Source organism: Phytophthora infestans, genomic scaffold (assembly GCF_000142945.1).
Source record: "Phytophthora infestans T30-4 supercont1.29 genomic scaffold, whole genome shotgun sequence".
NCBI classification, from domain to species: domain Eukaryota; phylum Oomycota; class Peronosporomycetes; order Peronosporales; family Peronosporaceae; genus Phytophthora; species Phytophthora infestans.
The window spans coordinates 178723-247999 of NW_003303730.1; the positions used below are offsets into that span (position 1 = coordinate 178723).

A 69277-nucleotide genomic window follows, 5' to 3' on the forward strand; every position below is an offset into this window, starting at 1 on the left:
TGCTTGCCGTAAACAACAACCTCCCGTTTCGAATCGGAGAGTACGAGGAATCAGAGCTTCTTGCGGACTTCACGCTCGGGGACGCGTTTCGTGTCACTATCAACAATCACGTTGTTACGAGGTTGATTGCCGAGGTGTATTCTAGCGCCAGAACATCCGCGTGTGATTACATAGACCGCAGCGGGGTCGTTGGCGTACCGACGTTCACAGTGGTGTGCGATATGTTGGCATCAAAAACCCAGAAATCTACCAAATATATTGGCCTTCGACTGTACTTTGTTGACAGCGAGTGGAAATTTCAGTCAATTCTACTGGGAACCCGCCATTACGAACATATGTAAGATGAGAGGAGTAAGGGGAATCGTGAGCCTTGAAAGCGGTAGATTCCCGAGCTACTGAAGGATTTTCAACTTGCGGTTAGAGGTCTGTATGGCTCCACCAGCGATAGCGGTTCAGACATCAAGTGGATGATGAAGACAGGCCTTGGACTCCAGTAAGAGTGGTGCATGCCTCATCTCACAAATGCCGCAGCCAAATTTGCATTTGGTATTGTCCCGCAGCGCCAAAGCCCAAAACACGCTGAAGGAACGGATTGCTTTCCCGTTTTACACGTACCACACTTGCCATTCGCTCTAATGCGAGTATACGAAGTCTTTTCGCGGCGCTTTGTGAGATGGCAAACAACGGTTCTTTGCATCATCTTGGAGCAGCGTTGGCAAAGGCCTAGGGTTTCGGCACAAAGCGTAAAGTCCGGCCGGGTCCTTTGGCCTTTAAATGTGGCACAAGGCATTTTTCGTTGATTCGGCCACGAGTCACAATGGTTCGTTTTACTTAAAATACTACAAATAGTATAAAACCTGTCAGCCAACACTCGCCTGGCATAACTCTTAAGAGTCCGATGCGCGGCGGCGACGGAAACGAAGATCGAGCGCTCTCGACGGACGATAACGCAGCAAAACTAATGACAATGATTGAGAACTCCAGGTCGTTTCGCGGCCGCACCAAGCTGGTTTCCCGCCAGCTCAATGCGGCTCAGAAGGTGGAGGTGGGGTTGTTCTCTTATGATATCGTGCTGACGCTGCAACTTGGACGTGTCAGTGCAGCGTCTGCAAACGTGCACCAGTGTGGCAACAATCTTGGCTCAATTGAATACTCCTTGTCTTCTACTATGAGTAGAGTGTATTCGAAGGTCCCAGTTGTGCGTCAGCTTCAACACCATGAAGTCCTACAAATTAATCGTGCGGGACGTCTGGTAACCGCTTTCACGCTCTTACGCACACTACCCATGTTTACTGTTAGCCCCTAGCGAATAGCAATACCAACGTCCGCTGCAACCAGGCGATCTAGACAGTGAGCGTCGCGCCTTAAAGTACTTAATGCTGACAAATATCGAGAATGGAGACCGAGAAACTCTCGTGAGAATTGGAGATTATCAGTACTATGGACTTGCTGGTTTGCGTAAAGATTCCAAAGCTGCTATTCGATGGTCCAGTCGAGCAAGTGCTAAAGGAGTTGAGGTAGGAGCGTACAATGTCGGCCATAGGTACTGTATAAATTCGGCGATGGAGCTGATGTAAATGTGGAGCGAGCACAACGCTACTGTTATCGTGTACTGAAGTTATCGACGGATACTATGGCAGTGCAGTTGGCAATACTCAATTGGATGTTGACGACATATGCGAATGTTCCGACTAGCACGGCAAACACTTGGGTTCGAGGTAGTAGTAAGGCTGAAAGTTTCTTCGCCCGTGTTCTTCAGCTTTAACTGACTGATACCACCACTACTCGCTCGTTTGGGGGGCGAATAGATTCTCTAATGTGGCCTTCTGAGCACGAAATCCACGCAGCTCTTCTTGGGGGAAATCAGGGTCATTCTCGTCCGGAAATTCGCGCAAAACCGCCGTAGGGATAGCCTCAAATTCGTTGTCGTCGTCAATGCAATTACGTGGCACACTGTATTGAGCAGCAGCATACCGCAAGTCAATCTCTTCATCACGAAAAACCTCCTTCAGATATTCAGCCCAACCCTCGAGAGTTCTTCCATCGCTAATACCGTCACCAGGATCCTCTTCGTCACCGTCTTCATCCGTGCTATGCAGCGGGCCTGGTGGCGAAGGGACAAACATTATGTTGCGCCCTTCGCGAAGAATTTCACGCTCCACAGGTGATATCGGTTGCTTTTTGTTTGCATTTTGAACCGAGTTTTCCAATGATCGTTGACGAACATGCTTCGCAATGATGTGAATGTCAAGTGCTTTGCTTGATTTCATGCGGTTGCGCAGTGCTGTATAAATAAGCCCGAGCTCACTGAAAAGTCGTTCACATGTAGCAGTGTTGACAGCAATGGATAATACTGCCATCGCAAGCTTTGGTAGCATACTGTCTGGTCTTTGCTGGCCAACCCATCGCCAATATTTCCAGGGAGAGCTCTTAAATTCACTTGCTTTAGTTCTTGTGAACTTGCCTTCCATCCAGTCGAGCATATCACTTCGAATGACGCCGACATCCTCTGTAGAGAATATCCTGCGATAATAGTATACAGCAATTGAAGGAAGGCGGCCCAGCCCTGAGACCTTCGTAGTCGGCAGCGCTCGAGCGTAATCTGCATACGCTGGATGCAGTGCAAACCCCAGCATGAAGAGCGGTTGTTCACACTGCCGCCATCTTTCCTCGACACACTTGACGAGCTCATCACAACTACCAGCAATATTCCGAAATCCGAGGTAAATATCACGATAGGATATTACTACGTCACCAACAGTGTTTTCATCGCGCTGGAGTCTGTACGATGCGTACGACAACGGTGCAATAACATTTTCAGCACTAGTCAAACTTGTCCAGAAGTCGGCATCACCTAAACAGCGCAGACTCGATGGAAAGTCGCTATCCATCCCGTACTGGTGGTGGAGCATCTGAAGAGCGGTCTTTACTCGAAGAAGTGACGCGAAGCAGCCCTGCATGGAGTTCCAGCGAGTTGCACAGAGTGTTCGTAACCCAAGTGTCTTGCCGTAGAACCTCTTCATTAGCCTTCGTACGTGTTGCAGCCACTTTGCAGATGATTGGTTGATGATATTAACGGCAGCCGCTGCCTTGCCGGCTACTCCGCGAAACACCGATTGTAAAACCGATTTAACGAGATTATTAATGTCATGCGCAAAACAGCGCACAAACACGAGCTGTGGCCACCTAAGAGCCAATATACGCCGTGCACGCCCACATTGTCCGGCGTTATCAGTAATGATAGCACCAATATTCCACCCCTCGTCAAGTCCTTGTCTGATAACTTTCTCGATATCATCAGCGACTGCTAGTCCATCGTGCCGATCACCAACCGGTGTCAGTGCAAATGTTAAAATTACCCCAAAAAGTGTCAACTGGACGCCCAAATTGTGCTCTTTTGAAATGTTCATCCACACACCCGATGACAGGTTGACACGTCCACCAGTTGACGCTTGCATATCACTCAGTGCTTTTGTCTCCTTAGACCGGCAGCGCTGTGCATGCTCAACAACTACTCGGCCACCAAGTGTACGACGAGAAGGTAAAATTGCTGTCAAACCCGGGAAAATCAACTCTAAAAACCGCAGCACCGATTCCTGCTCAATAAACCGATCGGAGAGATGATTGTCCTCGTGAAGCTCGACCAATGCGCACTCAATTTGTTTAACCTCGCTCCTCGTGTACTGTCGCCTTTGTTTCTTTTTTGCTGGGGTTGGCTTTGTGCTGCTTAAAGGAAAGATGTTGCCGAGCCGCAGGTTCGTTGAGCTCGCGCTCGCTTCGCCGGACGTGACATTGGCTGGGGAGGCCGATTACACGAGCTCTGCGATCGTGTTCGTCTAGCAATTCCTTGCGAAGCTGTCGGTGATCGAGCTGCTGTCATTACTGAAGGTGTCGCAGCGGGTGTAGCCGCAGGAGTTAATGGAGGGAACGCGCGAGAAGCTGCAGTTGGCGTCGCTGCAGGACTTGGCACGGAGGACACGGAGAGTGGTGATACCGAGCGAAGCTGTGCAGACTGGTAGCTCACACATCTGAAGAGATGGCTGCGGTAGTTACGCGGCCTGCCTACTATTGGAACAGGCAGCGTGGCTGCGTCGCCATTAGAGTAGGCGGCTCTGCAATACTTGCACTCTGTGTACTTGTATCCTCCTTTTGCTTTGTCTAAGTCATCTAATGGCACGAAGTGCACGGCTTCTGGGCACTCTGGACGCCCACCGGGCATCCTCTAGACAGGGATCGGATACGCAACTGAAACGTGGTCCTGTAGTTTAAAACTGGCCGGGCCGGCAGGGGCCACTAGTTTTGGCCCCGGCCGGCCCGACCATTGCCGAACGGCCGAAACCCAGTGCCGAAACCACGTACTGGACGTTTATTGGCCGAAAGGTTTAAACCCTTCTGCCAACGCTGCTTGGAGAGCACAAGACCACCGTTTCATGGGATTGGAAAAGGTGGTCAAGCGTTTGCTGTGTAAATGGGACCAAATCGAAGACTGGTTTTAGGAGCGCACCAACAAGGACATTCGTGATCGAAAAGCAGTACCGGAGGGGTTGGCCTATGACAAAAAAACTCCTGCAGTTGTATGGATTACTCAAGCCTATTGCTAGTCTCAATACCAAGAGTCAAAAGGAAGACACAAACCAAGTTGCTGCGCTTCTGTCAGTGTTTCGACCTCGAACAGCTATTTTGGACAAGACGAAGCCTGTCAAACACAGAATTTAAGCGCCTTCTGTATTACCAAGTACACCACCTCACTCATCTAACGAAAGCAGCCCGTGCATTGCTAGCAAAGGCGTTCCATAAGAACTTTTTCGCTCGATACACAGTCCTATTGCTTTTTCGACTGACGTCCTACCTTCCAGAGATGCAAATGCTACTGCATCCTTCGTTCAAATTGAATTATGTGGTGTACACACTGTATGTGGTCAACACATCGTACTTAAAATGCACCACTCAAATTTCATTTTGCTTTCATTTTCAGCTGCGGTATGCAAGGCCACGCGAAGGGCGCTGCCTGTGCACGCGTTAATTAGCATTAATAGGAGGCGCCGACGTGCCAAAATTTGTCCAAGATCGTCAAACTTTGCAACGAGCAGCTTATTATTGATCCCGAGGAACCTCATCTTCGACTTGATGAACAAAGTGTAGCACGTAATGTGGTCTTTGTGAAAGAATCTGTGATGAGACGTTTACGATCGCTGATGATTAAGATTTTTACGAGTACCTCCGCTACCTACTAAATCACGACCCAATATCAGCCGCAGCTAGATGCCTTGACGGTAGCAATGCTGGAATTGTCAAGTCTGCAGGCGCAGACCGTGTTTTGGACGACCTTCTGGAATTCACAGAAGAGGAGGTCGTGGACGTCGTGCAGCACGACGTGCACGAAGTTCGGGTTAATGAAGAGTTTGAAAGGTGGCTACCAGATTCAACCAGACTTCGAATTTTAATGGTCAACCTGAGTCCATTCTCGCATACTGGAAGCGACGGCATGGCGAGAACAACTACCGCATTTACCGATTGCAGCACTTGTTCTTTTTGCGATCCCAGCATCGGCAGCTCAGATTGAAATATACTTTGGAATCACTGGAATGCTAGTTACGACTCATCGAACAAGTATCGCCAAACACAATATCGACATGTGCTCGTTTTTTTACCGAAGCCGCAGATTTGTCGATGTGGCTAGCTGTTAGAGACTTTCAGACGAAGAGGTAAAATAAATCATTCCAGCAAATGTACTAGTTGCCCTCAGTACGCAACAGATTGACATGTCATTCTCTGCTGAATGAGAACGCGAGATGGCACCATGCATATTTGATAGTGACTAAACGATTAGCCTATTGTTACAATACATTGATTTGATGCACTCGATCTAGCTAAAATCTCGAACCGGTCATCAAAATTGTTGTAGTAAAACAAGAGACTTCGAGACAATGACAGATATGAAACAATTGATTTATCCCGATTGGTTCTCCTGGAATTCAATGTCACTTGATCATTTCTCGCTGATGCGACGTAACTCGCGCTCTCGTTGCTGAACGCGCTCTTCAATTTGTTTATAGCGGCCACTCGAGAACGAATCAACCCTTTACCTTGATGTTCCCCCCCCCTTTTTTTTAAATCCGATTTCGTGACACGTTTTCTAGCTCGTGTTTGGCGACGCACAGGTGCTAGCTTGATATCTGGTGGCTTTGCGATCGCTTCATTTGGATTATTGTGATTGGGTTGGCCATTTGCGAGGATCTGTGCGACCCCCCTGCTAAGTTGTGCAAGGGCCGCCAACACCGTTGATCCCTCCTCTTGATTTGTCAAGAGATTTGCTTGGATTTCACCAGAAAGTTTGGGCTCGTGGATCACAGATTTCCCGATTGCGACGTGGTTTGATATCCCTATCAGATGCGCAGAAACCTCTGGGGTCATAGTTGTGAAGCTAATGGCAGGATCAGCACGATCGAGGACACGTGAAACGCTCAATGACTGCCCAGTTTGCTGCTGAGCAATTGGGCTTTGTTGAAGCTTTGTAGGAAGCTTCTCCTGTAAAAATTTCTCGCGATTAGTCTACTCATTACTTATTCGTCCACTTTCTTGAGATTTTGAATATCTTGTTCAAGTCGATGAATTTTGACTGTTGTAGTTGCTTGTGATGCGTCAATACGGGGTTGAAAATGGGTTTCCAATGATGAAGTATTCGATGTGATAGCAGCTGAAAGTTGATCGTGACTTGCTTCTTGAGCACGTTTTAAGTCTGCCGCGGTCTGCTTAAGTTTTCATCCATCTTAAGCTGTGTCCATACCTGGAAAGACTTCGTTACGTTGTCCGACTTTTTCTGCAGCTTCAGCTCGATATTATCAGCATTGGCCCTCGCGGAATTATCTGTTTGACTGCTAATTTTTATCCTGTTTTTCCATAAGCAATTCCAGGGTGCGTAGGTTTGATTGTCGCTCGTTGTCCACTACTTGTTTAGCAGCATCCAGCTTTGCATTGAGACGCTTCTCATCCAATCAGACTGAAGGTCAGCTGCAACTTTCAAGTTCATCTTGAACTTTTTTAAGTGTCGACATCAATTTCACCTCACACGTCGTCGTGTGGGCTGTGCAAATTAATTGCTGTTTCCATTGTTGCTAACGCACCGTTGACTTTAACCTCCAGCTCATTGGCTAAATATTTAACCGCAGCAGCAGCAGAAGCTTGAGAATGGCCTTGAACTTCTTGGTTGAGGCGACTAAGCACCTGTCGATTTCAGAAGCGAGCAACTCGGTTTGGTGTTTCACGGTTTCCATATAATGCGAGTGAGCATTATCGAGATAGTCACGGATGTGGCAGCCAAGACGATTCTCAGTGTCAGCAGCAGTGGTGAGGACATGGACATGGGTGTATCCGACGATCTCTTGCAATTTCTCCTCGTGTCTTACTTGTGAGTCCTGAAAACCCCTTCCGAATTCTGCGGCTGAGCCAGCTTGTGACGGGGTCACACAGCACCTTGCGCAAGAGGAAGTTATCTTCCGAGAGTATACAAACTCTCAGTGAACGGCAGTTCACAGGTCCCCTCTTTTATTAAAGAGAGCGAAGTGACCCAAATAAGGTAGATTGTAAACTGAGTATATTTATAGGTAGATTAAGTTTGGGTTTAATACAAACTGTTAGTTACCTATAGAAATGCAATGTCATTTAACCAATGGTTGGCTTTGAACGACCTTGGTACCTTGTACCAAATATCTCGGAGTATGACGTGTCATACTCCTGAAGTGTGAAGTGTCACACTTCATGTAACCAGGGTACACTTAGGGCTACGTACCCCGTTACATCCTCCCCCACTTAGGTTCGGTTTACCGACCAATCAGAATGAAGAGGTGTTCGTCACAAACTCTCATTCTCAAAGTCGAAAACCATCGACTTGGCCGCGCGAGCGCGGCGGAGGCTCACTTCACAGTTAGAGCCTCGAGCAGCAACCTGTGCGCTCTTCGTCAAGGTCTCCACTTCGACCGTTAACATGCCTCGCGGCACTGCTAAGAGCGGTGCTAAGACACGCTCCAAGGCTGCAGCCGGTAAGGCGCAGGCCAAGAGCACTAAGCCTCACGGCAAAGGCTCTGCACTCAAGGGGGCTACTCAGGTGGCCTCCGAGGCGATCGGTTCCTCGGGTGACGCGGCTGCGGACAAGCGCGCAAGCAGGCGCCGCAGTCCGTCGCTCTCGTCTTCAGACAACCGTCCGAACCCTCGGTTTGTAGAACGCGAGCTCAACTCGGGCAGTGAAGACGATGCCGAGTCCGAGAGCACTCAGGATGCTCCTGCGGGCTCTGTGGGAGGGCACAGCCCAGTGCTTAGTGAGCACAAAGAAGGCAGCGTGCAGTCGCCCGCTAGTGATCACGGTGATCACAGTCCTAGGACCTCTGTGCGCTCTGAGAGTCCGGCCGTTAAGGCTAAGGGCGCTCCCAAAGCCGGTGGCGATGAGGAAGTGAATCCTCGCAAACGTCTCTCGCTTGCCGAGGGTCTTGCGCGCGCTAAGGCCTCTAAAGCCGAAGGCGCCAAGCCCTCAAAGAAGCGTACCGCCTCTAAGTCTCCACTCCGCGAGGAAAAGGAGACTCGACGCTCCTATCAGAGTCTCTTCGGCTCCTCAAATGAAGAGGAGGAGAAGGAGGAAGAAGAGGAGGAGGAGGGTGCTATCGTTGAGCCCCGTAAGGTCTCGAATGACCTCGACCAGCAGCAGGAGGAATTCCAAGCTGCCCAGCGTGTGCGTGGGGGTTCGGTGGCGGCACCCGTCAGCCAGGGAGCTGCCATCAACTCAAGAGGGTATTAGCCTCCCGAGGAGAGCTCTGGGGCTGACCTCTTCTTAGAGCTTCTCGTCGCTCCTCGTGGCCTTGTGAGCGGCCACACTTCTAGGGGCATCTATGAACGAGCCCTTGTTCAGAAAGAACAGTTGTTCGTCGACAACTTGGAGGCTGCTCGGTGTGTGCTTCTCGCGCAACACCGCATTCCCCTAAAGGACTTAACGACTTGTCGTAAGAAGCCCGAGACCCGGGGTGGTCTCTATCCTGTTTGGGGGTACCCCTGGGTTATGCCCGAGAACTGTCCCACTTGGAGTTCTTGTGAGGACATGTTCTGGGCGTGGGTGGAGACTCTCAAGTACTCGCCCACGGAGTTATGGGAACTCCATGAAGATCAGCAGCTGTCCCACATCCTGGACCAGCGTGATCTTCGTGTGAGGTTTGCCCACTTGATCAGCAAGCGTAATATGCCAAGGGACATCCTGAAGCGCGCGGCTTCTAGCGCTCACGATGAGCGCGGGTACGGTATGTATTCATCGTCCGTACCCCGTTCGGGCAAGAAGCCCCGGACTACTTATGAAGCTGCCGCCGCTTCTGTTCCCAGATTGCGACAGCCTTCGGGCAGTCAATCAGGAGCCGTTCAATCGGCTCCCACGAGTTCTTGGAGTGGGCATAACCCCTTCACTTCACGAGGAGCTGTCGCTTGCCGCGACACCGTTGCTCCTGGAGGATCCGCTCCACGTGGAAGTGGGCTTCTCCATTCCGGTCAAGCAGGGGCGGAGGTGCCCTCGTACGAGTACGAGTACTCGGCGCCTCCCGAGAGCCACTCTCGTCCGAGTGCTCCGACTGCGGGTCCGACACAGGACCCTGAGGTTGACCGCCTCCGTCAACGTGTCCTCGTGCTTGAGATTGCACTTGGCCTTGGGACTGGCGGTAATGCTGCCGCCCAAGCCGGGAATCAGGGCGAGCTCGCTCGTCTTGCGGGCCGCCTGGACCTGGTGGAGCGAGAGGTCGCGAGCCTGCACCTGCGGGTGGATCGCCGGGCCTCTTCGTCCGATCTGGACGAGGCCTTTCGCATGATCCGACGGATCGAGGCTTTGTTGCCACGTCCGGAGCCGCCTGCGGCACACTCCCAGACGTACGCGTATGGTGCGTACCCGGCGTACTCAGCGTACTCGGCGTATGGCGCCGGGGTCCGTTCGTATGGAGCCCCTCCGGCGTACGGTCTTGACCGCAGCCTTGCCGTCCCGACCGAGACTTGGGTGCCTGCTCCGACGCCCTCGTCGACGACTGCGACAGGCCCTCGCTTCGAGGAGCTGGGTCAAGGGGGATCTGCGAGTCAGCAACCCCCTGCGGGTCAAAGTACCGCTTAAGACGTCCGACATAGAACGTCGGGTGCGTCGTCATTGACTTCGGAAGGTCGATGGTGTACGACGCACCATGTCTGGCCAGGACTGCAAAAGGTCCGATGAAGCGGTGCTTCAGTTTGTTGCTGCCGACAGAGCTAACAGTGTCTAGAGGTAGGTTCCTCGTGTCTAACAACACTAAGTCACCAACCTCAAATATACTTAAGTTTCCTCTTCCTTGTTTGTCTGAGTACTCCTTTTGTTTATCTTGGGCCGCTGCCATGGCATCGCGGACCCTGCTGACAATGTTCAGCTTGGTATCCATAAAGGATTCTACCTGTTTCCGCAGCGAAACTGGCCTCACATCCGAGACCTGGGAGGAAAGGGCTTTCCGAGCCTCTCCCCCACTTAGAATAGAGGAGTCAGTGTCTCCTCGAAGAGTGAGAGGCACTCTGGGGTGGCGGAAGCCGTTCAAGTAGAGCGGCGTGAACCCCGTGGACGCGTGCACCGCCGCAAACTCAACAACTGGAAGCTGCGACGACCACGTACGTGGCGCTGCCGCGCACACACTCCTCGAGCACTCGATTGACGCGCTCTGTTTGGCCGTCTGTCTGCGGATGATCCGCAGTGGACATCTGCAGACGAGTTCCCAGTAAAGGGAACAGCGTTTTCCAAAACGCAGCAGTGAACCGCGGGTCTCGGTCCGAGACAATCGTCTCCGGGAGACCGTGATAGCGGAACACGCCATCGACGAACAACCTTGCGGTTTGTTCGCCCGTTACAGTGACGGGAACTGGAGCAAGATGGACCATCTTGCTCAGCCGACACACGAATACCAAAATTCCGGTGTTGTCGTGTCCGTCGGCGGGAAGCCCAAAGATGAAGTCAAGACTCATCGACTTCCAACAATCAGCCGGTACGGGCAGGCTCTGTAGTGGAGCCGAAGAGTGCCCTGCGGGTTTGACCCGCTGACATGTTTCGCATGTCTTGACGTATCGGGCGACCCACTTGTACATGTGGGTCCACCAGAAGGACTGAGAGACCGACATAAAGGTCTTCTCGCGGCCCAAGTGGCCGCTGGAGGGCGCGTCATGCGCCTCCGCGAGGATGTCGAACTTCAGATCCTCGTCGTTGGGTACGACCACCCGTGGAGGATCAGTGGGCTCCACCCGATAATAGAGGAGGCCCTCCTTCAACTCATATCGGTGGAGCCGTGAGCGCTGTCGCGACGAGAGCCAGTCGGACTTCGCGCTCGTTCCGGCCTTAAGGAACTTAACGATAGGCGCGACAGCCTCATCGTCCCGATACGCCATGCGTATCCGATCATATAGATCCGTTGTCACCCGCGTGATGTGGGCCAACTCATAGTCGGGACGCCGAGAGAGGGCGTCCGCAAGCACGTTGAGCTTGCCCGGCTTGTATTCGACGCGGAAGTTGCATTCCGCGAAGAAGGACAGCCACCTCGCCATCCTTTAAGAGAGGTGAGACGAGTTAGTCGCCGTCCTCAAGGACGCGTGGTCTGTGTAGATCACAAAGGGCCTAGAGCCCAGAAGGTGAATACGGAACTTCACAAGGGCATATTTCATTGCCAGGAGCTCCTTGTCATGGAGGGTAGTTCCGCTCGGCGGCTTTGAGCTGCCGGGACTGGAACGAGATGACTCGTTCCCGTCCAGCCGTGTCGTCCTGCAGCAATGCACACCCGATGACGTAATCGGAGGCATCGCAGACGACGCTAAACGGCTTCGTCTCGTCCGGCAGGGCCAGGACAGGGGCCTCTTGGAGACTGGCCTTGATGCTGTCAAAAGCATCCTGGTGCTCTTGCTCCCAGCGCCAGTCGACGTCCTTCTGAAGGAGGCTCGACAAGGGCTTAGCGAAGCCCGCGTACTCAGCGCTGTACTTGTGAAGGTAGTTGGCCAAGCCCAACCACTTTCGAAGATCCTTCTGAGATCGGGGCGTCGGCCATGCTGCTACGGCCTTGACCTTGTCTGGGTCAGCCCGAACGCCCACGTTGCTGACGAAGCAACCGAGAACTTTAATCTCTGGTGACGCGAAAACGCACTTGTCGATGTTGGCGTAGAGCTTGTTCGCTCGCATCACGTCCAACACTCGACGGAGGTGTCCTAGATGCACCTCCATGGCCGTCTTGCCTCCCTCGGCACGGCTATGGACGAAAATGTCGTCAAAGTACGTCTGTACGAAGGTACGCAAAGGGCGGAACAATTGCGTCACCAGGCGATTGAACGTCGCCGGGGCGTTAGACAAGCCCTGCGGCATGACGAGCCACTCCCAAAGCATGCCGCTTGGAGTGCTTACCGCGGTGAGCGGGATGTCACTCTCTCGCATCAGGATTTGGTAGTATCTGTCTACCAAATCCAGCGCACTGTACCCGGCCATGCTGTTCAACAACACATCCTTTCGTGGGATCGGTGTTTGGGCCGGCACCGTTGCGTTGTTCAGCTTGTTATAAGCGTGAACCAGACGCCACTTTCCGTTCGGCTTCCGAACGCAGAAAGTCGGCGTCGAGTGCGGGGATTTCGATTCCCGCACCATGCCTGCCTTCGCTTTCGCGGCGAAGAAGGCATTAATGACCTCGCACTGTTCGCGCGGGAGAGGCCATTGCCTCGTGACACAATACTTTGTGCCGGGCACGAGATCAATCTCGTGCCGTACGCCTCGATCCGGTGGGAGTTGGGTCGGTGGGTGTTGCTTCACCACGTCCGCATACTCCGTCACCAAAGGATACACCGGATCCTTGGGGTTCTTGAGAATCTCAGAACCCAAGCGCGCCTGACGCTGCCTGTTCATGTCTTCCAGTACGTTCTCGTCCAAGACAGAGGAGGAGTTCAGCTCCTCCTGAGTGGTCTCAGGTCTCATGAGTACCATCTCAGCAATCTCTCCAGCCTTGAGGCTGGCCAGGAAGGCTCATCCGTCATTTCCTCGAGATTCAGTATCTCCGCAACCTCTGGCAGCGGTTCCAAGTGGACACCAGATGCCTTGACGGGTAAACCTGTCTCGCCATCGAAGATGTGATAACACTCTTCCACCGGCCTTGTCGGAGGAGCCCGGGCCCTGGACCCCGAGTCGCTTGAAGCGACGTCGATCGGAACGAAGTTCGGATCTGACTTGAGGCGGCGGCGGTGTCTTTGCCGACGGCGTCTGTGACGGGGAGCTTTGCTGCCCACGTCTAGGGATGTCGTCGCTACGACATCCGAGGCACTCGTGGCCTCGTGTGATACTGTCGTACCCACACAGGAAGCGTGTTCAACGCCTTCCTCTTCAGTTAAGGTCTGGGCGACCGCGTGTGGCACTGTGTTACCCACACAGGAAGCGTGTTCAACGCCTTCCTCTTCAGTTAAGGTCTGGGCGACCGCGTGTGGCACTGTGTTACCCACACAGGAAGCGTATCCGACGTCTTCCTCTTCAGTTAAGGTCTGGGCGACCGTGAGTGGAACTCTGTTACCCACTCTGAACACGCTGTTATCAGTGTTCATGACAGCTGCAGCTGTCTGCGGAACTAAGTTACCCGCCTGTGGACCTAAGTTACCCACTTGGCCAGCGCCTCTTCTGGGCGCGGCCACCATCAAAACATCCTGGGAGTCGTCATATACGTCGACGACTCTCAAGCATCTGCCGGATGCTTTGGTACCCTGGCAGCCCTCGCGGGTGCCCCGGGTCCTGACAGAGGTGGGAACATGACTTACAATGCTCTGTCGGACTGCGCAGGGCGGCTGGCACCGATTGCCTTGCCTCGCCAGTCGATCCAGGGCTCGTGCTTCTCAAGCCAGGGCATGCCCAGGATCATATCATATGGATCCATATCGAGAACAGTGAACTGTTCGAGGCTGTCAAAGTCTTCAATCTTGACAGCCAGATCCACTTGGACGTTGGGGACAGTGACGACCTTCCCGTCGGCCAGTCGCACTGACACCGTCCCGTTTCCCTTGCTTTCTCTCAAAGCTTCGGACAACTTGTTGCTGTTACGAGCAACCGTCTGGCGGCGTGCGAAATTCTTCGACGCCCCAGAGTCAATCAAGATTCTAAAGGGATGATCGTATCCCCGTACATATCCGTGTACTACGAGCAACCCGCCGCTGCTCTTCGCCGATTCGAGAGGGCGAAGACTCTCAGGGGCTAAGTCCCCGTGGTACGCGCCACCCGCGCACCCATCACGAAGACTTAGTTATTCCCCAGTAGGGCGCCCCGCCCCTACTGGTTCCCTGCGTTCCCCTGTCCCCGGGATCCTGGCTTCTGCCAGCGACCCTTGAGGACGGGCTTGGGGAAGGACCGTCTGCGGAGTCTTTCCGCGGGACAGTCGCGCTTGAAGTGGCCCATCTTCCCACAGCCGAAGCAGCGGATGTCACGCTGTTCGGCGGACCCGAGTTCCATGGGAACTGGTCCGTTGGGGCTTGTTCGACCGGAAGCCGACAAGGAGCTCCCAGGCCACGCTGAGGCCGGCGTACGCGCCTGGCGATGGCTGTACTCTTCTTGAAGAGCCACTTGAATCGCCTCTTCAAGGGTGCTTGCCTGTACCCGGAACAGCTGAGTGCGTGCGGGGCCCACTCGAAGGCCGTCCATGAGCACAGTCATCTTGATGTGTTCATTGAGTGGGTCTCCCACTAGGGACGCCGTGAGCTCCCGTATCTCTTGCACATACTCGTGCAGCTCGCGCCTTCCTTGTTTACACGCGAGGAAGCGCGAACGCTGGCGGTACTCGTAGTTCGCCGGGAGGAACGCGGCTCGGAGCTGTTCGCACAGCTGAGCCCAGAATGTGAAACATCCAGGGGATGTTGCTTCCCGAGTGTACACCCAACTCTTAGCACGACCGCTAAGGTTGGAGAGTGCAAAAGCAACACGCAGTTGCTCGGTCGAGATCAGAGCCGCGTCCATCGCGAGCTCTACTTCTCGGACCCAGAAGTGAAGGTTCTCGCCTTCCTTCCCTTCATACGGCTTTACCTTCAGCCGTATTGGCTTCGGGTGAGGCGGATTTGCTTCCGCCGCCGGAGCCTGCAGGTTCTCCCGCACATGCGCGATGAGGCCCTGCTCGTACGCGTCGAATGCATTGACGCGCTCGAGCTGCTCAGCCGGTGTTGACACCACCAGGCTCTGCAGGGCCTCCATCTCGAAGATGCCTGCCATCTTTAGAACCGACTCGAACTGAGAGTCGTTCAAATGGGAGAAGTCGCTCCTATCCATGGCAACGAACTTCGGAGGTTCAGGTAGTCTACCCGCGATGGCGTGGATTGACTACAAGTGCTACCAAGTGTGACGGGGTCACACAGCACCTTGCGCAAGAGGAAGTTATCTTCCGAGAGTATACAAACTCTCAGTGAACGGCAGTTCACAGGTCCCCTCTTTTATTAAAGAGAGCGAAGTGACCCAAATAAGGTAGATTGTAAACTGAGTATATTTATAGGTAGATTAAAAGTTTGGGTTTAATACAAACTGTTAGCTACCTATAGAAATGCAATGTCATTTAACCAATGGTTGGCTTTGAACGACCTTGGTACCTTGTACCAAATATCTCGGAGTATGACGTGTCATACTCCTGAAGTGTGAAGTGTCACACTTCATGTAACCAGGGTACACTGCCTCGTTACACAGCTCCATTAGCAGCACGTGCCGCTCCGAGGGTGTACAAGCCGATCTCAATAACCCCATGCAAAAGCCGCTCGCTATGCGGTTCTCCTTTTTGGTTCAAACTAAGTGGTGGTTTGAAGAAAACGCATTCTTGGTTTAAAGTTTTAGAACGAAACGTGTTCAAACCACGAAACGACGTCGAACCAGGTTTGCTCATATTTTTGCAACTAAATAAAAAAACTAGAGGTGCTAATTTTGGGAGATCGGAAAAACAATCTGGACTATGCTATTTTGAGTCGAGGTGTCGAAAGTCTAGACAATGACCACCGATGCTATCGAATCGAAGCCCCGCAAGGCTATGAATCCAGACCGACTTCGCAAGTTCATCGACTCACCTAGCGTTGCGAATGCCTCCCGGAACGTCCCAATGGCGATTGTAAAGCGCCAAACGCAGATCACTTCCTGGAATGGAGAGCAGTGCGACGTCCGAGCCTTCGAGAAGTTCGCACCATCAGCACATATCATTCCTTCAAGAGACCTCCGCTCTTGTGCAATAGGCGAAGGAAAACCCGTCGCATTGGTACCCAGCGGCTTGCAGATCAACGATGTCGCCGTTCTGTAAGGCACCTCTATCAAGGATTGATTCTTCTTTATGGTGGCTCTTCTAACCGACTGATGTCGTGAATATAGACCGAAGGACGAGCAACTTCAGCATCGGTTATCAGCGCCGTTGATGCTCAAGAAAGAAACATTAGCTCATGCTGCAGAGATTGAACACCGTGCTGTTCCTGGATCGGTGATGCTCAAAGAAGGTATCATGACTCCACAACAACGACGAGAGCGACTGCATTATGAGACGGACCATCTTCATGCCAAGCGTGCCATGCATCGCGCTGATATGAACGCTCGCAGACTTCACCAGATCATGTACGTTTATCCGTCAAGATAAAAACTAATGGGTATTTTATGCTGAATAACTGGTGTGTGTCTTGCAGTAAGGAGCGACACTCGACGTGTGATGTGATAGGCACACAACATGGTACTCCTGAAGCAACAAGACTTCGTGGAGAAACCTACAAATCCGATTTATTAAGGTGACACATCGCTCGATAACATGAAATATTGATCTCATTATTAACAATCCGTTATCGTCGCAGTCACAATGCAACAGGAGCTTCAGGTCGCGAGTACCAGAGCAAAAACTGCAAGGCAAATCCTCGGTTACAGCACCACGACAGGCTCTTTACCGAAACACCACTTGACTGGAACCAGCAGAGGTTAGTTTCTTGTCTTTCATTATATTAATTCTGCTTGATTCTTTTTAACTGCTTGTCATGTTGACAGAGCCCAAAACTTACGCAATCAAAGCACCGCAGGACGCTCCTTTGACATTGTGAACGGCGGCCGAGTGGAGCATTATCTTCCGACGATCCCCGAGAAGCAACATCAGTGGCAAACACACCCATCCGTGTCCATCCACCCATACACTCGCTAACAAATCTGTATTAGATTTCACAGACTTTCAGCATTATTTCATTCCTTAAACTAATACTCCATGCACATCCATCCTATTTTATACAGACTGTCTCTGTTGTCTTCTCTCCTCCGAGAGCTAATTGTCCAATTGGAAATCTCCTTGTGGAGCGTTCACGACTCCATCCATGAAGGACACCACCTGACCTCCACAAGTTACGAACATCTTGTCGGATGCGAAGCCCCGTCGACTCGGTGGAGGCACGTAGCCATACGCAGTGAAATAACACGCGCCGTCATTAAACTTAGCTGGTGGGGACGCAGACAGCGATGAGCTTGTGGATGACGGCGAGGACGCGTACGTAAAGTCTGTCGCCATCTGCCGCGGCGAGTTGCGAGCCCAGAACTCGAGACGTTGTCGCTGCGCCGTCAAATGTTTTAAATCCTGCCAATTACCAAATAACTGTTAGCTATCGATATTGATATTTCGTGTGGTTAAGTTGCCTGAACGGACCTACCTGTACAGACATCCCACTGCGGATCTCACACGCGTTGTTGCTGCTGGGGATTGAAGATCCGTGGCGAGTTTGCTTGGAGGCGACCATTGTAGTGTATTGTGTGCTACTAAGCTTAAAACTGGGGGGGCTACTCTGCAGCTCTAGGCGAGAGTCCAATGGCGGTTGAGAGGATAAATCTTTTGTGGGGCGGTCAAAGTTGCCATGATGGCAATTCGGAAGCCGAGGGGTTTCGCTCGAAAAATAACGGACAGTCGGTCGCAGACGGAGCGACTTACTGAGACCAAGTGAAATGCGCAGAAACGCGCCTGATAACCAACTTGAAGGCTGCGCGATCTTGTCAATCATGCCTGTTCAGCGATCTTTTCTGCCTATAAGAAAATTCTGTTTAAAGGTGTTTCATTGGTTGATAAGACACTGCAACGTCTGACTCAGTCTCCGTCCGACGGTCGCACACCTTCATTCGTGACTTGGAACGCACAGGTCTCAGCTGGCAAATGCGGAGAGAAGGCCACGTCCAGTCGCCGACGCGTTGAGTCCTTATGCCGCGTGATCATGAGGCTGAGATGATGGAAAGCCGATGAACAAATTGCAGTTGCATCAGTCCGACGTTCAACGGTCTCAGAAAATGAGCAACGTACCGTTGGTTGATGCAGTGCGACCACGACAGCCCCAGAGCTGGTCTCAGCCCGTTCCCATTCGATCGAGGGTCGAAATCGCCAGTCACTTGGTTGGTCACCACGAACACGACGCCGTATTGGTCGCTCAGGATGCGCATGCAATTGGCCATGTGGAACATGGTGCGAGAGCGCTCTGCGGCCTCCTGTGTCACGTAACACCATCGTTTAGCTGTGCTGATTTGACTAGAAAAGTTATTATAACATGACAACCTTAACAGAGGACGTGGATTCTAGACGGAAGACGGCTGCAACCGAGTCCAGAACCACCAGCTTGGTGTTCTGTTCGGCCAGAAGCATGGGGAGTCTCGCTTGCTACAGCAATATGGCGCACCCAGAACGTTAGCTTGGATGCGTATTGTTATATTGCTACTGCAATGCAGACCACTAGGTCCATGAGGTCATCGACTGTGTAGAGCTGCTCGACGAAGATACCGTCTAGGAAGTCGCTGCCGCTTAATTTGGGAACCGCTTCGCCTCGCTTCCGCTTGGCACCGATGCCCATGACCCCGCCGTATCGCTTTGCATACACCTGCGCCAGATCATGAAGGCGTTTCACCGAGCCCACGCCCTCCGTGCAGATGTAGCAGGCCGTGCCTTGCAGCCCACCGAGCGAGCGTGGCAGACAGCACTGTAGCAGCAGCTGTAGACACAGCTGCGTCTTGCCCGCGGAAGCTTCGCCGCATATTTCAGTCAATATACCGGAGCGGAAGCCACCGTGCAGTAGTTCATCGATGGAGTCACAGCCGGAGGGCAGCACGACCGAGGCGCGGGCTTGCCACAGCGCCAACGCCGTTCCGGCCATCCTGTTTGAAGCAGGCAGTGACATGTCACTGAATCGAGCAACAAATCACCGCCGCTTCCAATATGCTCCGATAAACCGATATGAATTGTAAAAGTGTCGGTATGCCATTCAATGGGATAATAATGATTGGCTGGTGAGCAGTGCACTTGCGCACGAGGATTCAGACGCTCATTCCTGAAGTGGACCGTTGAGAGTGAAGTGGTCTGCGGCGCGTTTTCTTATAACCTAAAGAAGGAGCTGATGTCTATCCTGAGGGGCTGATATCTAATGATCGACAGCATACCCAAGTCCAGTACGCTGGCCTGATCCTTCCGACCAACCTTGCGCTTCTCCCTGAGTAAGTTGTTTTTGTCGTTTGTTTCTGAGCTTTTCTACCTCCACGTGCATTCAAATCTGCCACAGTTGTTGCGTCCTCCCCTATGGCCAACCATACTGCTATTGGCTGCACATAACAAGCGGTTGTTCATGATAGGAACCCTTCGCAAACTACCATCGTGTTGCAAGGAGCCAATTACAGCCCACATGCTTTATCAAAAAGTATTGCTTGTATAATTAAAGGAATTACTACTACTAGTAAATATCTACTGAGGCAAGTCGACTCGGGCTATACATGGGAGTCAAGTTGTACGTAGTAGATGCTGGGATGAAGACGAAAACTTCCACTAGCTGTAGTAGCTGAGAACCTTCATAATCTGTGTCATAGGCAGACACTTTACCTGTAAGAGTGTTTCATTGCCATCATTAATCTTTGGTGCTGTTACTACTACTAGTAGTAATAGTAGTACGTACTAGTAGTAGTACGAGTTGCACTAGTAGTAAATGTTATGCCGTCTTTCTTACAGTAGACTGCCGTGGTACCCGGGCACCTCATGCTTTCGCGGCGTGTTCGCGTGAGCCAGTACAGTTTAATTAATGGTACATGTAGTACTTCAGTAAAACTGACCGTGCGGGACGCACGGTGCGGCGGACATCGTTGAGCGGTTCTGGTCCAAAGTGGCAAGCAAACCCGCGTATGTTTAGCTCGCAATCATGTGATGCCAGCAGCTTATTAATATGAATAGGCGCTCGCGGTTTAGGATCGCGTGACATGGACAGTAGGAGATGAAATCCGAGCATGTGGGGCCTCTATTGGTCTGTGCAGAATAGTCACCATAGAAGCTCGTGGTGAAGTGTCCTGTACCCATACAGTAGACGTCATGGCTTCGGCCTTTTTTTGAAATGAATTTCATCGAACTGACCACTTCAACAACTTACTTCAGTACCCGCTTGAGGTCAAACCGATAATCTCCTGCTTCCATTGAATTAATTGACTATAATATGACCCTGGCCCCACGATTCCAGACCGTCGCGGAATGTGATTTCTTGCACACTTCCTCCGATTCTCAAGGCTTCAGACTGCCCCCATCGAGCACACGAGTCCCACGAGGAAACTTCCAACCAAACTGGGAAGCGGTGCTGCCGCACCAACACGGATTCTTGACGGATTCTCGACGGAACAACGCGTCGACGAGCATAATCTATTTTCGTGTTTTCCCGACGGGAGTCCAAGATCAGGTTAAAATTATTGATACACGTGCTGTACGTGTATGTAGCAGTGCTACATGCACATTTTATTTGCTACAAGCAGGTCCTCAAAAGCTTACGCGCAAAGCTGATATAGGAAGCTGTGTGAGCCCTCATGTGAGCTCGGTGGAGCCTCTCCTTCCCGAAATGCCCCTGCACCGAGTTGATTACTACGACAAAAGCTTCTCTCGGTGCTCCCATCCAGCCTTCACGCCGAGGAACACGCGCCGACAACAGCAAGTTGCCTTTTTCGTCCAGCTGTTTACAGCTATCGCACCTGTTTTCAGGCCAAACCCGCCTGTCGATCAGCGAGCTACACCAAACTTTTCACTATGCTTTGCCCAGGACTGAAAGACAACGACGGCAACGCGAATACATATATATGTTTTGTTCTCGGAGCGGATTGCTCGCCCAATGTGGCCGTATCCTCGGCATTATTACGGCCCGATAATAATATCTCGTTTCTGCTTGTACAGCAGCTTTGGGACACGTATGACAGGCGCTGTATGGTTCTCCAGCTCGCTGCGCGGAGTACCAGATGTTGAATCTCCAAGAAAAATCGACTCCGCGGCGTCGGCCCATACATTGTCAATGACAATGTCCAGCGGCTTTGCCATGCACGGCACTTTGAGCTGGGCGTGTTCTTCCGCGCAGGCTTTACCTCGCTCAAGCCCTTCTTTGGGCGCTTCTGAATGAGGAACGAAACCAAGCTCGCATACAAAAGTCATGTGCCACCACGCGTTTACTGGCTCCGTCCATATTGATGCCGGGCCGGCATTGCCGTCCATAATACTGCCCGTTCACAGCGTTCAGGTGGCACTGCAACGCCTCCTTTCTGTCCTGCTGTTGCCCTCACGTGGGTTGGGTTGGTTTCGTTCGCTCAAGGTCGGCGGCACTGTCTGGCGTCCCGGGGTGGGCTTTCTGTGCATAGCGTCTGGGCACGGGCATACTCAACCCTAGTGAAAGCGAAACGTGTCGCCGGCCCAAATGCAGCAAGTGACGGTCAGGTCAGTTCGGCTTTTGCCATACCCGAGAACACCCGCGCCCACACGCGCTCTACTCTACAGCTTCTTAAAGCTGCCAGAGTACACAAGAGGCTCTCCGTCTCCATACGCCTCCTAATGCCCATGATGCCCGCGCCGTCGCTCTCCATCCAGGTGCATCCCAGTCTCCAGACCGTCTACGTCCGCATGAAGGACCGGTCGGGCACCGTCGCTATCGATATGACGCCTTCTCTGTTGTCCCCCAAGGAGCTCATCGTGCGCTTCCACGAACAAGCGTTCGGTAAGAGCTTTGCAGCGTTCGCAGCCAATTCAAGTCTGCTAGCTCGTCGTCGCAATGAAGAGACGCCTGTTACCAGTCTCAACGATCTACAGGACGGCGAAGTGCTGGTCTATAAACCATGTGAGGAGCTACGCACTCTGGTAGAACAGGGATGTATCACCCCCGTACTCGCGACACACTCCCCAGTAGTGGACGTGAGTCCGTCCAGCTCCCCTCTAGGACTCAAACGCAAGGGACGTGCCAAGTCCGTCACCAACAACGTCGAACGAGTGCACCGATACGCATCAGATCTGGCCAAGATGGACGTGTCCCCTAAAGAGAGAGAACTCATCGAAGACATGCTTATTGTGGGCGACGAGCAGGTCGTTGACGCCATGGAACAGTTCGTCGTACACCGGAACCCAGCACTAGTGCGACGGGTACTGCGCGGTCCCGCTGCTAAGAGGAAAAATGCGGCGCTAGACAACCTCTCAATTGATTTCTCCTCCATGGACATGCACTCGCCCGCCGTGCCCACATCAGGCGACGACTTTAGCGATCCGTTCCTCGTAGGAGGACAGAATTCCTTCGTACAGGCCGAACCGCAACGTCCGTCCATGATGAACGTGGACGACCACACGTCGACCGACGGAGGCCGTCCGTCGCTCCTGTTCGACGACAACGCGTTGTCCAGTCCGCCAATCTTCCTACAGTCTATTAAGGAGAAGGTGACACCTCCATCCGGACAGTCGGCACGGATGTCGCTGTCGCTGTCGAACGACCTGGACCCAAGTAGGAATGCACAGACGCCCAGCCAGCTCTTCTCGGTGGCGAATCTGCTGGACAACGTGCCTGTCGCGCGTGATTTCCATGAGAAATACACAATTGGAGCCGTATTAGGGTCGGGCAAGTACTCGGTGGTGAAGCGGTGTATTAAACAGGCGACCGGCGAGCAGTTTGCCGTCAAGATCATCGACAAGAGACAGATGATCGAAGTGCGGTTCCTTAAGAGGGAGCTGGAGATTATGTATGGGCTGCGTCATGATGGCGTCGTGCGGCTGATGGAGCTATTCGAGAGCAACGAGAGCCTCTTCCTGGTTATGGAGCTGTGCGGACAAGAACTGTTCGAGTTTATCGACCGGAACGGGCCTCTACCCGAGTCTACTACACGTCCGTTAATCCGGAAACTGGTGCGTACAGTCGCGTACTTGCACGCACAGTGCATCGTACATCGCGACATCAAACCGGAGAACATTCTACTGCCCCAGAACAGCCAAGACTTGAGTGATATTAAGCTCTCGGACTTCGGTATCGCCCGGAAACTGGACGGACACGGACACGATAATGTACTCACACCACATGAAAGTCTGTCGGAGGTGGCAAACCTGCACGACGCGCCGGCTGCGAGCACCACGGGCTTGCCGTCAGCCACAGATATGGTGCGTAACCGCATGGCGCGAGCTCACACCAAGTGTGGCACACGCGACTACATTGCGCCTGAGGTTATGGGCGGCAAAGGCTACGGCACGGAGGCCGATTTGTGGAGCGTAGGCGTCGTGACGTACGTGCTGGCCAGTGGCTGTGCGCCCGTGTTCCTGCCGACAGCTGAAGGCGTCAAGAAGGTCTTTTTCGCGGACGAGACGTGGAGTGGCGCGTCCGAAGACCTCAAGCGGTTCATTGAGGCGCTACTGGTGCGTAACCCGGAGAAACGAAGCACTGCCGCTGACGCATTGGAACATCCGTGGCTCAAACAGTAAAGGGGAACTCCAATTTGTAAGCTGTCAACCTTCGCTTTGGAAGTCAAGGAAGGACAGTGTTAGCCATAGCTTTTTTTTTATCAAAGAGACCGAACCAAATACTATGTATTAAAGCAGCGACTTGAGCTCTTGTCCGTTCTAGCCTGGTACTGTAGTCTACGCGTCGTCCTCTTCGTTGTCCTCCTCGAACTCCTTGATGATCTCGGGAGTAGCCTGTACCAACTCGACCATAGTGGGGTTGTCGCACAGGTTGAAGAACTCGATGCTGTCGTCCTCGGTGGGCGGGATAACCAGCACGTCGTGGCCCTCGGGGCCCTTGACAACGCCCTCACTCGTGTACGGCACCTTCTCCTCGTTGAGGTAGCCTTCCACCTCGCCCAGCTTGTCTACCCACAGACTGATGAAGTTGGGGTGGTTAAACCGGTTGCGCAACACGCGGTTCTTGCTCTTCTGGTCCGATTCCACACGCGTAGGATACTCCCAGTCCTGCACCTCAAGGTCGCGTACACCTACAATGCGGAATGGTCGCTCTGCAGTGTCCTACAGCAGTAATAAATCCATTTAAACGTTAAAAAGAGCTCCTCGACGCATTCGCTTCTGTAGAGCTGTAGACAACATACATCTTCGTCGTGCACAAAGTGAATGGGACGCATATCCTTTTTGGACGCGTCCGTCCTTTTCGCGAAGGCGCGCGTCGCCTGTGGACGCACGAAAGCAGCACGAGAGCGAAGAGCGCGGCGTAGCATGACGATAAAAAAAAGTTGATGTTCGGCGGTCAGGCCATTCGTTATATTGTGTACGACACACAGTTGGTTACGAAGTAGACCCAGGGGTACGCTCCCTCATAACTAAAATTACAATGGCGGAGACGGATGGGGCCGCGCTGAAGCAGCTCCAAGCAACGTGCTCCGCGCTCAAAGAGGAGATGACGGCAATGTATGAACAGCGAAGGGGAAGGAGCTCCGATGAGGGGCGTCTGAAGCAGCGACGCTGGCGTGTGTTGCTCCTTCTGAGCGCTATGAAGAGCGGACTGCGGGACACCTTTTTGGAGGCGGATGCTCGCCGTACACGCGTCCAGGAGCAGAAGGACGTGGCGGAAGCGCATCAGCTGCAGCTACAGAACTTACTATACGAGAAAGATCATCTGTTGCGTGAAATCCGACGCTGTAGAGGCTTCAGTACCAAGGAAATGGACAAGATCGAGTTCGCAGATGGCCCTCTCCCCATTAAAGTGGACCCGGACGTGCATCGTCAGCATCTAGACCAACTCACACAAGAACTACACGCTCGTAAAAGTCTCCAGACGGAACTAAAGGAGCTTAAGCTCAAAATTACCAAGGTAGAAGACGCCACAGAGACCAAACAGGCCTTCTTGAACGCTCTACCCGACCATTTAGCGGGTATTGAAGCTGCCACCACTGGACTACAGAAATACATGGGAGAACCCGTCACCGCGCAACGTAATCGACACCACGCAGCGGGGACAGAGCTGTCGACGCCACTGTATGCGCTCTACTGCGAGCTGGAAGCCTATCAAACGGCAAGTGGGGATGCCGGCAAGCGACTGCAGCTTGAGATCGTGGACTCGATCGGTGTTAAACACACTGGCGCGTACCGTAAGCGTGGCTTTCCTACAGCTTTAGAGCGACAGGAACACGCGTCAACGAAGAGACTGAAGGCTCCGTCCCGCTCTCCTTCTGCAAGTTTGAATGGAGCTACGCCACCTCACAGTCGTGCGCCGTCTCGCTCCCCGTCCGTCAAACGTGTAGCGGACTCGTCATCTCAAGAGCCAGAGAGTGGGGAGATCGTGGCTGCACACACAGCTGAGAAGCTACTGCAGCTGCGTCCTCATGAAGAAGAGACCAAGGAAGAGACCAAGGACCAGGACGAGAACTCGGAAGCTGCGACCTCTCAAAAATTATGGAACCCCCATGCGAGGGCGTTGCAGTTAACCATATCAGTTACAGTTCCAATGGATACCGATAAGAACGGGACGACTACCAAGACGGTCTCGGGGTCGTTCACTGTCATGTTCCAGTACTTCCCTGTAGCCAAAATGGTCACTGCGGAGGTCGTCAAGACAGCTCCTGCTGGCTTTTACCCCGGCAGTCAACGCTGCATGTTGACGAATCTTTTCCCAGGCGACGATGGCCTCACTGTGCCTCAAGTGGCTGTTAACTATACTTTTCAAGAAGACAGCGACGAACGGACAGAGGTGGAGTTCCCAGCGAGTGCTGCATGTCGTCCGTACTATTGGACGCAGTGGATCTGCGGTCTAAACCCCATGAAGCGTCCAGACGTGGACGCTATTGACGAGACGCCTCGTCGACCCGAGCCATCGGTTCGTAACGTTATGAACCAACTGGTTAACCGTTTCGTGGCTACAGTAGTACTGAAGAAACAGCTGGATCAGCTAACCAAGTCACGACCGGAAGATGAAGGCGTGAGTTTCGTGCACCCATTGGCGCGTCACCTCTTCCCACACGAGGTGAAGTCGCATCTTGAGGAGTGGAAGGAGGTCCCGACGCCGACACAAGATATGTTCCATCTCTTCAACGAGAGTGCAACGCTGTCCACTCGTCCACGTGCGCAGTTCCATCTGTCTACAAGTGACTGTCGCTACTTCCGTGTCGGCGTTAAGAACGGCCACGCGAAGGTCTCTGCTATTGTCGAGATCTCACCGGAGTATCCTGTACGTGCCCCACGCTTCCTGTTCCAACCTCGATTGACTACGATCAGTAAGGCGATGGACAAGGATCAACTTCCTGTCTACGAGAACCAACTCAAGGTACGTTTTTCAGTTTGTATCAGCTACGTGTTAGAAAATATGGTTAACGTTTGTTATTTAACAGGAAGTTGAAGTCGAAGTTAACGCCTATTACGACGAGTTGATCCCTAAGGGCAGCGAGCATTTCCTGCTTCTACATCAACTCCGGAAGATCGAAATGTGCTTCGACGTGCTGTGTAATGCTGCAGCTGATGGCAACGCAGACGTGTCGCTGTGTTTCGGTCGTGAACGTCGCGGTAAGGACCGTCGTCAAGCAATGGTTATGGACACGGCCGCCAAGGAACTACGTCACAGATAAGAACCGAAGTTAACAAAAGAGAGAGGAGGTGTTTTGCATATTGTTTATATCAACGTTTAAGCAGCTCTTCGTTAGAAACACAAAAGCTACGACGACGTCTGCTTCTTCTTCGTGAGCTGCACCGTCTCACGTTTAAGAACGTGCAGTAAAGTCTGCGAGCTCTCGAGGATCTTCATGTAGGCAGCCTCTGTCTCCTGGATGGTACGGTCGTATTCATTACGAGCTTGTGTTTTCCTAGCGAGCGCTTCGTTGATCTTGCTGAGTCTGTCGGTGAGAATGGTCAAGTCTTTCTGGATCTTGGCCTTCTCTTCCTCCTCCTTGAGCATCGCACGGTTCACCTCCTCCCGCTTCTCACGCAGATCCTCGATACATTTGACCAGCTCATTGTTGTAGTTCTGCAGCGTTGCACCTTGTTGAGCCATAGCGAAGAAAACTACAACGAGCAGTTGAGGAAGGACACGAGACTGACGGTGCACCTACGTCGTCGCTTCCGTTACATTGGTTGAAAGTATTCCTGGCACACGACGGTTAGAGATATTGTAGCCATGCTCTCCAACTGCAAAAATGCTCTCCAACTGAGATTGTACATTCAAGCAACCTTTTACTTCAACAATGGAACATCACTCTCATGCTGAACACTTACAAGTGACTTGGCCAAGAGAGAGCATTGGATTCTTACTGAGACGGAAGGTTCACACCAAGAAGGTAGAAGGATTTCCTGCCACGGATGATGGGGAGCCATGAAATCCTGCTCCACAGTCGCGTGAGTAAAGCTGCCAGTGCTCTTAAACAAAGAAAAAAGAAACGCTCAAGGGCCAATTGCCACTTAGTCGCAGTTAAGGTGCCACTTGCACCTCCAGGAATCATCCCCGTTCGGCGTGACTAACGTGCGCCGTCTCTTCTCGGGAAGGTCTCAGTTGGGTACACCACTCTCTCCACCGAACCAGCGTTAGAGTCACTCTAGAATCTTCCGAGATGAAGTCATTGCTACTGTTATCTCTACCGCTGGTCGGTCGACACTACGTCGACGCTGTACAAGTGAGCGTGTGTGCCGACGCCACGTATGACTTGGCATCGAGTCGCGGCGTGGTGTGTGCCGGCAGTGCCGACGCTCCGGCAGGTACTGCCTGCCCGTTGAAAGGCGACGCGGCCGTCGCTGACTGTCGCGCGTATCTGCCGTCTTTTACCGTGGGTGAAGGCTGTGTGGCGCCTGAAGATGCCGAGTGCCGGATCGTCTCCGGGTCGACGTGGGGCTGTGTGCTGCCGTCTATCGGCTGCACCGATCCGCCTACCGAACCAGGGTGTCCGACGTGGAGCGTGGACGGGAAGGACGAGGCCGTAGACATCGACAGTAGCTATTTATTCGACGGAAACGAGGACTATGACGAGAGTTGGTTCGTGCAGACGTCGGCAGTGAGAGAACTCTTCGATTGCGGGGAGAAGCCCCCGGCGGCACCGACTGAAGCGGCAACGGTTGCGCCGACTCCGACACCTGAACCTAGTACGCCGGCACCTACGGCCGCTCCAACGACGCAAGCGCCTGTACCGCAGACCACAGCACCCGTCACTCCAGAGCCAACCACAGAGGCTCCAGTGCCAGAGACTACTGCACCGCCAACCCCAGAGCCCACCACGCCCGAGCCAACAACGCCTTCTCCGACGCCGGCACCTTCAACACCTGAACCCAAGACACCTTGTCCAGCCGATCCATCGACTCCGCCAGCAACGACGCCGTGTCCAGATCCGACAGAGCCTACGACGCCATCCCCGACAACGCCCGAGCCAACAACGCCTCCTCCGACGCCGGCGCCTTCAACACCTGAGCCGACCACGCTGTGCCCAACGACACCAGAACCGACCAATCCGTACACCCCGTGCCCGCCTACAACGGAACCAATTACTCCAGAACCCACGCCGGCAACTTCGATTACACCATGCCCGAGCACTACAGAGCCTGCAACACCTGAACTGACGACACCTTGCCCAACCGAGCCGGCCACTCCGCCTGCAACGACGCCGTATTCAGATCCGACAGAGCCTGCCACGCCTTGCCCAACAACACCACCTCCAAGCACGACCGAGCCACTAACACCACCTCCGAGCACGACCGAACCAGCGACGCCCTGTCCGAGTACCACCGAGCCAGCGACGCCACCTCCGACCACGCCGTGCACCACACCGTCACCGACATCAATGCCGACTCAGCAGTACCCGTCGCCGTCGGAGGCCGACATACCAACCGAAGCTACACCACTTCCGGAAGTCACCACCGTCACGCCCTCACAACCGCAGTCCGCATCCACCTCACCGGAAAACCAAGGCGTTTCGTTCGCAACGACATCAACAAGCACATCCAGCACTCCTCACGAAAAGTCTACCGGCACTACGTCACTCGCAGTCACCGTCGCCTTCGGTGCCGTCGCAGTCGTCGTCGCTGCTCTGCTGTATAAGCAGACACGCACCTCCCGACGTTCCAGCGTAGACTTCGCCATGCACGCCGTCATCACTCCAGTCTAGACAACACATTTTCCATCTGCTACCTTAAATTTTCTTCTCTTAAATACAAAACTTCACTTCACTCTCTTAGGACTGCGACCAGGCATTCCGATAATACAATTGCAATCATATTGAAGGTCCATGCCAAAATAAGCTATTGCTACAAAAACTACAGCTTAAGAAATAAATAATTGACATCAATAGTAGTGTATTGGAAAATTAACTACTTAGATGTTTGGCACTGCACATTACTTTGCGTTCACGATAGCTGCTACAGTGTTTGCGTCCCAGAAACGCCGATTCATCTTCAGGAACAACACGGTTTCAAGGTGAATAGGCAGCATACGCTGGCGATGGTGGAAAAGAGTATGTTTCGCCACACTAAAAAGACGCTCCACGGTGTTTGACGTCGGCGGGATGAAAAGCACACCATCAAATATCTTCTTTGCACAGCGCCGCTTTTTTCTAGTCGCCAAGACTCTGTCGGCAAAGCCCTGTGGGCGTCCGTGCCTGGTGTCCGGTGTCGTAATTGCAGGTACCGTCTCAAATGGCTGCAACATCAGCTCCTGGTCGTTCGTCAGCTCGTCCACGGCGCCTGACAGGGCTACAACGCACGCTCGCTCGAAGTCCACGTATTTGCGTCGGCAGCAAGATACTTTTTCACAACGGAATGCTTCTCGATGAGCGCATCAAAGATATCGCGCACATCGAGAAGCGTTACGTTGTCGTCTTGAAGCTTCATGGTGGCCGACTGGAAGTCGCCAAGCTGGCAGTAAAAAAGTAGCTGCAGACTTGCTTGGTCGTGAAGGTGTTGGCGAGAGCCATGGTGAGATCAAAAATGATAGACGAGCGCCTCAGGTTCGCGTTTTGAGCGACCGTTGCTAACAGCCATTCGATTCTGTCTGGAGACCGAGCTCCGTATTTACGCAAAACAAAGCAGAAAAAACTAGATTTTACGAAAAAATAAAGTACTTTGCTGTAAATACAAAATAACTAATTGGACAAAGTCATCCAATTTGTAAAAATCAATAATTAAGTGTAAACTATTGTATTGAAGCAGCAATACAATGATTATTTCGGAATGCCTGACTGCGACAGTGTCATCTCCTCCTCTGTACGCGCAGGCCTCCTGGCTTCACTCTCGTCTTCCACTTCAAAGCCCGGAGTGTCCTCGCCAAGGCGTCTGCCTTGCAGTAGACTGTCGACAACCCAGCGTGCTTTGACCACTTGAAGCCCCCACTTCTTGGCCTTGTCAAACTTCATCCCGAAGCCTTTTCGACACACCAGATGCGTGTTCTGTGCACTAAGTTTGGTCGTCACTCGAGCGCCGGCAAGTCGCAGCAGCTCCGTCACCACCAGTTGCTCCACTTGCCGGTACACCGACGTGGACGCCGTCACGTCTCGGAAGTCTCGTATCGGCACGGGACACGTGAAGAGCGCACGAGGACGGTGCGCACTGACACCGAAGAGTTCATGCGAAGAGAAGGACAGCTTCATCTTGGCAGCCAGCGAGCAGTTGACCCACAAATCCGATACAAACTGAAGCATTCTCTGTCGCGGGGTCTCGTGCCTATCGCGTAGCTGTCGTTGGACCTTGTGGATGCGTTCTTGCGTCTTCAGAGCCTCCTCCTCATCCATCCCGACGCCGGTACAGACAACTGCGTGACTGATAAACGAGAATTGCTCGGGGTCCACGCGTGGGAAGTCCACTGCAGCTAGTGCAACGGCTTCGGCACCTCCGTGCCGGCCTCTGATGTCTTTCAACATTGGCTGGATCATGTGGGTATCCTCTGGGTCTCGACACAAGAGCAGGAACGAATACCCCGAGAAAATGGCTGTGCTCTTCTGCTCTAGAATGCTGTCTGCGTCGGCCTTTTCCGGTAGATCTTCGGACAGAATCACGGACTCGGAGGTCGGGTCTGCCGGCTCGACACTTTTCCGGCCACTAGCAGTGCCGGAAAGTGCTGTTTCCGGCACGTTAGCGTCGAATTCGACCGGGTAAAGCTCCTCTGGCTGGAGAGCTAGACACTTGACACAGTCAAGCAGCCAGCTAGCGGATACAAAGTGCACTTGAGTGCCGGCGGCCACCCGCGTTCGGATGGCCGGCAGTGTCAGTTTATCCGACAGTGACGCACTCACCACAACGTGCGTCACGTGACGTAGCACCACGTTGTGGTAGATTGTGCCCATGCCGGCGCGTATCAGTCGCTGTAACAAAGTATTCATTTGAGGTGAGAACCCCAGTAGATATAACACACATCCGTCGAATAATTCCACCCAATCTTGGTCTTCTTGTAGCTCCTCTTTGTGACGATATCTCGTGATGATCTCTGGTAATGTAGCCACTAATTCTTGAGCGTCTTTAAGGTGGTTCACGGCGATGTGTGTGGGCTCTACACTCGTGGTCTCTGCTTGAGAATGTAGAGCGAACTCTTCTTCCTCTACGACTATGTCTCTCTCTATACAGGCGTAGAGCCATCCCAGATGGACTACTGGAATGTCATTGGCTACTGCGGCCTCGTACTTGGCTCCTTGAGGGCGTTTGGCGATGAGAATACTAGTAAAACCCAGCTCTAATCTACCGTCGTATTGCGCTCCATGGGCTGTGGCCTGCTGCGCCACCGCCTCCTTCTCCTCCATTGACAGGCCGGCAGTGCAGATCCCCATCCCTTCTAGTAGTCGGAGAGCGAATTCATTGATGTTTAGTAGTTTTTGGGCCCGGAAACTCTCAAAAACCCAGCGAGGAGACGCGACTGGGAGTTCGTGAGCTACTGCAGCCTACAAATATGACATTTCTCAGTGATATTTAGCTATGTAAGGCCTTTTTTTTAGGGTTTTTGAAGCCGTACGCGGTGTTTTAAAGAGCCCACGGCCTCGGCAATCAAGTGTGTGGTGCTGGTCGGGTCTAAATCGTCCTCAAAGCGACCGCCACAGGCCACGACGATCTTGCGCACTTGTTCCTGGAGATATGGCGACAGTTTGAGGCGTAGCAGGTATCGTGAGACACGTAGAGCAGTCAGTGGAGGAGGGAACAGATACCTTGACGTCCAGCTCCAGTCCCGTCGAGCAGAGGACCAGCCCCACGAACAACTTATCTTGCTCGCCCATGTATTATTAACGTGTAAAGTATTAAAACAAAATATCAGTACGCTTCCATTTCTAAACTTTCTTTAGAAATATTTAAAATATAAGTAAAGTAATATTTGAATTAAATTTAATTTCAATCCAAAGACAATAATTACTACCTGTAGACGGGGAAGAACGACTCAATGTTGGCGCAGCTATCAGCTATCACATTCGAGGCCCTGCGAAGCACGACGGCGGGTGCTAACGTGTGCAGATGTGAGCTGGACCTGGACGAAAAGCTCATCTGGAACGAGACAAATCAAGATGCGATGACGCGCCAACTTATCGCTGCCATATACGTAGCCTATTTCGAATACGACATCAGTAAACGTGATCTCAGCGTGGCCATTGCAGCCGTCATGGCTGCGTTGAAGCAAATGCGACAGGTCGAGGCCAGCTCTATGGACTTGCAGTACATTTACGCCGCCAAGGAATTCAGAACAACGTACGTGGGTACAGCGGACGTGGATTTTAGGAACTATGTTGCTGCGTATTGCTCTGCGTATCTCGCCCACACCAGCGAGTACACGGCCCCGTGCATTACTATCAAGCAGAGCTCAGGGTTTGGCAAGAGTCGAATTCTGCAGCGACTAGCAGAGAGCACGTCAGGAGGCAACTGTCTCAAGGATGCAGGCAATCAATTTGATGCAGCAGTTTTGTACGTCTGTCCACGTAGTGCTAAGGAGTTTAAAGGGTACCCACGCCCGACAGAAGCTTTGTGCGATTGTTTCGGAGACTGGAGTTGCCACTTCACTTCTGAAAGCTTTTAAATATGCGATGGAGCATCCCGACGCCGGGAGGCACTGGACAGTTCTATTTGGCAGCGAGAACAGTGATCACGCAGATGATGATGCTATCATTGAAAAGTTAAATAGTATTAGCCTTGATGTAGCAACACGTTATCAGGTGACGAAAAAGGTACGGAAGTCTGATCCACGCCGGCGCTCGTGGCGGCCATCGGCGAGACGCAGTGTCTTCTCGACGTCAAGAACTCTACTGGTATCGGCGCGCTTCAGATGTTGTGTCAAGCTTTGAAACGGGTAAACAGCTCTGAAACAGTGAGAGCCGCTAACAGAGTAGTCTTCGTAGTGCTCGTGGCCTCAGACCCCCAAACTCCAAGTTTCCGTGATGCAAGAAACCTTAATGGGGCAACTCAATCGTGTTGAACCACCGCCAGCCAAGTCTGGGGGCGTGGTGGGAGGGTTATCAGCGCGCGAGCGAGCAAATTTGCAAGTGAGCGGCACGTTACCTACGACTAACTACTTCTTCCGTGTTGGATCTCATTGTCGATCGCGTCTTCTGATTTCTGGGAGAGGTGACTTGCCACCCGGAAAATCCGATATCCGTGCGGATACCTTGTCTTTCCGTAATGCAAGAAACCGTAATGGAGCAACTCAATCGTGTTGAACCACCGCCAGCCAAGTCTGGGGGCGTGGTGAGTGGCCCCAAGAACAATGCTTAGCACGACCACGGGCTTGGCTTCAGATCATCTTGCGTGATAACTCCTTTGCTGACTGCGCCGTTTGTACTGGGTAGTCCTCGAAGCAGCTACTCGACCATCGACCAAGCAACTTGATAGCCAAGCTGTCAGCGTCTCCATTCAACAGAGACGTTGCGCCGCCAATCCGAATGGAATGGGTAGAGTAGTTCTCTTCACGAATCCCAATAGACGCCGCTAGCTTTTTGAATGTCCTTGTCACTTCCTCTGCATCCAGATCTACACATAAATGCAGGGCATCCTCTCGTCCGAGTTCACTTCTCGCTTGTCGTATGTGTCTTAGCGCCACTTTTGGGCACAGCCATCCGTCCCCGGCTGCGAGCATTGTTCCTCACGCACCTCTGCCGTACTGATCATTCTATGCGCCTGACAGTCCGATGGTCACTGACACTGCCATACGATATGGGGTTCTCACTCCATTTTCATTTGAAAAGAATGCATCCGATGCTTTTAGGCAATATGATCTCCGTTGCGTTCCCATTCGTAGAAATTCCGATCTTCTTAGGAGAAAGAAGTAAGCCAGCAGAACGGAGCCCCACAAATGTCGAGTCCGGGGCCTAGATAAGTCGAGGCGCCGGTGCAGCAGACGCAAGAATGCCGGGCTAATAGGCTGCTTCTTCAGAGTCGGGTCGGACAAGCGCTTGATTCCTCGCATTAAGATGACTAGTGAAGGAGACGACTCCACTCGAAAATCCCGGAATCGCTGCTGATACCAGCGAACACTCGATAGTTTAATCTGAATCGTCATATACTTATTCCCTCGGTGGCAATCATTCCAGCCGTATCTCCAGCAGTATATAGCGAATAGGCCGAGTCTTGAACTCGCTTGTGTGGGCTCTTCGTCGAGCCACGGAGACCATCTCATCCATCCAGAAAATCGGCACCACTGGTTCCAGTGAGTCCGGTATTTGGCTGAGGTAAGCTTTGTGATAGCGCGTCCCTGGAGCACTGCGCCCATAGCTTCGAGAGATCATCGAAGGGCGGACGAACTTGCACCTGTCTCCATGCACACGACATGTTAGTCCACATCTCGAACAAAGGGTGGTCCGAACGCCAGGCTCGTGATCCGGCGTCTGCCATGGTGTTCTCCTCGCCTGCCACGTGCTTGGCCGTGCACAGGATGGCATACTGGAACTCCGCCAGTGACAGTAGCCGGTTGTATAGCTGAGCGAGAGGCTGTCGGCTATTGCGCCGCTGCGTCCACGACACTGCACTTGTGTTGTCGATCCAGCAGCGTACGTGGATCGGTTTGTGTGGATACATTCGAACCCACGTTGGGCCCCAATGTAGCACCGCCAGCACCGCACTTTGGAGCTCGCGAACGTTAATAGAATTCACAGAGACGTCGTCTGTGAAATGCTGCCTGCTCTTCAGCGGTGAACTGTACGCGAATAAACTGGTGTAGTGTCGGTTCAAGGGCGCGTAGACCGTCAATTGAGGCATCCATGTGCACGTGCACTATGGGATTCGCCACGTTGGCGAATTGACCGACAGGAATGCCATTGAATAGCTCGTGCTGAGAAAGGATAGCTCGGATCCATTTTAAGTCTTCGAGAGCGGCATCGTCGATCTTGCGGACTGCGTGACGTCGGAGCGGCGTTGTCGTGGCTTGTAATCGCTGGAAAAACAGGCGGACAGCACGTCATGACGTGGCGCAGGCAGCCCAACAGTTTAAATAGTGTTGTTTTTGAGGCGGTACCAGCACGTATGACGCCAGAGACAATCAGTTGGGCCTTTTCGATCTTCGCTACTGGGATGGTGACTTCGCCTGTGCTGGTATCCCACTCGAGGCCCAACGCTCTGCATCGCTCACTCCATGTCGTGAATTTGCGTTCATTGTTGGCTGCGGGTCCTAGTACTGTAGCCATAGCTCTTCGTAGAGCTAGATTGGCCACAAAACAGCGTAGTCTTACGTCTACCTCTGCGCAAGTATGGTCATCGCACCAGAATGATCCCACTAGTGGTGTCTCAAGGCGTACTTGAGGAAGTCCACACTCATACAACCCGTTAATTAGCGCGCCGGGAAGGAAGTATGAAGCCGGGGATCCACACCAGCCAAACCCGCATGACAAGTCGATGATAAGGAGACCATCGATCACACATGCAAACATATGCACGTGATCGGCATGGTTAGGCACGTGCCTAAAGGCCCCTGTAACATCACCGAGCATCAACAGGATCCGTGCGTTCGGGAAGCTCGACTTCAAGACATGTATCCTCATCGCGATATCCCGAGGCGGATTATAGCTGACGTCTGGAAGGTTGGCACGATCCGTGAAGTCATTGACTGAACCTCCGTCTGGAAAGGAGTAGTCGTCGATGATGCGAATATCCGGGCCATCCGCTCCTGTTTTATCAACTACTCCCACAGGCGATACGAAGACTTCCTGCCACTGCTTCGGAAGCGTCTCCTTCACTATCAGATACCTGCCATCTCTTTGTCCTTTACGCAGATGACGCCAGACTTGCGGAAGATGGTCGTAAGTTGAGTTGTGATTGTTTGGCCGGCCCTTTTGTCGAGCCGGTCGGTGCGACAGCCACTCAGGAACAATTCCTTGCCTCACCACGTCGTTCCAGCGTCGAAACGTATCGACTAAACTGGAATTCGGTGGTTGGTCTAACTGAAACAAGCTCTTGTTCGGCCTCGGGTCGGCGTCGGTCTGTCCTCGAACAAGCCATACAAAGTCAGGGAGTGTCATTTCCGCCGCGAGTGCCAGTTGCGTTAGGAGCTCAACCTTGTCCATATCTACGGTGTTATCGATATCCCACTGTGGTGGACTTGGAACTCCCACTTTGGCAGCCACTGCAGTGATATTGTGCTCGGTTTCAGCTCGACATTGGTCATTAACTCGTTTTAAAGTCTCCATATATTTCTTGTGATTCTCTGAAAGGTGCTTTCGTAAGTCCTTTGACGGAGACTTCTCTTCAGATCCTCTACCACCTACTGTCTCTGTCGATGGAGGACCCAAACTGGAACCAATACTTGACTGTGGAGCTGGGGCCCCTTCACTTCACAGATCCGCGGACTCGGGCGCCAAACCTCCGAAATTCTTGATAATGTGCTGCTTCACAGGTTCAGGCAGCGTCTTAGGTCGGAAATGAGCCCGCTTAGTGGAGAAACACTTGCCTGATGTCCCGTCAGAGCTTCCTGAACATCCTTCCTTGGACAAATACTTCATGCAGAGGTTCAAGGCTCCTTGCTTTGGCATGAGCCGCACTACATCTTTCGGTATCCCTCTTGTCTCGCTTGACGCATTTCCCGACTGCCTGAGTAAGGCTGCGCGTTGCTCGTAGGCTTAACCTCCAGTTGCGCCTTGAGCGTGGCTATCATCGTCTTCTGCTCATCGTACAGGAGCTCGGCTAGTAGGGGGTAATGGAGCGACAGCTCGTCCTTTATTCGCATCGCCGAGATCAGGCCTTCGTCCAATACCAATCCTCGAAATTGACACAACTTTGCGTCAATCCAGAATACCAGGCATTTTGTTGCACCGCCGTCAGGCACACCAGTATTACCAAAGATCTCTACGAAGCGCTCAATCGCGCGAATGAAGTCCACTGTACTCTCGTTGTAAAAGCCGCCGCCAAACTGGCGAAGGTTTCTCAATGCTTCCTTTAGGTTCTCGTAAGATGGGTTCTTCGTAGCCGGCTGGATACAATTCTTTCAAGAGAAGTCCGTCATGCTTACTGACGGCACTTCGCCGTTCATCAAAGCCGACCGAGAAGGTCCTAAAAAGTGCATTATCGACAGTCCCCGAATGCGAAACCCAAAATCATATGCGCCTCGAAGAACTGGTGGCGTCCACAGCCGCAGTTCGGCACCACGGGCCTGCTGTTCGTATTCAAGAATGCGCTGTGAATCCTTACCTTGATGATCTGGGTGGCCAATTTTGTCGTGGATGTCCTTCTCAATCGTCGTTGGGCGAAATGTCGTTGTCGTGTTCGAGCGCATCTCGTCGACTGCATATGTGCCGAGCTCTGCATGACCTATTGGTCCTCCTCCGATGGCGTTCAATATGTGATTTTGGCGTTGCACTTCCCGCTTATCCTGGTCATCCTCCTCATCAGGTGTCTGCATCATTGCCGGCTCTGCATCCGAGTCACTGCCTTCTAACCCAACCATGCATTGGCGTCTCAGAGGTCGTCGGCTTTCATGGACGGACTCCCCGGTAGCAGCTTGCCGTTTTGTTCCATTGGTAGGAGCGACGTCCCCAGGATGTACGAACATACTCGCGACGCGTTTATTTCTCCTTTTAAGCGCACACTCAAGTATGTGGCGCCTCGGAGCGGATATTACGGCGAGCGTGTCTGGCCGAATCACGGGTGCTATCGCCTCGGGCTCGTACTGCACCGTTAAACCGTTCAAGACCTTTGCAGGTAGGCCCACGCGGCTCTTCGTACACAATGCTCGAACCTCTTCCAGTTTTGGAGGTAATTCCGCCGCGTTCATCGCTGCCGAGCTGGAACCGCCTTCTACTTAAGGGCATAGTCAATCCACTCGACCTTTACGACGTTAGCGGGCTGTTGCAGTGCCAACTTGCGCGCGCCAGCAACGTAGCGAAGATGAAGGACTGCGTCTGTATTCATGTGGTACCCCACGACTATCGAATAAGCCCATGTGTCCATCTCAATGCCGTCCGGCTGGATGAATGCGACAGGATTGCCTACGTAGGAGCCCGACAGCAGCTTTCCCTCGTCATCGCTGACCCTTCGCTTCTTCACCACATCCAGATCAATAGGTTCTAGCGACTCTCCGTCAGACGGCCCACCAGGATCCACGATGTTGACGTGCACTTGAGCGCCGTCGACACGGTCTACCCGCACATATTGAAGCACACTCATAGATGCCGCGTGCAAGGGCCCCAGGAACGCCAGAGACCCCTTCGTTATCGTGGACGTGCTCATTATCAGCGCGCGAGCGAGCAAATTTGCAAGTGAGCGGTACGTTACCTACGACTAACTACTTCTTCCGTGTTGGTTCTCATTGTCGATCGCGTCTTCTGATTTCTGGGAGAGGTGACTTGCCACCCGGAAAATCCGATATCCGTGCGGATACCTTGTCGCCCGATCCATCATATGGTGAAGCTACGGTGTCGTTCCCATCATTTATTCTTACACAGACAATGGATGTCATGCTTGAGAGCTCAACGTCGCCCACAACGAGCAAGCATCGCGTCTTGACTGTTGACGCAGACCAAGTGTGGAGAGCGCTTGTGTCAATGGGTCGACCACTTTGGCGGAGTAGACAGAGAGGAGGCAATTTGGCCGATAGACAGAGAGCGATGAATCTTTTTGCTGCCTTGATGCTACTGCGAGGACGAAAGGCGAGACTCCCCGAGAGCTACAGCGACAGCACGCTGAACGGTGTGGCGTCATTGTTCTGTCGCGTGGGCCTGCATCTGCGTAACTGTGACCCACTGACGACGCGTCTAGTGACCGACTTTATGAGTGTACTTCACTACGAGATGTACAAGAATAACTTTCCCATTTCTAGCTATGCGTCGGACCCGGTCCTGGCATTTGGCGCTTCTCGCGTTTGGTACCAGTTGGAGCCGCCGGCGATAGACACGCATTCTTCCGCAGCTCCAGACGATGCTGGCTAACGGCGTGGTTGACGCATGCAACATCTGTCATATTGTAGCTCGGATCTCCCTTCTACTAGTTATGGACACAGCGACGATGGGCGTTCAAGTGAGGACGAACCCATGGACCAGAAGTGAGTTCGACTTTGCGGGACAATTTTGCGATGTACCAAGTTTTGTGACCATGCTAATGGGTGACAATCCGACGCTGCAAGTAGCTAAAGTGACGCTACATTCCGGAGAGCGCAGCGTGTATGGAAAATGGCTACAGCGTTGGAAATATTGGAAGATTAGCTTCAGTCAATTTGTGACTTTACCAGAACCACCGACCGATACTGTATTGTGGAAAATGTTGGATCGCAGAGCTTCAGGTATTCTGCCTCACAAGTCCGAAGAAGCTTATCTCGTTATTCCAATCTTCTGTGTCGACCAAGTGTCACTCATCTTGGTCCAAGTCAGCGAGGAGGAAGACGCATCGACTATGTTGGCGTTCAGAAGCCTCGATCCGAGCGAGGTCTTCAAGGCGAATCACCCGCTTCACGCCGTTCCACCGCACGAGATAATTCAACTGTCCATAAGTCCGCGTGAACGGATAACTCCTGATCGGCAGGAACGAGTGATCAGGACGACGCACTTGACTGGTTGTTGTGCGTGCGGGGAATGTTCGCGTTGAGTACCGACTTAGAAGATACTAGTATCCGATGGTCTGGTCTTTCAGTGGGGTTGGTTGCAGGGAACCCGAAAATATAATTTATATCAATTTCAATGAACATCGAGAAATAAATAACGCACGGCAACCTAAGAACTCAGCAAATAGATAATTGGAGCGGGGACATTGCAAACGTAGATTATTAGTGAAATAAACTACCTAGCCTAGGTGAAGCCGCCTAAATGCAAGCATCCACGGTGATGAAAGAAGATAGTAGATTTTGTTGGGGTGCTCCTGGGAAGTTGCAGAATGAGCTAGAATATGCGTTTCGGAGAAGTCGAGGGGCTCCAAACCAACGACAAACTGTTGGTTGTCGTTGTCCGGGAAGATAATTTTTGGTCTTCGTACACCAACTTCGTAAAATAAAACATATTTTGCTGAAGCATTTTTCGTAAATAAATTATTGAGAGAAACAATTAACAGTAATTGGCAATAAATATATTTATTGGGTCATGTACAGTCAAGACTGAGGTGACGCAGGGCGCGTCACTGGACTGCTCTCCAAGCGTTGGTCGCTTCTTAGAGGAGGTGCCATTAAAACAGACTTAGACTTAAGAAGCACTAGCTAACAGAGCAATCAAAAGAGGTACGTAAACACAGTGAGTGCAGGGCAAAAGGTCACGACAGGGCTGCAGTACTGGTGTGGGCTTGATCTCCTCTTGGATTCGCTGAGCCGCAAATTGAGTTGTGTGGTAGAGAGAGAGCAAGCCTCACGCAAGCCAGTACGCCTCTCCGCAAAGTTCTATTCTATATATAAACCCAATACAGAGCATACTTTACCTAGGTCAGTGTCGTCGTGAGCAGCACGACGGCACGGTCGCTCTTGTCCAGCCGCAGACTGCAGCCGTAGGCGTAGGATAGGATGCAGGGTCGGCTGTCAGTGTCAATGCCAGGCACTGATAGTCCACTTTGTATGTACAGCTGGGGCTGGCCACTTCACACAGGGACTGGCATCTCCCACTCCTACTTGATCTCGGCAATACAGCGCCTTGATTGACGCGATCACACACAAGATTTTACAGGTTGAAGTCGCTGCCCCATAGGTTGAAGTCGTAGTCCAGCAGCACAGTAGTCCGTACACCAAACAGCACCCCACAGTCAACATCGTCCTCATCCATCGCAGTAGCCTTTGCATCCGTAGTCGTAGCGTCCGTTGTCAACACAGGTGCAGCACGTGTAGTATCGTAGTAGAACTACGCAAGACAGATGCAACCTGCTTGGCCTTCCCATCACACCATCGCACTAAAACACACCGTAGCTGTCACGCTTGTCCATCGCAATCGCTTAGTCTTTTCGCATTCGTCCTAGTCATTTACAGTCTGACAGAGTTCCGTCTCTGGCTAGTCCTTTCGCACTGCAGCAAAAACAGTCGTAGCGGGAGACGCAGTCTTCGCAGCTGTCACAGCAATAGCAGCCATAGAACAAGCCACAGACTCCGTAGAAGTAGTAGTACCGTCCGAGGCAACCACTGGCAGCACCTTCATCGCTTGACGAAAGCGAGTGAGCTTCACCACCGCAATTGGCTTGGTCATATGTCCGCGATCGTCTGCTCGGTCCCAATGTGCTGCGTTGTGAGCAACTTAAGCTCCACGTTTCGTCTCAGCACATGATACTTGTTGTCTATGTGTTTAGACTTGATGTGCTGTCCAGGCTTGTTGGTCAGCGAGATTAATACCTCGTTGACACCCAACAGCAATGGCACTGGATGCTTCCAGACCAGTTCTTTACACAGACCCGCAAGCCACAACACGTCCTTGATGGCTTCAGCCATCGCAACATACTCCGCTTCGCACGTATTCAAGGAATCAATCTTCTGCTTTATTAATGCGTACGATATCACGTTTCAGTCAAGCGTGTTCACATAGCCGCCGATTATTCTTCTGTCCACTGAAAGATTCGCATAGTCGGCGTCTGAGTAGCATCGTATATTTGCAGTGGCTCCCTCAGGTACGTCCATCATCAAACCGTAATCACACGTAGCCTTAGATACCGAAGTACCCTCTTAGCATGCGCGCAGAGTGTGTCGTCGTAAGACGCCAGGAACTTGCTAAGATGTCTCGTTGCATGCGCAATGTCAGGCCTCGAAGCGCTCACCAGGTACTGAAGGGCACCCACCAGCTCCCGGTACGGCATATAGCCCTTCGTCGCAGGTACAGTAGGGTTAGATAGTACAGTAGCCTCAGGAGTAGCACATCCGTTGCAATCTGACATGTGAGTACTTCCAGCACGTATTGCTTCTGACAGTAGACAATCTGTCTGCTTGGTCTGCTGATCAGGGTCTCTACACCAAGCAAGTACTTGACAGTACCCATTGTAGTCAATTCGAAGGTTTCTTGCAGTGCAGCTGCAATCTTGGCGCACAAGTCTCGGGGTCCCATTAGCAGTAGGTCATCCACATAGACAATAACAGCTTGACTTCGCCCTCTTCCTTCAACGCATACAGCCCATAGTCTGAGTCTGTACACTCAAAGCCTAGTGTAACCAACTTCGCATGTAAAGTCCGGCTTCAAACATTGGTTTAATCCATAGCGTTTCTTCAAGAGCTCGCATACAGTGCTTGGTCCATCGACTTGGAACCCAGGCGGCTGATCCATGTATATCATCTCGTCGAGGTCTCCGTACAGAAAACGCCGTCTTCACGTCGTACAGGAGTATCTCCCATCCTCGCTGCAAAGCGAAGTCGATGGCCGCACGAACAGTCTCAAAGCAAATCACAGGTGCATATGTTTCGCTGTAGTTGACGCCGAGCTGTTGCTTGAATTCATTGGATGACGAGGCAAGCTTTAAATCGCTTGACACGACCACGCTCATCTCGTTTCACCGCGAAAACCCATCGACATGTAGTCACATTGATATCTTTCGCCTTTCTCCGCGGTACAATTGCCAGGTCTTGTGCTTCTTCAACGACGCCAGTTCTGCCAACATCGCGGCCCGCCACTGGGGCCAGTACTTACATTTCCGTGCCTGCTTGTAGAAATATCCACGTCAATGCCATGCGTCATCACTTGGCCCACTAAGTTATCGCTCGTTCGTACGTTTGCCATCTGTGTTCTTCTCGGTAGCTTCAGACATGGCTCGACTGGAGGCTCCTGAATTTCGAATCCAGTATCTTCCTTCACGCGTTTCTTTCGCGCCTTGCGATTGCGTCTCTTTTTCGCCTTCACCGGCTCCGGTCCCTTCTCAGGTGCAACCTGAGGGTCAGCAGCTTCTCCACATCCTGCTGTTCGACGCTCGACGAGTCCTCAAGCTCTGCACTTCCACTGGACTTCTGTTCCTCGTCCATAGTCCATTCAACTTCTAGAAGTTCGCCTATCTTGCTCATTGACACAGGGCCGCTATTCTCTAAAGCGTAGGTATTTATGCTCGTCTAGATTTCTTCCCACTAGTGGCTTCTCCCGTAACACGTGCAGCGTGTCCAGGTACGCGTTCTGCAGTAGTTGCTTCGCGTAGGTTCCATTCACTGTGAACTCCTCCTGAAAGCGGCAATTCTCGCTCTGCGCAGGCTTCACCTGACAGGTCAATAGGTCTAGAAACTTGTAGCCCTTCGTAGAGTCGCTGTAACCGAGCAATATACACATTTGTGCCCGTGATTCAAGCTTCTCCTTTCTTCGTCTTGACTCAGGTGGTACTCGCACATGCGCAATGCAACCCCAGGTTCGCAGAAAGCTCAGGGGCGGCTTCCGTACATACAGCTTCTCGTGCGACGAAGTCATTCCCAGCATCTTGGTCGATAAAATGTTTAGTGTAATCACCATGTGCAGCAGGGCTTCACCCTACAGCATGTTCGGTAGATGTGTTGCTGTCTGCAGCGCTCGCACACGAGGCAGCACAATGCCGTTCGCCCTATCAGCGATCCCATTCTCTTGGGGGGAATACGCGTTCGTGAACTGCAGTACAATGCCGTGTTCAACGCAGTACTCATGCAGTTCCGTTCCAGCAAATTCACCACCTTGGTCCGACCGAAGATGCAACACTTTGTAGTCTTTGTGATGCGTCCGCAGCTCTTTTAGCAGCTTCAGAATGAACCAGGTAGCTTGCCTCCTATTCTCGAGTAGATAGACCCACTTGTATCTCGTAGCAACATCCACAATGAACATGAATATAGTAGCTTTGCTTGCCGTCTCCACACTCATCGTACATATGTCCATAGCCATAGCTTCTCGTGTGATTTAGTCGAGCGGACGGGAATACGTTTGTGGCTTATTGACTTGGCCTTGCTCACAACACAGGCAATTCATTCGTAGGCGTTCAGATCTTTCGTGTTGAGTTTTACCTCCAAATCCATCTTATCTGCCACCACCTGGAGCAAAGCCATGTGCAGATGACCAAAACGCTGATGCAACAGCTCCATAGTCTTCTTGTCTTCTACAGCTTGATTAGCCATAGCCATGACCATCACGTGGGTTGCCTTTTCGCTTCGCAGCCGGTAGAGGTTGTCTCGCATCTCAAACTTTAAGATAGTGCCCGATTTAGACATTCACGACGTCTTCTGGTCCATGGAATACAATAGCCTGTAGTTGCCTCTTGTCTGCAGGTATTCCACTTTAATAAAGTTGACCTTGACATTCGGTGTGTAGACTACATCGTTCAGCAGACGATCCTCGAGCTCCCCAGTTGCCTGATTGACAACACGCAGTAGGACAGAGACACTAATAGTCGTATGCTCCGTAGTACCTTTAGCGAAGTCCAACCGGCTTGTCTTGTCTTCGCGCAGTGTCGTGAACAGAGATAGATTGCCACAAATGTTGGCATGTAATCCCGAGTGAATAATCCACTCCGTGAAGTTTCCCTCAACAGGTTGCATGTTCTCACCACGTCCAACTGCATTCACCGAAAACGTCTGACCTTGGTTCGCAGTGTCTTGCCCTTGGCCAGTCTCAGTACCCTAAGCAGCACTCTGAGTCAGTCCACCACTGGGACCGGTCTCATTGCTTCGGGCATCTCTATCACCTCGGCGTCCTTCTTGAAGTTGAGGTCCATAGTGACTCGTCTGATTCCGACGTGGCGACCGGCTGTGTCCTCCGCGTCTGAGTTGCGCTGGTCCATCACGTCTTTAATGTCCACGAGGAGGCGATCTTCCTCGACTCTGATGGCCACGCAGTAGCGATCGTCCTCTTGGTGGCGAGTAACGTGGTCCATCACGTCCTCTAGGTGGCGACCATGAAGGTCTAGCATATCCACGAGATGGCGAGCGTCCACGAGATGGCGAGCGTCCACGATCTGGCGAACGTCCTTCGCAACGAGGCCCAGGTGGATCTCTTATTGGTGAGTAGCTACGTATTGGCGACCTTGGGGGTCCAACACTCTCCCGAGATGGCAGTCTCCAAATTCCTCCTCCAAAGGGAGATGTGTAGCCACGCCATAGTCTACAGGATGATTGGTACGTCCTGCTCTTAGTCCTGCTCACTCTCCTCCGTACAGTCCTCCACCAAAAGATCTGTTAGGTCCTTTCCATCCACCATACGATCCTCCGTCGTACAGTTGTCCTTTAGGTCCTTGATATCCTCGTGGCTCAACGTAGCGATCTTGGTAGTTATCCCCTGACACAAATGAACCCACTTGTGGTCCACATCTATGGCCTGGCTCAAACATAGGTCTCTGCGTTTCACTCGAAAGTCCTTGGCCCAAGGAGTAGAATAGTGTATCCCACGTAGGAGGTGGTCTTTGCACAGGTCCACCCTCCCACTGGAGCTGCACAGCGCCCGTAACTGGTGTCTGCCATCCATTTGGTACTCCAACTTCACGTTGAGTACTTACCATACGTTGCACTAGCTGCGTAGGTTGCATAGCTTGCATAGTTTGGGCAGGTGACACACTCTGGCTGGGTTATACACCTTGCACAGCTTGAGTAGTTTGTACAACTTGAGCAAGTTGCATGTTCTGGCTGGGTTGAATACCTTGCACAGCTTGAGTAGATTGCATATTCTGACTCGGTTGTAACTGCAACTGCTGTGGCGTCATCGGTGCTCACATCATCCGCTAGTCTCACTATGCGTTCTTCCGTCTCATCGTCATCACTCGAAAGTGACATCGGAGAGTAGATGGGCGACTCCGAGCGTCTCTAACAGCTCGCTCCAGTCGCACCTTCACTTGTATGCGACGAGCTCAGTGCCAAGTTCTCGAACAGGCGACGCCGTTCGCCAGTCGTCGGTGTCGTATGCTCGCGACGCACTGAGTAAATTAGCAACACTGCCTGCTTCTAGGACTTCTTCTTCTTCAAACGCTGTACCAACCCAGGCTTCTGCTCCATACTAGTATTCGCAGTACACTCAGCGTACCAATGGCCATGCTGATTACACTTAGCACAAGTATAAGCTGTTTCTTGTCGGCGTTCTTGCCCCTGCGCTGCCTCGGCGCTTGCCTGCTTGTCCTTGTCTTGCATGCTGACTCACATTGTTCACTTGGTTCGCACTTGATTGCGTTGCCAGCGACATCTGTTGTTGCAACTGGTTACTTAAATGCTCCGCAGTGCGCAGGCGCTACAACGCCTCAGCAAGTGTCATGGTCCTACGACCATGCTTGCTCATCCAAAGTGAGTTTACTCGTGCCGGCTCAAGAAACACCAACAGCGTGTTCAAAATAAGTAGACTTGCATGTTCCCACTCTTCAAGCTCGCCCTTTCGAGTCGCAGTCGGCGTACCATAGCGTCAATGCCTTGCACATACTTAGTCACAGCTTCCTTGAGCTGCAGCTGACGGTTCATCATCTCTCGACGTAGGTAATCAGGGTTGACACCGTCACCCACCTCAAAATGATCTGCAATTTGTTGCCAAAGTAGTGACGGGGCATCCATTTGATCACGGATGGAGTTGATCTTGAATGTCGTACGTAGATCCACCGAGAGCGACAATACTAAGGCTGAGAAAGCTTTCACCTTCCCCGCTTTGTACCACTAAGCATCCTTGGGCCTCTTGTAGCCCTCCACGGAGTCAAATCTCTCCGCACCGTAAGTAATTTCGCCCAGCTGGCGGCTCTCGAAGTGCAGCGGTACCTCACTAACCCATGCCGTGTACTCTTCCTTCTTCGACAACGGGGGCAGCCTGATGTCAGCCATGTTGCGCAGCGACTTCGTATGCTCTGCGTCGCCGTAGCGCCCGCCGGGGTCTGGCTATCCAGTTTGCTCGGTAGGCTGCTCTGGGGCTCTCGCTGTGCCCTGCGCTAGAGTCACCGCCGCCCACTCGGATTGCTTCGTGGCGGTGGTGGGCTGATTTCTAACTGAAAAGTTGCGAGCACGCACCTTTCAGGTACATTTTCTAACAATATTCGCCCACCTCAAATTCCGGATAACGGATAAGGTGTTCGGCTTCTTCGTGTGACAACACATCATCGTCACGACCGGTCGCCGCGTCAGCCACATTGTCACCCAATTGATGCACTCCTCGACTTCCATTCGTCGGAATTCCGCCGGGGCTTGGGTCTTCCACACCAGGTGCGTCCTCTGTCGAGCCATGGACCCTTACTGGGCTCATTACCTGAGGTGACGAGGGCGCATCACTGGACTGCTCTCCAAGCGTTGGTCGCTTCTTAGAGGAGGTGCATTAGAACAGACTTACACTTAAGAAGCACTAGCTAACAGAGCAATCAAAAGAGGTACGTAAACACAGTGAGTGCCGGGCAAAAGGCCACGACAGAGCTGCAGTACTGGTGTGGACTTGATCTCCTCTTGGGCTTGCTGAACTGCAATTTGAGCTGTGTGTTTGTGTGTGTGTGTGTGTGTGTGTGAGAGAGAGAGAGAGAGAGAGAGAGAGAGAGAGAGAGAGAGAGAGAGAGAGAGAGAGAGAGAGAGAGAGAGAGAGAGAGAGAGAGAGAGAGAGAGAGAGAGAGAGAGAGAGAGACTCACGCAAGCCAGTACGTCTCTCCGCTAAGCTCTATTCTATATATAAACTAATACAAAGCATACTTTACCTAAGTCGGTGTCGTCGTGAGCAGCACGACGGCACGGTCGCGGTGGCCCAGCGATCATAGAAAATTTGGTATAACCACACACGTCCGCACGTGGCACGTCGTTAAGTGCGCAGCCGCAGGCTGCAGTGGCAGGCGTAGGATAGAATGCAGGATCGGCTGTCAGTGTCAATGCCAGACATTGACAGTCCACTTTGTATGTACTGCTGGGGCTGGCCTCTTCACACAGGAACTGGCATCTCACAAAGACAAGTGGGGTTAGGCGAAAGCGACAAGAATCGCACTTGCTGAGAGTATTTTGGATAAGGTGGCGTTGACGAGTGACGAGCTGTCGCAAACTTTCGAGTTTAGAGATGGTGTACCCAGCACGCGAAAATGAATTACTTGCCGCTCTTCATTCGATGCGAACGTGGAAGATATATTTACTCGAACGACCCTTCTTCATTAACACCGATCAGCACACGCTCGAAAGCATTTTGCAACAACAGACGTGTTCCCGTAGAAGCGAAGTGATTCCCTCAATGTAAATGACTTATGTTATGTATTTCGTGTTCGTGTTGCCACATTACACCTGCGCTAGGCTTAGCGGGCGGCATAAAGTGGTGTCTGCACACGTCGGTTCTCTCTTTACCGGAAGTAAGGCGACCATCGCTTGCTCTAGAGCTTTCCATATAGGTTTCGCTTGTGCAAGTAGCCGGGTTGTTTCAGGCTGGCGACGTTTTGTAAATGAATAATCCATACTAATACGTAAGGCACGCATTATCAATACCTGTGTAGAGAATTATAATATACTGAAAAGTTGCAAGTACACAGCGCTACATCCTAATCTTTTATACGCGTATAAGGACGAGGTGAGGAAGCAACCCGGCTTAAAGAAGCATAACATGCAAATGTACTTCGCAGCTCGTTTTCAGCATGTATAAGCTATCATTTGTACAACTATGAAACACTAGATCATTCAAAGCATCTTCACCTACATGTAGCCGCATGGACTTTTCATCTGTACATAATAATTGTGCATTATGTACAGATGAAAAGTCGCTCGGTTTTATGGCCTAGATCGAGCATGGTTGGCGCATCAAAACAGGCGTTTAACTAATAAAGGAAAGGCATGCCTGGAATTATTAAATCTGCACTCGATCTGCGTTTCAAAAACGCAAAAAGGGTCGTTTTAAATGATATCAATGTCGGAATCGAACAATGCAAAATAACCTGCCCAAAATTCCCTTCAGATTACGCTCACATATTTGACAATAACCTGCTCAATTTCAAAGTACCGGAATTAACGGTATTTTTGCAACCGATCATTTTTTTGCAACCAGTGGCCCGTAAAAAGTCTGCAGCGCCAACAAAATTAACCAGTTTGGCATCAAATCAGTGTTCCAGTTAAAGCACGCTATTGATTACAATATTGTGAGCAAAGCGACGGTTTCAAATGGACAGGAGTATCTTGTGCGAGATTTTACGCCTTCCGCCGTTCTTACGGTTTTGACTTGAAAGGTACTTTTTACAGGGTTGCAGAAAACACGTAAATTCCGGTAAGCCACGGCTTACTTTTAAAATGAGCTAGCTCTTTTTATTTCCTAAATAATCCTCCCTCCCACCGACCAGACCGGCATGGAAATGGAGGAAGGCACCCGTCTCGGACCAGAAGTCGGGTGCCCCAAGTCGCAGTGTTGGCAGTCGGGGACTAATCGTTTTGACCTGGCCTGGTCAAAATTGGGTTTTAACAAGGGTTTTCGGCCAATCGGCCATTAATAAAGGCCACGGCCATTGGATTATATGATTATAGAGGTTTAAGCTGGTTATAAAGCTTGGTAGGTTTCGCTTTACACTACGATTTAGCAAAGAAAAATGATATTTTAATAACATCGGCCTTATATGCCAGCTTGGCACGCTGGAGAATGCATAACGCCGTCCATGTATGTCACCACTACCGCGTGGGACTGATGCGCGTGCTTGACAGGGACGAGCTCGACCTGCGGAATCCTCGGCGCCTCACGCAGCCACGCACGGACGCGAGCAGCTTCAGCGTATGGTTCGACTTCTTCACTGCAAGAATTGCTCTCGTCGAAGTTGTAGTTCTCTAACGAACGCATACTTGCACGAACGGTCGGTCTACAGCGGTGTTTTTGTCCAGGCTACATGGTCGACACAGGAGAGCTTATTAGCAGCTGAAGCTTGCCCAGGTGAAGATCGGCCTGGTTGGACGAGATCCAGACGCATTTGAGGCGCTTCAGACGTCTTCTGTCGCCTCCAGCGTAGCGATACGTCTGGTTAAAGCTGCGTTCTTTACAGTCCAACATCATCCCAGTCCACTGCTCGTCGTCCTTTCTTGTCGGTAGTCTTCAGTGTAGATGCATGCCTGTGACGTTGCAATACTTGGACGGGATCGCGCAGTTAGGGCTCTTCGTCGGATAGGAATGCACGGAGAAAGACGGCGTGTAGTTTAGCTTTCAGCTTCGCTAAAGTGTGAGACACTGCTTCTGCTCACAGGTGTCGTGCCCTAGCAGCACGTTACGCGCTTGAGCGCCGAAACTTTGCATCCACTCTGCGTGGGTGACGCAGCACGTCGAGACTTCCGAGAAAAAAACACCACTTCCGCTTGGACTTGATCCTGTCTCAATGTATCTGCTAAAGCCAGCAAGCGCGTCCATGTGCGCAGTAGGCACTGATAACAGCACATAATCACTCAATTACACCTTCTCATCGGGCAGCTTCACGTCCTTGCTCGTCGTTTTGATGGTGGTGTGGAGTCGAGGGACTCTGGTGTAACGTCCTCATCATTTTCCTTTGGGTACACCGAGCGCCAACGCTAGTACATATATTGATAACAGTACAGATACAGTCTTAATATTATTAGAAGATTTACTAAATACTACGAAGTATATCACACAAGAAATAGAGATTGTTTGTTGTACAGTACTGATAATCTTGACGATCCCGGTGATCTCGCGGATGCGAAGGAGACCCTGGAACTGTGGGAAGAGGTTCTTGACGAGATATTCCAAGACGATGAGATCAGTACCGAATACGCTCGTTCAAAAAAAAATGTTGACGAGGTGAAGGTGAGCGAGCTCGAGTCCATACCGCATCCAGTCAGAATTCCGTTCCCAAACGAAAACCAGGCCGACTTTCCTCGTGAGAATACCATTCACGGGATTCGAGCCGTGAAAGTGACATTAGCAGATCTTTTTGCTGAGTAGTAGAGTTGAATATTCCTTTACGTACGTCCCATTACAGCTTCTTCGACGTTCATCAGCGCTACATCCAGCTGCAAAGTCTCACAACAGCCGTCGTCATCTCCATCACAGCGAATATGTCACGAACAAAACGAGCGGCGGTCTTCATTTGCATTTGTCTAGATCAGATATACCTTCTTGTGTACTTGCCGGCCTTGGCAGCCGAGAACTGCGAGACGATGTGGGCGCTCTCCGCACAAGTTTTACTTGGTAGTAAGCAGACCTTCCACGCCCAAGGGGCCACGGCCGTGAATGCGGCCAGTACTGATACCAACCTCAGCGCCAAGACCGAAGCGGTAGCCGCCAGCAAAGCGAGGGCTGGTGTTGTGGAGCACGCACGCGCTGTCGACCATCAGCTGGAACGGCTCGGCAGCAGTGGCGCCCGTTGCACTCTGTGTGGCCACTGCTGTACTGGTTGATGTGAGCAACGACAGCACTAACACTGTTGACCATCTCGATTGTAAGGTCCGTGGAGCCGAGCTCTGTAGACAGCGTGTCTGTAGAGCGCGACTAGACAGTAGCAACGCTCAACTTGGCAACGTAGGGGTGATGTGCAGGTTGGCGCCAGCCTCTCCAAGCTTTACCAGGATCTCCTCGTCCGACCCTTTGCTCGCCAGCTATTCATCGAACAAGAACGTCTCAAGTGCATTACAACCTGCGAGGTAGTCCGTCATGGCGTCAACAACGAGCTCAATGGCCTTCTTCACATCATCTGCACTGGGGATGTACGTACGTAGCAATCTAAGACGTAGATTGGGTCCATTTCAGTGTACTCGCCTCTAGGGATCTGTGTATTGGTAACAACAGCAACACTTGAGCGTCTCTAGCATGGTCGGGCCCTTTTCTCCGTCGTCCAAGACCGCTGCGGTTGGCAGTGTGAGCTCTTCTAATGAAGTGAGCGTGGGGTCACTGGAATGTAACGAGACGATTACGTTGCTATCCTGTTCCAGTTCGGCGGGATTTAGCGCAACAACATCGTCTTCGGACTCCTACAGTGGCTGTTGAGGAGGCTACGCTGCGTGCTGGATCGCTAGCGAACGCAATGGCAAAATGTGCGCGCTGGACGCGTATCCGTTTGCTTCAGAGAACGGCAATATGGCAAGCTACTTGACAAATGCCTGCCCAGAATTTGAAGTTGGTGTGACCGGTTACGAACTCGTTCGTGAAGATCCTGGCGCGGTTGATGATGCCGTGCGCAATCAATGTCGACCTTCCTGTACAGCGATCGACTGCTTTCCAGTACTACTCAGGTGGCGTGCTTACGGGCGCGAACTGCAATAAGACCTCGGGACTTGGAGTGGGTTTGGTGAGAGGGAAGATAGCATTCTGTACTGGCGCATTAAGAAGCAGTGGGGATACTTCATTGTGTGAAGATGGTTACGTTCGTGTCCAGCGCAGCTTCTCCGGAGACAGCAAGATGCATGCTGTGTCGAGCTGTACGCGACCTGGTCTACCTTTGACGTCTCGGCAGCCCTACTTCGTCTCCGACACCAATACATCCGCTCCTCCCTTTACCTCCACCCCCTTCGACACAACTGTAACGCCTTGGGTTCCCCCGGTCACGACAGTGGCGCCTTCAACTAGCCCGGGCACAGACATACCTTCAACAGCAGAAACCGTGGTGGATCAACCTGCGGCGCAAGTGCGGCATTAAGCTCTGAGCTCCACCATCACAAAGGGTGGCGTTGATCAAGTGACAAGCGCCACATCAGGTTCGATCGCGCAAATGAGGCGGTAACACGGACGCAGCCGATGACTCACTCGATTCGATGGAGACACCTGCAGCAACTGCGATTGTCCAAGTGTTGCTGGTGATGCGTTCTACACCGCAACAAGCACGGGCAACTGGGAATATGCTTCCGATACTAGAGATTTTCATGATGGATTAACCATGCCGTACTTGAAGCTGCTGGTAACGACCGCAGCATTCACCCCCTGCGAGATATTAATAGCCGACTGCCCCGCCTCAATCTTGGCGCCCAAAACGCCACGTCTGACGCTCGACCTCGACGATCTTGATGCTGTTATTCTCGGGACAGGAGACCGAGATGACCTTGCCGCCAGGTTGGCTGGGTGGCTCCCTCCACTTCTGTATGAGCAGTCTCGCGGCCCACCAACACAGCGAGCGAGTCGTGAAGACGGTACCGTCCGGCGAGGCACCGACGTAGTCGTTCTCTTTGTCCATTGGGGCGACGGCCAGCTCTAGCAGCTTGGGTATCATGCCACAAACACACTGGCGTTGTAAGTGCGGCTGGCGTTGAGCCGTTTGGGGCGCTGTGATTTATTAATATTTGATATGAATTAACGTATCGCACTTAGTGCACTGGACATTTAAATCGTAGGGTTGAAACAAGTTATTTAATCCTTTCGACATGGCTTTAGATGCCCGGCCATTGGCCTGCGGCCAAAACCCATGGCCTTTGCCAACACTGCAAGCCGCGTCGTGCAGCACACATGTTAAAGAGAGATGCCGCACAGAAGGCTGCACTCATAGCACGGCGACAGTGCACCAGGGCACGCGCCCCCGTAGCCTGTAGCCAGCGTCTGTGCGAGTCGTCGCTTTAGAAAATGCGAACTTAAGTGCGAAATTGAGCCTCTATGTTCGACGCCTCTTTTATTATTTGTGCTCAGTAATTGTGCACTCTTCGACCTACAAATTGGACACGTCTCTCCCGCTATTTGTCATAAATCGACCACGAGCGCTTGATTTGGCTTGTCGTAGTATTAAAAAAGCCCGATTTATTAGCCACTCTAACTCGATCTTCCTATCCCTTTTTATTCTCAATTTACAAAATGACCTCAGTTTATTAAAAATCGAGCACCAACTCTAGTGATAAACGACAAAAGCTTTGCAAAGCACAATACATGTATACATACCGGTATGTAGACCTCCACTAATTTCGGCTTCATGTCCGGAAGACTTGTAAAAAGGCAATGGAGTATCGCACTCTCTAAGAGCACGTAAAATGGTGATAATTTTCAGATATAAAACGCTATAGAATTTAGATGTTTTTGTTGAGGCAAACCAAACTGTGACAGACTAAAATTTAGTCCGGACGATTTTCGTACATTCGGCAACTGCATTTACAAATCGTATGTGTTCTCGACGTCAAGGAATGATACAAACAATTTCAAGGCTGCTGGCTACTGGTTACTGACATAAACTAAATTCAAAGTTTTTCTCAGCCACTTCGTAGTCGTAGGCTACACATGTCCACTTGCTGTCCTCTCACTTAAGCAATATCAAGTTTACTCCATAGTAATCTCTGGGAACGGAGTCGGTGAAACTAAATTATATCATACACGACAGGATATCAGATTTCTCAAGGAGAGGTTATACGGTACGGTATACTGTGTTTACGAGCAACACAACCGCGATCGTGCGACGAGCTCCAATCCGAATATTTTCTTGATCTTGGGATTGTACCTCCCAAAAGCTGATCGAGAACAGTTCGCAACTTGCGCTTTGACACCTACGCGGCAAGAATCCCCCGAACCGAAACATGCGTCTATTCCACGTGCTTCTATCAGCCTGTATTGCTCTATATGCAACCAGAACAGGTTTCGCGGCAGCCGACCCCACTCGTAACCTAATGACTTTTGATGCCATCAATGAAGAGAGAAGTAACGACGAAACGAAGGCCCCGACAAAGAAGAAAAAGAAGCACACAGTTTCCTCTTCCGACTCGGGTTCCGATACCGATGACAGCGAGTTGGGCAGCAGCGAGTTGGCTAGCTTGCTGGATATGAGCGGTAGTGGACTCGACGATCTGTTTTCTCTGAGTGGCAGTGAGTTGGACGCGATTTTTGGCTCTCTGCGTGGGAGTGGGCTTGGCAACTTGCCCCTTTCTTCCAGTGACAGTGACCTGGAAAGTGGCAGCTCTTCGCTTGCTGCCACCAAGGCGCCACGTAAGAAGAAAAAGAAGACTGCCACTGTGGCAGAGTCGTCGGAAGCAAGCGATTCAGGGAGCGATATGAGCGGATCGCTTTCGAGTGAAAGCTCTTCTGGTGATGAGTTGGATGACTTGTTCTCCAGTAGCGACTTTAGTGATCTACTGAAGAGCGACAGTGCGTCGGAAAGCGACCTGAGCGACTTGAGCGACTTGAGCGACCTGCTGTCAGCCGATAGTACTTCTGGTACTTCGGGATCGGACGGGGATGAAAGTGACTCAACCGACTCGTCGTCTTCTTCTGTCGACAGCGATTCGACAAGCGGGAGCTCCGCGACGACGAAGAAGCCAGCGTCCAGTGGGAACAGTGACATTCAATCGTGCAAGGGAGGCTGGTGGGGCCACATGAAATCGTGGTGGAAGAACTCTTTTGGCAGTGGCGATAACTCCGCATGTTCATTGAGCTAGAGCTGTTTGTTATCTCCAAGGCCTCCAACGTTTTCGTGGACATGTATCCTCGATATATACGGACAGTTGCACACACTCCCATAATTCTTGCTTTGCCCACTAAAGACATCGATACTTTTTGACGCCTCTCTTTGTAAGAAACTTTTTACCGCAAAATACTGATCTCCTGAAGATCAGTATTTTAGGTACTATATCGTTACTTACCGGTTCTACCGATCCTCTTTGGAGTGATATCCCAAAATAGTGATACCTAGCCTTTTCCTACCTATTAATATTATATAATAATAATAATAATAATGAATATTATTATTATATTAATAATCGTTGGGCTGTTTCATTTAAGAATAAGTACTGTGACGGACAGAATGTAACTGCCGCCAAACTAACTGCCAGTACCGAAGAAAAGAGCAGTACCGGTAAAGAAGGGGGAGAAGCGTGCACACGTAAATAAAAAAAAAGCATTTACTAAGGGAATTAGCAAATCAGGTATTACAACTCAGCGCAGTCATACAATTTCTTACAAATGCTAGGATAACAGGACTTTGCCAAATCTTACTGGTTATTCTTTTATCCAATCAGTGCTGAATATCGTTCTTTCATAAGCAGACGTGGACAGGTCCTTTTTGTTTTTAAAAACTCAAACCATTCGTGGCAGCTACATTCTGTCCGTCGCTGCAGCGGAATAAGTTCGCCAGAATACAGCAGGTTCACCACGTTCTCGTTCTTCCTTGTTCTATAGCACTCTGTCGCTCATGTTTGCGAGGTTTCATCTGCGTTGAACGCTTGAGTTCGGTGGAAAAGGCAATGTGTAATCCTGTGCAATTCATGTAATCATAATTAGAGGGGTATCAAACTCAGAGAATAATGGTAACCAAATATCACATGGTATATTTTAAAGTCTTAGTACTGTTTTCGATTCTAAATAGAAATAATAGCTAAAAAATCTATGAAATTTAAAGAATTACTAATATTGACTTAGAAATGTTAGATTATTAATGATTTTTTAAAAAATTAAATCACTTACGTACGTTTCTTGACACCTTACCCTCTGCTGAATGCAACGAGGGCTCACCAAAGAACTCTGTCGATCAGGTTCAAAGACAGCGTGATTGATGCTTTTAAGCTGACGAGTGTTTGCTCTGCCATTTCACTCTGACACAGACATTATTGATCGAGATGCAAACGGTTGAAGTCGATAGAGCGAAATCAAGGTATTTGTTCTTGTTATCCGCGGATAGCCACGTCCACATCGTGCGTCTCATACAGCGCTGCAAGCTGCGACACTATATTAATGTGCACAGCAGTGGCAACACACCCAGGGGCTAATAGTAACCAAATATCATTTGATATTTATAAAATTTATAGTACTATTTTTGAAATTAAACATTGATAGAATCTCAGTTTTTTTTAAAGATAACATTCTAATATTAGCTCAGAGATTTTAAAAATATTATGTACTGGATGATGTTTTATAATATTTTCCACCTAAGAGCGTTTCTTGCCACATTACCCTCTGTGAGCCGAGGGCTCACCAAAGAACTCTATCGGTCAAACTCCAAAGGACGGCATACTTTAAAACTGACGAGTTTATGCTCTAGTTTTTCATTGTGACTGACAAAGCCGATACAATAGAATCTGAGCATTCTCACTTAATTTAAGTGTACATTCTTTTCGGACCGGATGTACTATTGATTAACCTTAAGCTAATATTTAATATTTGACAAAACTTTTGTCTCAGAAGAAAATATTAGGGCGTATGTGCTTATGTTAGCTGGTCTATGTGGCGCTATTATCACTACAATATAGTGAATATTATTAACTTCACCGAAGTTTGGCTCAAACTTGACCGGAATTGTGTTACAACACGTTAGTGCTGTAGAAAGAAACTGTATTATTAATAGTAGTACTGCAGAACGTAGTACTATTCTGTTCCATCTACGACAGAGCGACGGCTGCAAATAGAATAATATTAGTAGTCAAAAAGGTTTCTTAAAGAATAATTTAACATTTTTACAGCTAATAAACAGAAGTTTTTCAAAAAGGTCTCTCACAAAAAAATTATGTGAAAATAGCCGTTTTCATGAAATCAAATAGTTTTCCTGTTAAAACGAATAGTGAGCTCAAAGCATTTTGCTGCGATGTCTTTCGTACTTACGGCTTATTCTCAGCTCAAAGAACTGTGCTAGGCCCCCCAAGAAATTTAACATTCTGCAACTTAAACCCAGCCGCCCAGCTCGTTTGAAATACTGCAGCTTACGTCGTTGGCAACAGTTTTTATTCAATTGAATTACTGGTACCGGTTTAATTGAACTCGTGGAAATCAAGAAAATAAACCGGTACGCGGCGCACTACGCCTCCCTAATAGCTAAGGAAGCTAAAGCAATGCCTCACAAACTGAACGCGAAAGAGATTTGTGACCAGGCGACTTGCATCGATATTGCTGTCGCGAGTAAGGCCTGCATCGATGATAAAACCCACGATATGTTACAATTGTTTCCGGCAAAATGCTAAATGAAGAAGACACCCCTTAAAATAATCGCCCCTGATCGGCATCTTATTGAAAGTTCTTGTACTAACTGAAACAATTTTTGGTAATACAAATGGCAATTATACGGTTCTTCTTCAAAACTCTTCTATTCCATAACAAGACGCCATCGCCTAAGAGCTGCGACCCCCCGGACCTCCTGTCCGGATCCTTAATGCTCAAAAAGGAGAGGTGTTAGATTTGAGATGGAACTGAGTGATAAAGCAAATGCAGCGATGTTAACTATCCAGAGGTCCATATTTAAAGCGAATCTTTATTTGGTGATCTACATTCGTGAAAAGCTTATACTAAGTACATTTCGCAAGCGCGCTACTACGAGTCCTGAGCTTAACATTCCCGAAGCAGATATAAAAAGCGGTTATGCTGCAAAATCTCCAGCCCTGTTTCTTAAAACACAGCTCAAGATAAAACAACAGCTCGGAAGAAATTTTTGAGCGCTAACAAACGCCCAAAGTACCCGAAAGTGCTAAACAATTTAGCGTAATTATCTACAAAATAACTAAAATCCACCAAAACGATGCCATAAACAATGCTAAAAGTAATCTAAGTCTGAACACAACCAAAAGGTACCAAAAAACAGTACCAGAATTAACAGATCCTGTACTGAGCGCCCGAATACGGAATGCGGATTGACTGAAACTGCTTGGCTGGGCAGCGCGCAATGAGCGGCTTCGCCCTTGAAGGACAATTGATTATTTGTGTTCTTTTTATTTAAAATGAAGTATTACAAATGTTTTTGAATTAAAAACAATATATTTAATATTATATATGGGACATAAAAGAGCTGCGGATGACATCCCGGTACCGTTGTCTTCAACAATGAGCTGCTTCTCGCAATAAGTGATCACGCTTCCTAGCAACATTCACGCAGCACTTATCACAGAGCGTACGCTAAATAATATTTAGCGTACGCTCTGTGATAAGTATTATGTTGTACATCAGGGTCAGTCTGTGGACTAATGCAAAATGTCAGTTTAGTAGCCTCGATTGAGTACTTTCACTAAATCTCCGATAACTCGGCATCTAATAGTGGAATTGACATATACAGTGCTGCTATTAATTATAGGGACACTAGATTTTTTCAAACTGTACTTCACAATGCGAGGAGTTTGATTGTGCAGCTCGGTCCAAGAAACACTTGCCTAATGTCTAGCAGCTAACGGCAACCATCTTTAAAAATATGTACGTATTATAAATTATAAAGTGAAACTGCCATTTCAGGGGGGTGTTCTTATCTATAGGGACCCCACCTAGAAGTATGAGGTAGCGTTGAAATGAGGAGTAACAGGCCGATTTTTGTGATTTTAACCCCCCCAACGCGAGAGCTTCTGGCTGCGCCCATTTCCCGAAACCCCATACACGATACTATTTATCTCAAAGATGGGAACACACAGTTAAGTCTAGTTGCTAGTTATCATGTCTTGGCCACAGCCAGGGCACACCCCAAACCCCACGCCTTGATTGCTTTCGTATCGTGTATAACAATGTACCCATCCGGTAAATGTGTCTGCACGATACAGGATATTTACAATAACGTGTCCGTGTAGTGCACAGACAGCGCAGTAGTAGGTGCAAGACGGGTCACATATTTGCTGAAATTTAGAGTTTGTAGACAGCTGATATACATGTATATTTAAAACAAGTCAAAAACAAGAGCCAGAAGATAGTCAGACGTAGCTGCCGTGATCACTAGCGCGCGCACGCTTTCGTTGGCGAAGGCTGCTTGGAGCTTCATTTCCATTGTCGCTGACGTCACCTTCGTCGCTGCAATCACTGCCGTCTCCCGTATTGCTTTGCGCTGGCTTACGCGCACGAATATGGCGCTTCGTGCGCGCCTGAGGGATGCGTGTACCATTTTTCCAGTGTCTGTGCCAGATTTCGAAGCACGAGAGTGCCTGCCCGTTGCTTGTGTGCTTGACTTTGTTGCACAGGAAGACTCGCGCCGCTTGTTGGTGCTTGGACGACGATTTCAGCTTACACCCACCACAGAAAAACGTACTTTCACCTCCACGCGATTCACTGGCTGACTTCAGTACTGAACAGACCTTACAGGCGCGTTGGCGGCGTTTTCTGGTATCCGTTGTGTTACCTTTACGCCACTCATCCGTTTGCACCGGAACGTGACTGTTGGCAGTTTCTCTGGACTTGGTGGGGGTGGGCTGCATGCCGCGATGACGTAGCATTTGCTTCCAATCGTCCGTTTGTAGTTGGCACAGCTCCAGGTGAAGCATTTTAAGGAAGTACACGTGCGACACCTTTGACTTTCCATCGTAAGTCCGGCGACAATTGAAAAGAATGTACGCGTTGATTATGACCAGGTCAATAAGACCAAGGAAGAGTGACTTGTAATACTTCTTGTATCGACGCGAAAGCTGCAGTGAGTATCTAAATACAGATTACGTATAGGACACGATAAGCGTTCCATGTTAAACCGTACATATTCAATAACAACACTTACCTCTGTAGACGTAGCTGGTCGTGTACGTCCACACCTCCCATGTATGTTTGATAGTCTTTCACCAGTCTGGGTGCCATCATTTCCGCCAGCTCTCTGGTGCCTTGATCGCGACGAACAATACGATCCTTAGCTGCGCTTCCTCCCGCTGCAAGAAAGAAGACACCTTGGTTGTCATACCAACGAACCGCTTTGATCGTGGGCACCTTCAGACACTCAGCCACTTGATATGTCCCTTTCACAATATGTGGTGGCCTCTTGTTTGAAGCACGTTTCCCGTTCTTCTTCTTTGGTGGAAGAATAGCTTCGCACAAACCTTGTTTGTTGGTCATAATAGTACCAATACTGTAGAACTCCATGGTCAGCAACTGCATTGCAAGGACGACGGACGTATAGAATCGGTCGGTGATAATCAACCGAAACTTTGGAGGTCCAGTAGGTCCAAATACATGGCGAAGATTTCGCACGACTGCTGCTGGTCCGCAATTTGTGTCAGGTGGTGTACTTGTGTCTTGCAGCTGCTGTTTGCCGCAATACACCTCGAAACTGTACCATACATGTTGAACAGCGTCAGTTAAAATGTACTAGACACGATAAGAGAACTTAGAAGCCAAAAAAAAAAGCGAGCCCGAAGGCTCGCTTTTACTCACCGTATGCAATATGCTGTTTTCGAGCAGTTCAGCATGAGGAGTTTAGTTCCCCATTTGTGAGGTTTATCCTTCATGAACACTCGCATGCGATTGAAGGTGGAGCGCGACGGAAGCATAGCTTCATCGAATACCATCACTGCCGGTAAAATCCAATTGCGCAGGAACGTTTCTTGCAGAGTGTCGGATACATGACGCAATTTCCACGCTCTATCACACGCGGCACGCGGATCACTATTGCTGCTGAAGTGTAGGTTTCGAGATATGTGAGCGAAGCGGTCTCTGGTCATGAACTGGCCAAAACAGCCCCGAGGAATGGCCCCTTCATCAGTGGTCTTCCAATGGTTCTCAAACTTTTCCTTGTTCGGACAAATTGTCCGCGCGATAAGCAAACCAACAAAAATGCAAACCTCTCTTCCCGAAACATCAACCACCTTCTCGAGCCACGTCTTGATTTGCTCTGGAGTCTGGACTTGAAAGTCTGGACGCTTCAACTTCCGAGCTTTCTGTTTGGCATACTGGGCCTTCACACGAGCGGCCATGTGCTCGTTGTAGTAGTCAACAGTCTCACCGGCAATATTTTTCCACATCTGTGGCGGTGCAAAGCAAAAGAAAGCCCCAGAAGCAGTTTCAGCAGCCAACAACGCTTCCGCAGTAGGTCCACTCTCTCCATTGTAAATGTTTGGATAATCTTCACTGATCCAATCATCTGGTCTCATATCGTACGGCTCCTCCATGTAGGGATACGGTAACTCAGTTCTCGGTGCAGTCCAACCATTGAACTTCATGTCTGTCAGTATGTTCTTGTGTATGCGCCCACCTGAAATGAAGTCAGCTCCACCAACGGCTTCGAGAAGTGACTCATCAAAATGCATATCTACTGGAGGCTCAGTATCTTCAACTTCAGCAGGGTCAGGCTCCTCTGGTCCCAAGTCATCGTCGTCGTCGTACACAGACCCATGTTCAGTGTTGTCATCCGAATCAAGGCCAGCAAAATCCTCAGGTCTTTCACCAGGCTGCACAAGGTTTGGGTCGTCTGCTAACAAGAATACACGATATGAATAAGTAACGTAAAATACAAAAGTGTATGGACATTATAACAATACCTATCACAAGAGGCTGTACTGCATCAGGTTCATTCGTCACTACCTCCGATGGAGGTTCTATCTCATCGCCACCTTCATTCACGAGACTCACGACCTCTTCGTCACTCTCAACAACGTCTTCTTCGCTGCTATCGTCATCTCCAAACAGGTCATACTCTAAGGTTCGCTGAGCAAGTGGTATCTCTGAGGCACAAACCAAAACACGCATTAGTGTATACCTCAGTTTCACATCAACAAAATAGTAGCCCACCGTCTTCACCCGATGCAGGCGAGATGTGGGTTGATGTTGCAATCAGAGCATCACCACCAACACTGCACTCTTGCGAGCTGGTAGGGGCCGTTAAACCTGTACAAGACACAATAAGATTAGACTTCTAAAGCGTTTATTATACACGAGAGCATCATACCTTCATTACTTGTACAAATCGCTTTATCTGGTAACTCAGTTGGGCTACCTGGCGGTCCTGAGTCGTTGTACTCAGTTGCATCTCGTACAGGGGTGCTGGATGTAGCGACGGCTGTATGATACACGATACAATCAGTTGATATTGCATCTAATACAGGATAGCAATTCATACCTGTTTCAATCTCCCCTCGACTCTGGGCTGGAGGATCACACGCAGTACTGACTTGTGGATTTGGTACAGGCCTTTTAGAGCTCTGCTGTCGAAGCTCCGCTATGCAAGCACAAGTCGTTAGACTAAAAAATCCCCACTAAGCATAATCATACGTACCGCGATCCAGCTGATCCAAAAAGGCCATCAACTCTTTTTCACCCACGAAGAAATCTTTCCCGCGGACGCCCTTCGTACTTTGACAAGGCATAATGTACGTGAAGTCCACCGATAGGCCCTGGGGTCTCTTTGACGACCATCCTTCTCTTCTCAGCTCTCGCCAGCGCGCTTGAAAGGCCATTGTTTGCCAACGGGGGGAGATTCTAGAATGAGTGGCAAACAAGTGGCGCGCAAATGCACCTCCAATTGTTGATATAATTGTGTGGCGCACACTTCTACCTGTGGCTTCTTATTTTTAGAAAATCAAGATCTTGCAGATCTCAGTTGACCTGAGTGGAAGATACATGTGATAAAAACAAAAAACCTACCCCCCTTTGACTTAAAATTTGTAAACGCACATACAAAAAAGACGTCAGAAATCCTTATCGTGTCTAATACAGGATAAGCATTTTCGGGAAACGTGTCTAATACAGGCTCTCGCGTTGGGGGGGGGTTAGCAAATAAATTGCAGCAGGTGAATTGTTTTTATAAAGCATTCCTTCCGATTTCAAACATTAGTGGTCTTGCCAGCTGCAGTACTGCACCCCGTTTTCGCGGGAGTGGACCATATAGGATTTGCAAATAAATCCGATTTTAGCTCACAAACCTTAGTTCATTTGGATTCTGGATCATCACATCCAGAAGTTTATCAAAGGTCCAAGGGCGCGAAAACGGGGTGCAGTACTGTAGTAGCCTTTCACGAGAAAGTGCGATACAGTGCCAATCATGTTGGGAACAAGATACTCTTCAACATAAAGATGAAGGTGTATGACATAAATTGGTTTATTTGTTTCTACAGGCCCACTAGACCCAGGCTTCCTGTTAACCCCTCCAATCCCGACGTCATAAGTTACGCCATACCAAAATTGCGATGTCGTAAGTTACGACGTACGGTACATAACAATAGGAATTGGCTCGAAACAAACAAATCAATACTTTAATCAAGTCATCTCAAACCTATAAGATGCAAGAGGTCAAGGTTGCATTTTCAAAAACTGAACGGCGGGAAAACTAGGGGAAGGGGACCAGAAGGAAAACGCGTACGACTTTACATGCCGTCAGCCACTCGAGCCAGTCATTCGATAATTTCACCGATGGCACGCATACGGTCGATCCCAAGAAGAAGAAGCGCTGACCGTGTACCTCCCATTGCCGCTCAAGACATCGACTTCCCGCACTTTTGGCGGCAGCTGAGAGCGGCAGGGTGGACATCTAAACGTCCAACTGGTCTTGGGAATGACTGGTGCTACACTAGTCCGGATCGAACGAAGGTTTTTGTGGGAGTTGATGAATTGGTAACTTTCGCCGTGAAGACAGGCTTGTTAGACACGACAGAGCCCAGAGCAAGCTCTGGTGATGAGGCAGAAGACAATGATCGTGAAGAAGACGCGAGTGAAGAGGACGACCGCGTGGAAGATAGCGAGGGGAAAGAAGACGTTGCTTTTGAAGACAACGTGCGTGTTTCGCAGATTGACACGACTGCCCAGCTGTCACAGCATACTCAGAACGAGCTGTTCGGATCATCCAGCGAGTCTGAAGTCGAGTTATCACAGCAAGCTGTTGCGCATGCGTTTGGTTTATTACCAAGCGATTCCCATCGCGAAGCGGCGGTCAGTTTGCAGCTGCTGTCAGAGGCGTCTGGTGCCGATACTGAGCCTGAAGAAGACATTGCTCCAGCCCGGCCACTGGGACCAGCTCTTCGTCCGCGTGCTCCCACCAAGAGGGACATCAACTTCGTCCCCCCAGACGAGGACATGGGTGCGTATGAAAGCCTGAGTTCAGGTGAAAGCGACGACGGAGATTTCGATGAGGACGATGAAGACGGCGAAGGCGTCGTTCGCAATGGGCAGGAAGTTGATGATGAAGTCCTGTCTGATGACGATGCCGCAGACATGGACGAGGCCTTTGTCGCATCATTGCAAGTGGGAGATAGCGCTCTCGACAAAGAAGCCACAAAGCAGCGTGAGAGAGCTCTACGGTCCATGCAGTGGACCCGTGAGTCATCGCAGTTCGAGGAGAGTGTTGCCTCATATCCAGGGATGGAGTTGGAAGAAGCGTCGCCCGTACCAGAGTTGCGGGCTCTCTCCGATTCACCGCTCCGTACGTTTTTCTACTTCCTACCGAAGTCGCTATGGGTAACTATCAGCGCGGAAACGAACCGGTACAGTCTCCAGCAAGTCGACCGACGTGCTCAAGCCATTCTGGAGAAGTTCGGAGGCCGCCGAAAAAAGGAGCAGACGCTGACGCAAATTCGCCGACGCTTGAAAGCAGCGTCAGGATACGAGACTCATGAGATCCTGCACGTCATTGGGTTGCTTATCGCACGGATGTTGTGCCCCCAGAAGCGACGTTTCGCTGCGCATTAGTCTATGGTAGAAGACGGTGCTGTACCAGCAGGAACCTTTGGACGATTCATGGGAAGAAATAGATGCCAAGACATATTGCGAGACTTACATTTTGTGGATAACGAATCGGAGCCTACGCGTGATAAACTCTGGAAACTCCGTCCAGTTGTTGACAAGCTGCAGCAGCGCTATCTCTCAGGATGGACCCTCCCGTCCGTTTTTTCGTTTGATGAAGGCGTTCTTCCCTCAACGTCGAAGCGGAATACAACCCGTATGAACATGCCGGACAAGCCCCACCGCTACGGATCTAAAATGTATATGGTGTGTGACTCACGAAGCGCGTATTGTCACAGGTAATATATTTTACGTCATAGCTTACGCCTATATATTTGTCACTGACTTGTATGTCGTAACTTACCAGATTTGAAATGTACGTGGGCAAGCGTGATGCTAGCGGCTCTGAGAAAGCTTCATTTGACCACAACGCCGGTGCTGGAGCAGTCGTTCGCAACCTGCAAATTTGGCTTCAGGGTTCAGACGCTCGGCGACCGTGGCACACAGTAGTTGTTGACAGATTCTACCCCTCGATCTTGCTGGCAATTGAGCTCCTCGCAATGAACGTGTATGTCATCGGCACGATTATGACCAACCGGCTCGGCTTCGACCAAAAAATTAAAGATGTACGCAAGACACGTCCCGCGACAATTTCCCATGGAGAATATACGTTTTCGCGCTCTGTGGCCGTGCCCAGTATGATTGCGTTCAAGTGGTGGGATAAGAAACCAGTTCATTATCTTTGCACGGGCTCTTCGATTGCAAAGGAGAGTGTGAAAAGAAAGATCAAGCGTGTTGGCGAAGTGACCGTCTCGTGTCCGGCAGCAGTGAAGGACTATCAACGCTGGATGGGCGGAGTTGACGTTCATGACCAACTCCGCCTCCAGAAATACTCCCTGCAGACTTCTACGAGGTTCCGGAAATACTACAAGAGCTTGTTTTTGGGAATCGTTGACCTGGCACTTGTGAATGCCTCTATTTCACACCGAGAGACGGCAAGAATCAACAGAACGGCGGCGATACCTCGTGGCATGTGGTATGGCATCCTTCAGAACCAGCTTTTGCAGCTCAGGGCTGAAGATTTTGCTGGTGTGATTCCAACCCCGCCTCCAAATACCAAACGCAAGCGGACACCCCTCCGTATAACCCACGCGCCCGAGCAAGCTGACGATTGGGTGACTGTTAGTGGCGTTCAGAAGCGTCGCCAGCGGTCTTGTAAGGTGTCGCACTCTTACGAACGGACCGAAAGAAGAAATCGTTTGCGACGACGTTCTTTTGTGAGCGGTGTTCTGTGGATGATGCTAAGTGCTGGTTGTGCAACAAAATACGCCGTGAGTACAAGGGGGTAGCAAAAACCTGTTTTGCCATTTGGCACGACGAGTTTGGTTGTGGGCAAGCGATTCCATCTACGCTGGGAAAGCGAGTAGTCCTGCGTCGTCCGGGCCAGAAAGCAGGTGAGAGAAAGAAGACACGTCGTGAACTCCAGCTGCAGGACGGAGATGAGGAAGGAGAGAACGAAAATGAAACGCTGTAATAATAGCTGGATGATCTGTTGAGTGCAAGCTTTGATGAGTGTTCACCAGGAAACGATCGTAATGCACATTTTACTGAGCCACTGCACCTCTTATGCTCATAATCTGGACACATTGAACTCTTTTTGTACTGAGCTTTTTATGACACGTGGTCACTTACGACATGCAGTAGCTGATCAAAAGTGAAAAGTAGTTACATTTACGACATTGCTGGGAAAACCTGCTGAGACTTTATAGACTGGTCCATGGTCTTACTATGCACACTTTACAAATTCGAAGTGAAACGGAAAGTCGTAAGATACGACTTTGTAGTACCGTGAATAAGGCGTTTCGTGCTCTCAGATTCGGGATTGGAGGGGTTAAGGTTGAATCCACGCCTCCAAGAAGGGCGACAGTGCCTTAACTGCCATTTTTTGTCCTACTAATTTCTTCCGACGCGAAGCGGCACTTCAGTCTCTTTCTCAAGTCTTTCAAGAGTTAGTATGCGACCGGACGTCTTTGTTCTCTTCCTCTTCCTTCTTTTGCTCGGTCGTGGTGCAGGAAGCACCAAAATCGCTTGGTGCACAATTTCAGAGATCTTGACGAACGCTGTTTTGCAGTAAGATTGAGGCAAACCATTTCGCTTGAAGTTGACCAACCTGACGTGCATGTTAGGACGTGAAAGCGGGAAACTTTCACAGCTGCGAAATGAAGCGCCACAACCACCCCTCACCTACACACACCGCACACGAGCTCAGCAATCTGCTGTGCCTTGTGCTAGACATATTGCCGTCCGGCAGGATGACCGGTCACCTGTCGCTGGAGGATCTAGTCTCTAATGCCATTTTCGGCACTCTTCGAAAGCATTGGAGGCGGCCCACGACGCTTGGGCTCGTGAGGATTGTTTTTACGCGCAGCAGCCACGTATTTCTTTAGCGTACTACGCACGGTCTTCAGGAGAAGCGAAAGTGTGACCAGAGTATAAACTGCTGGAGGAGATCAGGTAAAAGTATGATAGCTCAATATCAATTACGATCGTCTAGCTTAATACAACAGGTTAATATAATCGAGCCTACGAAACTGGTCGAGGATACGAAACTGACACTTTACTTTATCGACTCAGGTAACAATCGCGCAATTGGGGGGGGGGGCACACCGCCAATGAATTAAAATTGGTTAGGCTGTCCAGCCAGTCTCCCAGTATAATATGGAAACTATTGCAATGTAAACTGCAGTGGATCAAACTGGTGCCAATCACTCGTCTTCAGCCTTTGCTCTAAATCCGTCTCGGATCCACAAGTGTGCTTACAGCCTATTGAAGAAGGCACTGGAATCCTTCACTCTTTTTCCCCTGAAAACTGGAGGAGCCACCAGCCGACACATCGAGTATCTTGGCGAGAACATCGGTCGGCTCGATATCCTTGTCTAGCCACTCCTGGAACTGGTTTTTTTCTGCAGTCGCATCGCTTTTTGGTACAACTAAGGTAGCGATCTCGCTCCCACTAGCATCTCCGCAAGATTATTCTCGCCACCAAAACCCTTCGCTAAGGCTCCGATCAGAGTTTCGTCTGCATTTTTTGCAAGGCTGAATAGCAGGATTTATTCCTTCGGTATATTCGTGTTCCGGCTGAAAACGACTGAAGCATCGATGTTAAATTGTAGGAGCTTGAAAACGTCCTCCACGGACACGTCGCGTTTGAGCCAACCATCCAATTGTTCCTTTGTATTCTTGTCGCGAGCTTCTCAAGAGGCGTTATTCTTTTTTTTTCAAAGCAGACGCGATGGCCTTTGCCATCTCGTCTTCGCCATAATTGGCTGTCAGTGTACCAAGCAACGTCACTTGGCTCTCCGGGTTCTTCGTGTTGATTTCCGCTAGATATTTCTGGAATGTCTTTTTGTTTCTGCGCATCAGATCTCCATGGACATTATCGTCCAGCTTGAGCAGCAGCATGACTCTGGCCAGCTCCAAGTTAATGCGATGCCACTTCCCGAGCAGCCCCCTCTCCAATTGCTCGGCCTTCCTTCTCGTAGCGAGTTTGTGATATTTCGCTTTCGATAGAAGACCAACCAAGGCGGCGTCACCTCCAAACCCTTTCGCTAACGTTTCGAGTAG

At 50.7% G+C, this 69277-nt stretch overlaps 14 protein-coding genes across 14 annotated transcripts; 7 read left to right on the forward strand and 7 right to left on the reverse strand.

Annotated features, from left to right (window-relative positions):
* Positions 1–2266: 2266 nt before the first annotated feature.
* PITG_13454 (uncharacterized protein) lies at positions 2267–2960 on the reverse strand (the record flags this gene model as incomplete). Its single annotated transcript, XM_002899638.1, has 4 exons — positions 2267–2284; positions 2340–2669; positions 2748–2823; positions 2944–2960. 4 exons carry the CDS (start codon positions 2958–2960, stop codon positions 2267–2269), a joined length of 441 nt encoding a protein of 146 aa, XP_002899684.1.
* A 13038-nt stretch (positions 2961–15998) lies between these two features.
* On the forward strand, positions 15999–17174 carry PITG_13455 (uncharacterized protein; the record flags this gene model as incomplete). Its single annotated transcript, XM_002899639.1, has 5 exons — positions 15999–16292; positions 16392–16610; positions 16679–16773; positions 16837–16956; positions 17024–17174. The coding sequence occupies 5 exons, from the start codon at positions 15999–16001 to the stop codon at positions 17172–17174; spliced, it is 879 nt and encodes a 292-aa protein (XP_002899685.1).
* Positions 17175–17291: 117 nt separating this feature from the next.
* On the reverse strand, positions 17292–17682 carry PITG_13456 (uncharacterized protein; the record flags this gene model as incomplete). The annotated part of the gene is made up of 2 exons (XM_002899640.1): positions 17292–17597; positions 17671–17682. 2 exons carry the CDS (start codon positions 17680–17682, stop codon positions 17292–17294), a joined length of 318 nt encoding a protein of 105 aa, XP_002899686.1.
* A 416-nt stretch (positions 17683–18098) lies between these two features.
* Positions 18099–19149, reverse strand: PITG_13457 (DNA repair protein XRCC3; the record flags this gene model as incomplete). The annotated part of the gene is made up of 4 exons (XM_002899641.1): positions 18099–18228; positions 18309–18490; positions 18558–18659; positions 18730–19149. The coding sequence occupies 4 exons, from the start codon at positions 19147–19149 to the stop codon at positions 18099–18101; spliced, it is 834 nt and encodes a 277-aa protein (XP_002899687.1).
* Positions 19150–21740: 2591 nt separating this feature from the next.
* On the forward strand, positions 21741–23732 carry PITG_13458 (protein kinase, putative; the record flags this gene model as incomplete). Its single annotated transcript, XM_002899642.1, has 1 exon — positions 21741–23732. One exon carries the CDS (start codon positions 21840–21842, stop codon positions 23730–23732), a length of 1893 nt encoding a protein of 630 aa, XP_002899688.1.
* A 70-nt stretch (positions 23733–23802) lies between these two features.
* On the reverse strand, positions 23803–24478 carry PITG_13459 (uncharacterized protein; the record flags this gene model as incomplete). Its single annotated transcript, XM_002899643.1, has 2 exons — positions 23803–24272; positions 24353–24478. The coding sequence occupies 2 exons, from the start codon at positions 24476–24478 to the stop codon at positions 23889–23891; spliced, it is 510 nt and encodes a 169-aa protein (XP_002899689.1).
* A 113-nt stretch (positions 24479–24591) lies between these two features.
* On the forward strand, positions 24592–26818 carry PITG_13460 (uncharacterized protein; the record flags this gene model as incomplete). Its single annotated transcript, XM_002899644.1, has 2 exons — positions 24592–26520; positions 26585–26818. The coding sequence occupies 2 exons, from the start codon at positions 24592–24594 to the stop codon at positions 26816–26818; spliced, it is 2163 nt and encodes a 720-aa protein (XP_002899690.1).
* A 29-nt stretch (positions 26819–26847) lies between these two features.
* PITG_13461 (sporangia induced deflagellation-inducible protein) lies at positions 26848–27310 on the reverse strand (the record flags this gene model as incomplete). The annotated part of the gene is made up of 1 exon (XM_002899645.1): positions 26848–27310. One exon carries the CDS (start codon positions 27238–27240, stop codon positions 26905–26907), a length of 336 nt encoding a protein of 111 aa, XP_002899691.1.
* Positions 27311–27793: 483 nt separating this feature from the next.
* Positions 27794–29335, forward strand: PITG_13462 (carbohydrate-binding protein, putative; the record flags this gene model as incomplete). The annotated part of the gene is made up of 1 exon (XM_002899646.1): positions 27794–29335. One exon carries the CDS (start codon positions 27794–27796, stop codon positions 29333–29335), a length of 1542 nt encoding a protein of 513 aa, XP_002899692.1.
* Positions 29336–30385: 1050 nt separating this feature from the next.
* On the reverse strand, positions 30386–32422 carry PITG_13464 (uncharacterized protein; the record flags this gene model as incomplete). The annotated part of the gene is made up of 3 exons (XM_002899647.1): positions 30386–32092; positions 32164–32274; positions 32354–32422. The coding sequence occupies 3 exons, from the start codon at positions 32420–32422 to the stop codon at positions 30386–30388; spliced, it is 1887 nt and encodes a 628-aa protein (XP_002899693.1).
* A 287-nt stretch (positions 32423–32709) lies between these two features.
* On the forward strand, positions 32710–34499 carry PITG_13465 (uncharacterized protein; the record flags this gene model as incomplete). The annotated part of the gene is made up of 4 exons (XM_002899648.1): positions 32710–33158; positions 33333–33358; positions 33977–34078; positions 34393–34499. 4 exons carry the CDS (start codon positions 32710–32712, stop codon positions 34497–34499), a joined length of 684 nt encoding a protein of 227 aa, XP_002899694.1.
* A 2656-nt stretch (positions 34500–37155) lies between these two features.
* Positions 37156–38840, reverse strand: PITG_13467 (uncharacterized protein; the record flags this gene model as incomplete). The annotated part of the gene is made up of 3 exons (XM_002899649.1): positions 37156–37584; positions 37624–38395; positions 38530–38840. 3 exons carry the CDS (start codon positions 38838–38840, stop codon positions 37156–37158), a joined length of 1512 nt encoding a protein of 503 aa, XP_002899695.1.
* Positions 38841–39238: 398 nt separating this feature from the next.
* On the forward strand, positions 39239–41269 carry PITG_13468 (uncharacterized protein; the record flags this gene model as incomplete). The annotated part of the gene is made up of 5 exons (XM_002899650.1): positions 39239–39474; positions 39577–39651; positions 39977–40164; positions 40687–40754; positions 41249–41269. The coding sequence occupies 5 exons, from the start codon at positions 39239–39241 to the stop codon at positions 41267–41269; spliced, it is 588 nt and encodes a 195-aa protein (XP_002899696.1).
* Positions 41270–54963: 13694 nt separating this feature from the next.
* On the forward strand, positions 54964–55728 carry PITG_13469 (uncharacterized protein; the record flags this gene model as incomplete). Its single annotated transcript, XM_002899651.1, has 1 exon — positions 54964–55728. One exon carries the CDS (start codon positions 54964–54966, stop codon positions 55726–55728), a length of 765 nt encoding a protein of 254 aa, XP_002899697.1.
* Positions 55729–69277: the final 13549 nt, after the last annotated feature.